This window comes from Pan troglodytes, chromosome 4 (genome assembly GCF_028858775.2).
Source record: "Pan troglodytes isolate AG18354 chromosome 4, NHGRI_mPanTro3-v2.0_pri, whole genome shotgun sequence".
In the NCBI taxonomy this organism is placed as follows: domain Eukaryota; kingdom Metazoa; phylum Chordata; class Mammalia; order Primates; family Hominidae; genus Pan; species Pan troglodytes.
The window spans coordinates 74,939,086-75,011,174 of NC_072402.2; the positions used below are offsets into that span (position 1 = coordinate 74,939,086).

The window sequence follows — 72,089 nt, forward strand, 5'->3', positions numbered from 1 at the left end:
CAATTAAATGTTTGATCTAATGGTGACACACAGCATCTCCACTCATATCTTATTGCCCAGAACTGGTCACATGGCCCAGCCACCAGTCACCCAATGACAAGGGGGCCAGGAAGTGAAATCCTACTCTGTGCCTGAAAGTCAAAGATCCAGAAAGATTTGAAGAACAGCGCTAATGACCACCAAGAAGGGAGGACGGGAGAAGACCTACCAATTGACTGCTGCTGAAAAAGACACACTGAAAAATCCTACTACTGTCACTGACTGTCCTCAGATCCTGACTCAACAGCATCTACCACTGCCTGTAAAACCTGCAAAGTAGAGGGCAAGTCCCAAAACATAATCCAGCTTTCATCCCAACATCTAAAGAAATAATCATGCATTTCTATTAAGATTGAATTTTGACAGCAGAGAGGTGATAGGTGTTGCTTTGTAATTTTAAAAAATAAAGATTTTGTTAATTATACAATATTTTCAAAATGTTTTCATTTCCCATGAAGTAGGCATTCTCGTATATTAATTTTAAGAACAAAGTTCATTGGGCTTTCCTGAAATATTATTGGCTAGGTGGCAAAGAACATTTAAAAGGTTTATCACACTTTGACTCAGAAATTCTACATCTAGAAATCAATCCTAAGAAAATAAGCAGAAATGCAAATAAAGGTTTATGTAAAAGCATATTGTCTTCCTCTTTTTTTTTAAGACAGCGTCTCGCTCTGTAGGCCAAGCTGGAGTGCCATTGCCTGATCACATCTCGACAGCCTCAACCTCCTAGGGTCAAACATAGCCCACTTCAGCCTCTCAAGTAGCTGGGGCTATGGGTGCCCACCACCACACCTGGCTAATTTTTGTATTTTTTTTGTAGAGATGGGGTTTTGCCATGTTGACTCAGGATAGTCCCAAACTCCTGGGCTCCAATAATCCTCCTGCCTCAGCCTCCCAAAGTACAGGGATTACAGGTGTGAGCCACCATCTCCAGTCTAAAGTGTTTTTATGTTTTATAGATGTTTTCTGTAGCATTAGTATTAATACTACAAACTGAAAGTAACATAAATGTCTAATAAAAGGGAATGGGTCAAATAAATATGGCTACATTCATACAACAGAATATTGCATATTGGTTTGGTGAAATGGCTCAGCAGGCTGGTGTGATAATGCAATGAACTACTCTATTGCCATTAAGAATCACAATTATTAGGGTTATCTAGAAATGTGGAAAGAACTACAGGAAGTAATAATAACAAGACAAAGTAGAAATCAGTAATATACATATTAAAATTCTATATGATATAAATCAGTTCTACATTAAATTCAGAAAAGATTAGGGCATATATCGATGTTCCAGAAACTTGCGTTTTTCTGATGATTTTGTATGTGTTCAGATGTTTGTTAAACTCTTGTTCAGCTGATGAAAGAAGAACAGGGAAGAAGAAATAAAAAGGGAGGGGAGGAGAAAAAGAAGAGAGAAAACAGGAAGAAGGGGAAAGTAGAAATAGAAAGTAGAAAGGGGACCAGAAAGACAAAAGATTTAGAAAGTTTATTGTAGCAACTACCATAACATCTCCACGCTGTCCATCCCAGGCAAAGTCCTGAGTAGGCTTTTCCTCTGTGAGCTACAAAAGAACAATGTGATTTTAGTCTACCAAAATGTAAGAATTTTTGCTGTTCATTAAATACATGGAAAGTACAGGAAAGATCTTCAATACTTCTACATCACATTAACAGATACATTTGCCACTTAGGAGAACTGAGCTTTGGCCTCTAAGCAGTGGCCTCTAAGCCACCTGGCAGGTTCAATAAATACCCAGTGAACTGGCTGGGTGTTTCTGGGCTATGTGCTACTTGGCCTGGCTAATTTCAATTGGTAGCATAGACCAGGAAGGCTGAGTGACAAGACTGGGTCTGGGCTTAGTCAGACTTCATGCAGCCCTCCTTGAGGGTGAAACGGAGGACCTAGAAGCTAGTATTAGAAATCTTCAAATAAACAAGAAACTTTTTTCAACTCAGTAGGCTACCAACAATGAGATACAATCAAACACCCACCACAGTGGATAAAATTAAAAAGACCGACAATATTAAGCACTGGTGAGGATGTAGAGCAACTGGGCCCCTCATACATTGCTGGTGAGAGTACAGAATGGTACAACCACTTTGGAAAACTGTTTGGCCCCTTTTAATGTAATTCCACTCCTAGGTTAATACTTGAAGAAAATGAATGTATATGTCCATAAAAAAAAGACTTGTTCAAGAATGTTCATGGTGACATCAGTCATAATAGTTCAGATTTGCTTCATGTCTCTTTTCTCTAAGATGAGTGACTTCCCAGGACATGGTTGAGTCCAGGAGCACAAAAGGGCAGAAGAAACTTGCCATGCCTATTGAAGTCTCACTCAAAACTGACACACAGTCACTTCCGTCCTTCCTATTGACCAAAGCAAGACACATGGCAAAGCACTTACTGAGCATTTACTGCAAGCGTGGCTCTTCTCATGCATTTTAGTCTTCACAACAATACAGTGACAGGGGTACAATTATTATCCTCTTTTATAGATGATAAGACTGTAAATAATTTTTCCAAAGTCACAAGACTAGTAAATGGCAGGGATTTGAGTGCAGAGAATTACACTCCAAAGCCCCTTATACTGAACCTAGAGTTAGAAGATCCTAGATCCAGTGTTTACTTATACAGCCATCACAAAAGTCTATGGAGTGAATTGGGACATAAATTTTTAAGTGGCTTGAACAAGTCACTTAACCTATTTGGCTTTCAATTTCTTCTTGTGTAAAATGAGAGTTATACTAGATTGATTGACCTCTAAGCTCAATTCCACTTATAAATTTAATGCCAAGATTCTGTGAACTCAGTGGAACATTTACCATTAACCTGATAACAAATGCAAATGGATAATTTGCTAATCACTACAAGTGAGCCCCAAACTACCCCGATTTCGATATAAGCAACCATATTCAGGGAAGTCACAATGAGATGATTAAGTCTATGTAGAATAGATACTAATTTAAATCCCATTTTTTAAAAAAAAGAATTTTGCTTTTTGGTTAATCCTAAAAGCACTAGAAAAAAAGTAATTCATTGTCAAATTAAACAAATTCCTTTGTTAATGCAAGATTTTTCTTCATTTTTTTAATGGCAAATTGCAGTTCCCATGGAAGCATGGTTATGCTGCTAGCACCTGAGTCTTATCCTCTACACTCTGCACCCTTCTCATGGGGAAAAAGTAGAGTGAGGTCGATACCCAGGAGAGTTGCAAATCCCATTCCCATAAGAATGAGAGCAACTGCTGAAATTGCCTCACATCTACTGTTACTTAAAATAGCCTCTGAACATTTTCTAAGAATTTTTTTTTTTTTACCAGTGTACTTCTCTAGTCTTTCCAAATGGACTTACAGACTTAGAAAACACAGATGATTTCTACTTGTTTGCATCTCTGTGATCACTTGGTACTGTACTGTTTTGTAAAACTAGATGGATGGATGGATGGATGGATGGATGCACAGATGCTTGGATGCATGGATGGACAGACGGACAGAGGAGTAGGCTAACACACGCACTGTACCTCTCTTAGGAATGCTCTTTCCAATTCACTTATACTCTTTCATCTAATTAACTCCTATTCACATGTTGGTTCTCGGCTCAAGCATTGCTTCCTCAGAGAAGCTTTCTCTGATCCTCAGTCAAGATCAGGTTCCTTCATTATGTCCTTACATAGTGTAGTGTTCCTTTCTTCAGATCACTAAGCTACATGGGGTTATGTATTCATCAGTATGATTACACACATGTTTAATGTTCATCTCTTCTAGGCCATAAATTCCATGAGAGTGGGACCACATATGAGCTTAAAAAATGAATGAACAAATAAATGAATAGGTGAATGAATGAACTGTGAGCTATGAGCTTGGAACTTGGATATAAAGACAATTCTACCATAATCATAAAGTTGCAGTATTTAAGGAAAACAGAAAACTTCAAGGTCAAATGGCACTTATATAATAAAAGAATCTTAGAGTTTTGAGGGACCTTTGGTTCAATATCCTACACAATGTGGGAATATGTGCATTGAATATTTGACCTGTATGAACAGAGTGTATAATTTGTATATAACTTGATTTTTGGAATAGGTATTTAATTATTTGGGAAATGTCATTTGCTATGGTACCCTAAAACTCTGAGATGTTTAATTAAGTTCATATTGGTGCACATTTTATTCTAAAGGATGATTTTATTCATGATTTTTCAATTAATCAATTTATAGGTCTACCTAACTCAATACAATGCAACAGGTGTGTGCATGTGTGTGTATACACACACTATATAAACTATGTGGAAATCATATATTCATCAACAAAATCATTTAAAGTGCACCAATCATGTCACTAAACAAATGTTAAGATAAATTATTCCATAAAATGAAGAATAGTTTAAACTTCAGACTATTTGACCTCTAATCTGTGTTTTGCAGGTCTAGATTTTTAATCCGACCTTTCTGAAAATGAGACCCACCTATATAGGCACCTACAGTTCTGGATTTTACAATGACGAGATTCCCCAGAAAAATGACTGTGGAGCATGTTATTATCATGTGGAATATTTGAGGATTAAACTGGTTCTCTCTAGTATGTTCCAGAAGCCACATGCAGATGACCTTCAGATTCCTCCCTTCTTCTGCTTCCTTCTGAGATGGGTACTGGTTGATTGTCGATTCCATCCTGATGCAGCCTCAACTCGCAGCCTGACCCTGCCAGCCGACTACCATGGTCTTTGCCTGTTATGTGCCCATGTGGACAGCTTGTATGGCACCTAGAGTATTCACAGGAAATTAGCTCATCAACTCTTCACCCAACCTGATGCCAGACACACAACTTGTAATAGGTGGAAAAAATAATAATGTGATGACATCATTAGTTTCTCCTCCCTCTTCCTCACTAGCAGAACCCCGACTGTCCAGGCAGCATTGTGCCCAGTCCCAGAAGCTGATTCATGGTTAGTCTACAAGCCAGGCACATCAATCCTCCTTCCTTTCACCAGTGATTGGTCTAGGACAGGCACGTGAACCAGTTTTGACCAATGGTATGTGAAGGGAAGCCTACTAGGGGGATGCTAGGAAGGATTTTCCTCTCTTAATCGGAGAGGACTAGGCTGGGCGCGGTGGCTCACGCCTGTAATCCCAGCACTTTGAGAGGCCGAGGTGGGCGGATCACGAGGTCAGGAGACCGAGACCATCCTGGCTAACACGGTGAAACCCTGTCTCTACTAAAAATACAAAAAAATTAGCCGGGCGTGGCGGCCGGTGCCTATAGTCCCAGCTACTCGGGAGGCTGAGGCAGGAGAATGGGGTAAACCCGAGAGGCGGAGCTTGCAGTGAGCCGAGATCGCACCACCGCACTCCAGCCTGGGCGACAGAGCAAGACACCGTCTCAAAAAAAAAAAAAAAAAGAGAAGCCTGGAAGGAGATTTCTTTTCACTCCATTCCGCGCTTCCTTCTTGTTTGGGACATTGTCCTGTAAGCACATGACTCTTGAGAGTTATGACATCCATCTTGCACCATGAAAAGAGGCATCACCAACACAGGGACATCAGCAGCATCAGGTCTTTAATGACATCATCAAGCCACTACACCAACCCTGGGAACTGGTACATCCAGGTAAGTGAACTACAAATGTCTTTATAGCTTAAGCAGTTGTTAATCGAGCTCTGGGCTACTTATACCAAACACATTCCTGACACAAATAATAATATAATCAATATCTTATGTCAGCATGGCACTTCACATTCTTCAAAATACTTTTAAAGCCATTATTTTATTTAATCCTGCCAACAATCCTGGGAAGAGATAAGTGCAACTATTATTATCCATCATTTTTACAAATACAGAAACAGATTTAGAAAGAATGAATCTCATGTAAAAAAAAATCAAAAGAACCAGACCTAGCACTGATTCAAGACTCTTTCCTTTAGTCCAGGAGTTGGCAAACTATGGTCCAAATGTGCAACTGGTGAACTAAGAACATTTTTTGCATTTTTTAAATAGCTAAAAAAATTAAAAGAGCACTATTTCATGACACATAAAAATGTGCAATTCAAATTTTAGTGTCCATAAGTAAAGATGCATTGGAATACAGCTATGCTCATTTGTTAACATATTGTCTATGACTGCTTTAGTGCTGCAATTACAGCACTATTTGACCTCTAATCTGTGTTTTGCAAGTCTAGATTTTTAATCCGACCTTTCTGAAAATGAGACCCACCTACATAGGTGCTGCAATTACAGCACTAAAGCAGTCAGTAGTTGTAAACTACTGTATGGCCCACAAAGCCTAAAATATCTACTATTAGGCCCTTGGCAGAAAAAGTTTGCCAACCTCTGCCTTAGTCCTATTACACCCACTCGTAAAAACTTATGCTCCAATAAAAAACAATGCAGAGTGGTTAGAACACCGTATTTTACACCCTAGCATGGTGATCTGAGGTTTAGTTGCTGTTTGTCATTTTTTTCCATTGTCTGACTATAACCTACTGACAGCTTCATAATCCCTAGACTACCCAGATAGGAGCAGGGAAATGGCTTGACTAACTGCTAATTAATCAGTCTGGCTTGAATTTTCCCTTCAGTAAACACTAGAACACATCTGTTTGAAACAATGTTTTGATGAAACAGTCCCTCAATCAAAAAGAAAAAAACTCACATCCCATGTATGCTCTGCTGCAGTTTTTCTTCTCTGAGATTTGCCATCATCTGAATGTAAATGAATCATGCTAAATCTGGTATCAAACCCACAAAAGACACTCTAAGGAGATTATGAGCAACCATGTTACACAAACTAAGATTATGCAAACCATGTAGCAGATATAAAACAAGTCATTTTATTTCTTAATCATTTTCTTGCTTTGATCTTTGTTAACATAATATTGAATGAACACTACATTTCACTAGATAAGAAAATATATATGTGAATATTTAATAGAGTACCTAGTACATATTTTGTGCTTGTTAAAAATTAGTTGAACCTGAAATTCAGTGAACCATGAGGAAGAATATTTTTAAACCACTTAATTGTAGAAAAGAATAAAGTATGCATCTTTAGCACATAAATTCTAGGAGTCGGCAGTCTACGAAGATTTATCTCAAAATAAATTTTTTCTTGTTCTTGTGGCTTTGGTTTAAACCACTTCATAGAACCCCCAAAACATGCCTTAAAAGATACAATGCCAGCTTTATTCCAGAGCAGGCCAACATGGTTTCACCAGTTTATAAATCTTTGCATTGTTGTAAAACAGAAACAACATGCCAGTCTGCAAAGATGCTTTCACGAGTCTTAAATTCAAGTTATACTCACCCCACTATAGTCATCGAATAGAGAGCCTGGGTTCTCCATGATAGAGGTTCTTTCTATGGGTTCAGAACTCCTGATCCTTGTCACCTGGAGAGCCCAATGTTTCAAGTTTATCTGCTCCCTCTGCCGCCTCGCTCTGTGGTAATTACCAGGCTCCCAGGGCTGGCCTAACAGCTCATGTGATAGAAGTACACAGGCAAAGAAACAAACAGCTGCATGAATTCCAGCGGCATTTAAACCTTAAACAACCTGAGGAAAGTTGCTGAATCAAAAATGGAATCTAAAAAAGTCAAACTCATAGAAGTTGAATTTCTAGAATGGTGGTTACCAGAGGCCAGGGTAGGAGGAGTGGCGGCAGGAGGGAGGAAAAAGGAGGGAAAGGGGAGACGTTGGTCAAAGCATTCAAAGTTTTGGCTGGAGCTAAGGAGTAGGTTCTGGTGATCTATTACACAGCATGGTGACTACCATTAATAATAATGATGTATTGTAGATTTCAAAATAGCTAAAAGAACTATTTTAAATGCTGTCATCACAAAGAAATGTTAAGTATCTGAGGTGATGGGCGTGTTATTTAGCCTAATTTGATCATTCTACAATGTATACATGTATCAAAACATCACGTTATACCCCACAGATACATACAATTATCATTTGTCAATTAAAAGTTAAAAAAAATGTTAAAGGAACAAACTTGGGGAAACAGCTTTCAAAACATTCTAGCAAAGAACATAAGGGCTACATTCAATTGGTCCAGCCTCCAAAAGAAAACGAATAGTAAAATGTGCAAACTTATAAAAAAGTAATGGCTGAAAATGTTATTTCTTTCCTAGACAATAGCTTTATTTTAATGATTACACATTCTCTGGGAGAATTGATAAGAAACTGGTAATTATGTTACCAGAGAAGTGGATGGCTTGAAGATGGCATGAGAGAAACAATCACTTATCACTGAAAATACCTTTGCACATTTTGAAAGGTGTAATGTGCATATATAATCTTGTCAAGTAATTGCATTAATTAAGTTTTTAAGATTACATATTACACACCCAACGCATATCATGAGTAGACCAAAGTTACTAAAAGCACACAATGCAAGGTGTGACTTCTAATAAGAGTCTTCATTTTTTCATTCATTTAACAAGTAGTTATATGCCAGATACTAAGGAGGTGAACATTTAAAATGTTGTTCCTTCCCTTACAGAACATTTGGTCTAATGTAGCCATGGCTATGCATACAAGCAATTTCATACAATAAGTATGAAGTGCAGTAGAACAGAGAAAGGATGCCCAATAAACATTGGGACATTTATTCTCCAAACATATGTTACAGCCTCCTGGTAGTCACCTGGAGACACCAGTCACTTAGTCCAGAAATGTTGTGATTGTTTAGCATTGAGAGTTCCTCTTTTGGAATCAGTTTACAAGCTGTGTGAGTGATCTACTGCCATAATGTTGCTGCATAACAACCACAAAATCCCACGGGTATACAATAAGCCTTCCTTGCTTATTCCAGACTGGTTGAAGAGGCAGCGCTGTTGATCTTTACAGGCTCATTTACATGTCTGGGGATGAAGAGTGGAGGGGAAATCAGTTGGCTCTCAGCTCATCTAAACTGACCTTGCCTGTGACAAATGGAGCAATACTGCTCTGTTCCACACGCCTCTCATCCTCCAGCAGGCTAGCCCAGGCATGTTCTCCTGGCAATGGCATAGCTTTGAAAGAGGAAGCAGAAACATGTTTACCTTGTGAGTCTTGGCTCAAAACTGGCACTCTCTCACTACCATTGCATTCTACTGCCCAAGACAAGTCACATTGCCCCTTCAGATTCAGAGGATGGGGAAACAGACACCATCACTTTAGCAAGAGGAACTGCAGAATCACATAGCAAAGAGCATAGATACAGAGAAGGGTGAAGAACTGAGGCCATCGTTGCAATTTACCACTGAGCCATGAGCAGTCTCTAAATTATCTTCTCTTGGTTTTAACCCTCCTCTTTCACTAGAATTGATTTCAGACGGTTTGATCTTTGCTCAAAATTCAACCCACCCTCAAAACCCAGAGAACTGCCATCCCTGAATACAGAGATGCTGTCTCATGACTTTTTCTTTGTCCCTCAGCAACTGCCAACACAGGGCCTTATGAAGGGAGATGGCTAAATGATATTTGTTGGATGGATGACAATTGTGCTTGCAGGTTATAAAAGTGTTTCAAGTGACAGGTGCATATTAGGATATATAGATAGTCTTCTCAGATGACCACTTTGAAACAGATGCCACATTCTAATATGTTGGTGTCCCTGAGTTTGTATAGAAAATTGACCCTTTATATTTAGGTCACATTCCTACTACTCAAGATTGTAAAGTAGATACTTATTACAATTATCTTAACTTTAGCTTTTGTTTTTTACTCAGATTTCTAAAATGTACCTCCCAATCTTTCACCCATTATTTTTCAAAGAGTGAAGTCATTCTACAAATAGGTATTGCCTAACCTCATGCTGGGTATATTATCTGCTGACTTACCATTGGCTAGAGAATGCCTCTGGAAAGGATAACAATGACCTACCTTACAGGACTTTTCTGGGAAGTTACATGATAGACTGCTCGAAGAAAGGTCTGCAAATTCACCTGGTGTAATATTAATTCTTTACATTTCTAGAGCTGCCTTTCTCTCAAAGAATTCCAAGCGCTTCACATATGGTCCGCCAGATCCTCTTAGAGTGTAAATTATGCCCCAGGAGTAAGTTAATTGCTTGCAGGGAGGCATTAACTCTTTCAGGTCACTAGGGTTCCACTTACAGCATTGCAGGAGGGCAGTAATTTACCAAATAATACACCAGTGACCGGAAAGTATTTGTGCAATATAAATTATTCCCAGGGAGTAATTTATGAACTCAGAAAATCTGGTTTATTATCTCATCTATTCACACAGATTCCCAGGGAGGGAGAGAAGGAGCAAGAAGAGAAAAATAGGTAGAAAAATAGGTGAGGCTACAAGTTTCCCAAGCTCCCACAGCTTGTCAGGGGCAGAGCTCCAACTTGAGTTGCCTGATCACCGGCATGCCTTCCTCTCAACTTGAGGCTGTGGGACTTGGGGCTGTCAACCTGAAGTTTCTGCTAATCAGGGCCAGGACTAGGATGAGGTGAGAGAGGTGACTCAGTGTCTTCACCTGAGTCCTGGCCCTGCTGCTACATCAGTGAGATATGTATTAGCTTGAAACACTCAAGGGACCATAAAATCCACACTCGCATTCACCGCTTGCTTCTATTAAACCCATAAATAATTGTTGAGGATTCATGAATTGATCGATTAGTGTTCCCATATGGAGGAAAAATGGAGAAGGCAATGGAGGAGGTGGTGTAAGAGTAAAGAGGAGTGGATGTCATGTTGCTCTGTTGCCATTCTTGGAAACAGTCAAACAATTCATGTATTTTAGGTAAGAGCAGAAGAGACTAGATTGAAGTCCGTTTACTACGTAATTAATATATGGCATAGAGGTCTCTTGGAATATTTTGGCTTAAAGATCCAAATACTGGCCAGAGGCGGTGGCTCACATCTGTTATCCCAGCACTTTGGGAGGTGAGGTGGAAAGATAGCTTGAGCCCAGGAGTTCCAGACCAGCCTAGGCAATATAGGGAGATTCCATCTCTATTTTCTTTTTGCTCTTTTTTTTTTTTTTTTTTTTTGAGACGTAGTCTCACTCTGTTGCCCAGGCTGGAGTGCAGTGGCATGATCTCAGCTCACTGCAACCTCCACCTTCCTGGTTCAAGCGATTCCCCTGCCTCAGCCTCCTGAATAGCTGGGATTACAGCCGCACGCCATCACATGCAGCTAATTTTTTTGTATTTTTAGTAGAGATGGGGTTTCACCATGTTGGCCAGGCTGGTCTCAAACTCTTGACCTCAGGCAATCTGCCTGCCTCAGCCTCCCAAGGTGCTGGGATTACAGGCATGAGCCACCATGCCCAGCCTATTTTCTTTATAAAAATAAGTAAATAAATAAATAAATAAATAAAGGTCCAAATACTGAATCCTTGTCAGAGTCAACTGACCACTGTGAATTCCCATTCTTTAGGAAGGTTCCAAAAGTGTGCAACAGGAACTAGGTGGTCCACAAAAGAATTAGGATACTGGTATCTTGACTCCCCACTCAAATCTCTCTCTTCCCCCCAACCCCCACCTATCTCTGTGCCTTTGTGATGGCTGTCTAAAAGCCAATTACAGAAGCATCATGGCCTTTTAAGGGGAAAAAATGTATTTAGTGCTCTGCTCTCTGCCTGGGAGTTTTGCTGTTCCAAAAGGCAGCAATCAACTTCTGTTCAAAGTTCTGCTCCCCATTTAGCCTGACATTAACCTCTGCCCCCAATAGAGATCCCAGTTGATTTATCTGAATTTTGACTCATTTCTTGCCTCAATAAAATATACTAAATCACAATTTGAAAGGTGACAGAACACTCCCCGTGTGCCCCCTTCCATACACACACACACATATAAAACCAGTGAAATAATTGTATAGCACACTTACTTGGATGGTAAGACTGTCAGAGTGGCCTTGGGTAAGTCACTTAACCACTCTCTGCCTCCATTTTCTCCCCTTGTAAGATGAGGAGCTTGGACTAGAAGTCTCAGGTCCCTTCCAATTCTGGAACTGATAAGTCTCATCAAAGTGATAACTTTAACCTATACTGGAGTCGGCAAATCATAGCCCTTGGGTCAAATCTTGTCCACTGCCTGCTTTTGTATGGTCCATGAGCTAAGAATGGTTTTTACATTTAAAAATCAAAAAAGTATTTCATAACATGGAAAAAATTATATTATCATTTACATATCATCTATGGGTGCTCTTGCAACACAAGGCTAGAGTTGAGAAGTTGCAACAGAGACAGTATGCCTGCAAAGCCTAAAATATTTACTATCTTTACAGAAAATGTTTGCTAACCCCAGACCTAAGCCATCAGACCATTTGCATAGTAAGAAAGTCTGCCGCAACACTCTCACCTGATTGAAGTTTTATCTCTGGAAAAGAGAAATTTCACAAAGTAATTTCAAGAGCCAAAAACAAAATTAGTGGACAATGAGACAATTTGATCCTAATGAAAGAAACTGCTGGAAATCACTGATAAATCTCCCTTGCCAATGTCAGGATTGATTTCTTATGAGAAACGATTTACTCCAAAGAATTTGTCACTTCCCACTACTTGCAAAAAGGCCATTACAGTGAATTTTTCCCCTTTCTTTTTTTCTTTTCACTTTTTTTTAAGTGGTCTGAAGGCAAATCTATCTTTCCTTCATGAGTAATAGGATCATTCGTGAAAATGGCTGTTAAAAAGCAAGCAAGCATGGAACAAATCGCGGTCCAATAAAGCTGTGACTTTGAAAAGGAAATTGCCCTGCTTAAGTGATGGATTCTGTTTCAGCCCTCACGACCCAAGTTATGAGGCAGTCCAGGGACCGGGGTCCTGGCCCTCATAGTCAAAGCAGCTGCAAAGCCCCACTGGGAGCTCGCCAAGGACTCTGTGAATGGCCAAAAGCTGACCCACCCACCCCATCATGTCTACAGGCTGCAGCCCTACAGGGCCACAGAGGCTGAGCAAGAATGTGGCAGTACCTAGCATCCAGTCTCCTCCAGCGACCCTTTCAGCCAGCCTGGAATGTCCCCTCACCCCCACCTCCTCTCTGCTTACTTACTCCAATCAAGGGCTAGTTTGAGTTCCATAACCTTATAATACCCTGTATTATTTTTCATCATTTTATGGTTGTGTTTTCTCTTCCCAAGGACTGTAAGATCCTTGGGCACAAATTGCACCGATCATTTAGACAACTTTCAGTTAGAGACTCACAAGAAATCCCAGTGAAGAGGACGATAGCGATGAAATAGGAAATTAGCAGGGCTTCGAACCTTTTTTCTCAAAGAGGAGATGGGAGGCTTGAACAATGTTTGTTCTCTCTGATTCTCAGGCAGGGCTTCCTAGATAAAAAGCTGAGATCTGGGGACAATGTGAGAATCCTTAGCAGTACGTTGCTGTTGTTGCTTTATCAGAGGATGTTCTGCCTATTGAGAGCAGAGTCGGTGCTGCAAATTCTTCCCTTCTGGACTTCGCTGAGGAACAGCTTCAAATCAAACTGTTCCGTTTCCTTGAGAACAGAGAAGCTGGAGCCTCGGAGCTGTGGGGCTCCCTACTTTCAGCTTATGGGGGCATGAGACTGTGACATCAGGCCATCCCCTTGTTCCCAAGACACCAAATGTTTGCTTCCCATCTTAACTCTATTCAAGGCAGTCACTTCAGAAGGAACTTTTGCTGAATTCATCTGTATGCTGTAGCCATGTAAATAAATGTTCTTTCAAAATTAGAAATATTTGCTTTAATTCTAAATTAAATTTAACATTTTCCTTTATATTACTGTTTTAAGATACTTTGTATTTTGAAAGGAATTTAATGTTTTGGAAGAGTCTTAGTCTTAGAACCTATCAAAATAGGGCTTCTTCATTTTGCTTTCAAAAAGAATCATAAGATGATTGCAACCACTGGGAAAAGATAAAGCCAATTCATTAACCTGGGAGCATCTGAAAAATCAACTCCTGAGCTCCACCCTTCAAGAGATTCTGATTTAATTGCCCTGAACAAGGCCTAGGTCTGGGACTTTTTTTTTTTTTTTTTTTTTTTTTGAGACAGAGTCCCACTGTGTCACCCAGGCTGGAGTACAGTGGTGCAATCACTACTCACTGTAATCTCCACCTCTCAAGTTCAAGCAATTCTCATGCCTCAACCTCCCAAGTAGCTGGGATTACAGGTGCCCACCAACACAACCAGCTAATTTTTCTATTTTTAGTAGAGACTGGGTTTCGCCATGTTGGCCAGGCTGATCTCAAACTCCTGACCCCAAGTGATCCACCCACCTCAGCCTCCCAAAGTGCTGGGATTACAGGTGTGAGCCACCACCACTTCCAGCCTACAGGTCTGGGTATTTTTTGAAATCTCCCCAGTGTTTCACTGGCCATGTGAAAATCAGACTCCAGGACATGAGTCTCATATATACTTCTGTTGGAGTATTTATCACTTTATACCATCAATACTCATGGGCATATCTCCCTCTCTGTAGTGGTAGTTTCTGAAGGGCTGGGAGAGGACTGTCAAAACCCAAAGTGCCTACCATTAACCCACCTCCTTCTGAGGGACCATCCGCTGTGGAGGGAATGTGGGGAGGAACTCTAGGAAGTATCTCAAGCAAAGGTGGCCAGGCTGTGTACTCTGTGATGCCAACAACCTGGACGTGAATGATTGGCCCAGAATAGGCACCTGCCCCCAGGTCTGCGGATATACAGGGTGTTTTGCAACCTGTAAGGAGACTGATACAAAGGCTCAGTCCAACTCTCACCCCTGGTGAATCCCTAGCAGGACAAACTAGATCCTTTCACTAAAGGAGTTTAAATGTGAGATCAACTGAGAGCTGAGCAGTTGGTAGCAGGAGCAGAAGCCAAAGGACACCCAGGGGAAAACAGCGAGAGAGGAGCTGAATCACCTTGGCGGCTAAGCCGTTAGTGGGGATCGGCAGATGCCTGCTGCTGAGGGGGCAGCGAGATAACCCAGTCACAGAGCTGTATCCTGAATGACCTTCCAGTTCCTGAACTTCAATCCAGTTTTCGTGAGGCCTGGCTGGGTGGCCTTTCCGGAAGGCTTTTCGGAGACATGTGGCGGAATGGTGGAGATTCCGGTCAGCCTTCCTTCCACAGTAAATTCCCATTACTGAGGGTAAACCTCAGTGGTATCTGTTCCTTGCAACCCCTGCCCCCCGCCCAAAAAAAAAAAGCCCAATCAGCACAATGCCCAGGGCCTAGCACTTTGCCTGGCACACAGCAAGTGCTAGATATTTGCAGGTGCTTGGACGGGCTGATCATCCCCAGCAAAAAGCCCTCTAAAAATAAAGAAATCATTCAGACTAAGAACATTGATGAGGGTCGTCTTCAAATTCCAAAAACAATGCTAAACGGCAATAAATATATTAAGCTTATTCTGCCCTCTAATTTCTGAATCTAACTACATTTCTACCATAAATCTATCAAAGAGGGAAATGTCATTTTCTGCAGAACTGCAGAGAGCATCCTAATTTCAGCTAAGGTATGTTTGGATGACTCGATTTTCACTTCGCTTAATCTTAAATCACAGCAACGTTAGTAAGAACAATTTTCCTCCCACACTCGCTTCACTGACAAACCTGCAAAGTAGCTGATCTTTGACTTTTAAGAAGTTTAATAATACATGATCTTCCCCCCACACTGCCACACGCATTTCCCCTGCCTATTGTCTGTATCAGCTACTTGAAGAACACATACTCCCCAACAACCGGATGAGTCATAAAATAAGAGGTACATGGACGTAAACTGAGCCTGTTTACACTTTCCCTGGCCCCAGCTAATAAAATAAAAGAGGTCCCACTGAATTCAGGTCCAATGGCTTCCAGAAAACAGGTTTCTGCTTAGCAAAGACATGCCCTATTTAGTACATTATTTTAGAGGTACAGCCAATTCCATGCCCCATGTGAATGAAATGTATTTATGGTTATAGCCATGCACAGGGTGTGTAAGGACTTGCCCTCCTCCTGTCCTCTACAAAAGAAGGCTCAGGCAGCTTCTGGTGGTGAACTAACCAACAAAAGGAATGCCCAGAAGGTCTCACCTCTCCCATCCACAGAGCTCTGGAATGGGGGCCGGGCCCCTGATCGCTGGAAACTCAGCACCCAAGTGGGCGCTTGCTGAAGTTTCCCATCTGCATTTTCGAAAATCTGGATAAAAGCAGGTTTAACTCAACCTCCCCTAACCCGTTCCTGATAAAGTGATCTTACGCCTCTGGAATTGGGATTTTGAATGTATGTGCCTACCCCATGTCTGGTATTAGATTACAACAGCATGAAAATGGAGCCTAGGACTGAGGAGCCGGCCAGCCTCAGAAGCCTTCTTCATTGCCTGCCATGTAATACATGATATGCAAAGCCTCTGACTTCAGCCAGCAGATATTTGGAGACCGTGTTGGCCTTAGCATGGGGACTAAACTAATGTGTGTTTAGGTCAGAAAGCGAATCAGAAAAGCCACTGGAGGGCACGTCACGGAGTGAGAGCCCTATAAATTCATCCCCACTCGCAGCGTCCCCTGGCAAATACTCGGCTTCCCTCACCCGGCCGCTCCGCACCTCTCCTTCTCGGTGCTAGAACTCCGGCCGGCAGCTCCTTTTCTCGCCACTGCCTCCTGCCCTGCGGAGAAGCGAGAGGGCGAGACACCCGAGCGGGAAGGCCGGCCTTCGACAGGCGCGAGGAAAGCCCAGAGCTGCCCTGCACCGGCAGAGCGCCACCCTCCCAGTGCGGCGCGCGGGGGCAAAGCCCGGCGCGGGCGCCGCGGTCAAGTTCGGATTGCCCCTTTCGGCTGGCCCGCGCAGAGCGCCGCACATTCCTCTCGATTTCTGATCCACCCGGAGAGGAGAAGGCGCTAGCCCCGCGGCGTCTCCACGCTCTCAGCGCTCTCCCTGCAGCCCAGGGAGGGGCGCCTCGCGTCGCCCACTCGCACCCCGGCCCCCCGCCTCGGGAACTCCAGGGCCTCCTCGCTGCTCCCCTCTCCTCCCCCACCGCCAGGCCCAGCCGACGCCTCCCGACCCCTCCCTCCCGGGGCCCCGCGCCTCCCCTCCCCCACCCCGGACCCCGGCCCCCCAGCCCGGGCTCTAGAAGACCAGCCTGCGCTCCTGGCGCCCTCATGTCTTCACGGGACTCCCCGCGCCGGTTGACGTGGTGTCTCGTTCGGATCTCCAGGCAAGACCTCAGCTCCGGCAGCAGCATCAGACAAGCCAGTCTCGTGCTCCCAGGCAGTGCGCCCAGAGGAGGCGCAGAGCGCGGCAGCTGCCGCTGAGCCGCCCGCAGCGCCCCGGGCCCGCGCAGCTCCAGCCAAGAGCGCGGCGCGCGCAGCCCTGTCAGCCCCCCACCCAAAGCAGCGGCGGCTGCTCGGACCTCGGCTTCTGGGGGTGCGGGGGCCCGGCGGGAGAGTTGCCGGCAGCCCTCGCCCTGTTGGCGGCGGCGGCGGCGGGAGTCTTGGCCGCCGCCTCCAGCGCGCCCTTTCTGCCCCGCGCGACCCCAGGATTGCGAACTCTTGCCCCTGACCTGTTGGGCGGGGCTCCGCGCTCCAGCCATCAGCCCGGATGGGTCTCCTGGCTGGGACTTGGGGCACCTGGAGTTAATGTCCAACCTGGGGTCTGCGGAGACCCGATCCGAGGTAAGTGAGGGAGCGGGCCGGGGAGCAGGGAGCGGGTGGTGCCTGCGTCGCGGGTGGGTGCGGCTGGCTGAAGGGCGCCCTAGTCAGAGGGGTGCGTCTGGACCCCAGAGCAAACGGTGAGAGTAGAAAGTGGAAAGACTAGAGGGAGTTCCCTAAGCTATGCGAGGAGAGAGAAAAGTAGAACCGGAGGGAGGCCGGCCTTTCGGAGGGGCATGTTGCCTTTTCCACGTGGGCAAAGATCTGTGGAGCCCCAGATGCGCCTGGACCCGGAATGCCCAAGAGGGGCAGTTTCCTTCCCCGACTCGGCCAGGCGCTCTTCCGTCAAGTCACAGAACGATTCAGGGCTTGGGTCATCTTCGAACCCACCGCCGTCGAAATGTGTCCTCTCTGGACGTGCAGAGATACTATCATTGCCAAGAGTGCAACTTACTATTGAGCTTGTTTTGATCTGTGCCAAGGAAAAGCGCAGGCCGGGGGAGGGGCTGCTGCAAAGGTGCTGAGAACCTAAAAATGGAGGGCTCACCTCCTCCGGGCGAGGTGGGGCAAAGCTACATTCCTCACCCGGCTGCCTGCACGTTCCTAACGCCCTCCACCCCAACTAACCATCCCCGTCGAGGTTAGGAGAGGGGCTTTCTTGCCAGTCCTGGATTCAAATCTCTGTCTCGAACGTATTCTTGAGACTCCACTAGGCCATTGAGGTTATTATTTTAATGACCCCTTTTTCTCCTGTACTCTGTGCCGCCTTCCAAAAACACCCCACCACCACTGCCACTACTTTACACCACCTCGAGGCTAATTCCGCGCTGGTGGTTTGTTTCCTGCCCCAACGAAGAAAAACGAACCCTCTTCGGGCTGGAAACGGACTTTCGCGGGTTCCCGCCAGCTTCCTGGGGCCCAGCTAGTTTCGGCTTTGGTAGAATCCGCCGCCAGGACCCTTGTGCGCGCCCCCGGGGGGCTTACCCATCCCAGAGCTCGCGACCCTTCTGCTCATAGGCGGGGACAAAGGCAACTCTTCCGGCCCCTGCTGCGGAGATGTTAGAACGCGCTCGACTCTTGCTCAGTATTTGGAATATATGCTTAGGTATTTCAAGGAAGAGATGTTTCTTCCAACCTCATTCACGCACCCAGTCCCGCAAAGCCGTCAAAGCCGGCCTCGACCAAACTCGTACTGTTTCGCTGCGCCTTCGCTTTGTCAGGGAAGGTGGCGCCTTTTCAACAAGTAACAAGTGTCCGATCTCTGGGAAGTCCGCCGTGTCCCTAGCCCTTTCCCGCTAGCAATTCGGGTGCTCTCGGGCCTGAAACCCGGCCCTTTAAACAGTCAGACCGCTTTCCCAGTTTGCCTGCGAGAAGTGTCCCAAATTCTTTTTCCTTCCCTCATCTTGGGCCCCGCAGTTATGGGGGGTTGAGGGGAGAATAAGTCCTCTGTCAGTCAAGGACACGAAGCATAGTTAAGAAAAGCAATAGATCTTCCAGCAATTTCTGTCTCTACCTCCCCCCGCCAAAAAAAAACAAAAAAAAACGAGTTTATAGCAAACCCGTCTCCCCGCCCCACCGCCTCCTTTTTCTCTCTCTGAGACCTGGATCTTGAAGGCAAAGCCCAAACAAACCTCCCAGCCTGCCAGGCACAAGAAGGTGCGGGGGCACTGACGGCGGGAGCGCTGCCTCCTGCGAAGCTGTCACGGTGACGCGTGGAAGGGGTGGGGGATGGTCTGAAAGCAGGTTGCCAAGAAACCCGCTCAGGTGAAGTGGGGAGAGGAAAACCAGCGAGAATGGAAGGGTGGGAGCCTGAAAAGCAGAGATGCCGGTAAGGACCGCCACAGGTTCCCGGGCTAATGGGATTTCGGGAGGCTCGTAGAGGCAGTGGTGGTTCTCCGGTTTTATAACCAAAATGATAACACAGCCTCCGGGCCGCGTGGGCGCGACACGGCTCAGACGGTTTCTGGTGCCCCCTGCTGCCGGGAACTCAGAAGTGCCTCGCGGCGAGCGGCTGCTTCTGCGAGCACTTCTGTGGCTTTCCTGGGCGTCCTTGCCTCCCCAGGCCTGGGGACCCACCAGGTGCCGGCGCCCACGGCCTGCTGCTTTTGCCCTGCCGGGGCGTGGTGGTCCCGGACCCAGAAGGGGACCAGCTTGCCAGGCACGAGAAATGGTGCGCGGTCACCTGGCAGAGCAGAGCCCCCGTCACTTGAGGAGCAGAGCTTGGTTCTCGCACGTGGCGGCGCGTGAAGCAGTTTGCACCGCGGGCAAAGGCCCATGGTTGAGGAGAAACGCGTCGGGCAGATGTAGATGTGTTTTGGGAAAGCGATAGAGAGACAAACTGAGAAGCCGAGGGGTGGAGCCCACACGGACTCTAAGAAAAACGTCCTAGTAGACGCTGTGTGTGCCGAGTCCCCCAACCTCCCCCCTTTTCCCCCGCCCAGCAAATACCGAGAACGAAAGAGCCCCTCGGACTGGAGCCGGTCCCGGCGGCGCTCAGAGGGAAGAATGCGCCCTCCCTGTCCCGGGGGAAGAGGGGAGCTCGATCCGGGCGCTGGCGGCGCTCGGCCGAGGGCGGGAACCGCAGCCGGGAGCCTCCTCTGGCGAGGCGGGGAGTTTTCCACTGTGTAGTCTTTTGCCAGCTTCGCCACACTTCTAATTGAGGATCTCCACGTCCAATTTAAAAAGCCCTCCGTCGGCCAAGCAGGAAAAAAGGGAAAACCCTCTTAAGACGGAAGGGAAATCTAGTGCCTCTGTGGCTTCCTGCTGGCGGGCACCGCGATTTGGAATGGCGCGTTAACCCCGCGCCTCCATGCTCCTCCGGTCGGACCGCCAGCCATTTCGCACGCACCCGGGAGCTGGCACCGGCGGGGGGCTTGAGGGGGGAAGCTCGCGTTCCCCAGGTCCTAGCTGCCAAAGTACCTTTCTGGGCTCATTTTGCATGGCCTGGTGCAGTTTTCCTGTGTCTGCACATCGCGACCCAGAACCTAGCTTTTTCCCGAGTTTGCAAACCAGCCCGCGAGGCAAGAGGCGCTCGGTGCTGCAGGTCACTAGGAGTTTCTAGTCCCTACACCCTCTCGAGCCCAACAGCTGCATAGCGAACAAACAGACGCTCAGGAGATGTAAAATGCATTAGTCTCTGCAGAGGTGGGAGGTGGCGGCCGAATTAAAGGCTTCCCCGGGTTGCCTGCACCGGGACAGGGAGTGGGGTTCCGGGTAGAGATGAGGACTGGAACCCTGGAATGGAGGCGGGGGTGCCTGTGAACTAATGGCTAGGAAAGGCACTGAGGTTTTTGCATTAACCTGGGTTTTGCATTTCCCTCCCGCATGGGAAAAAAAAAAATCGAGTTTTTCCTAAGAATCCGTTTTATGGAGCAGGGGATAGGATAATCGACTGCATGAATCTCGCAGATTTCGCTTGAGGAGATTCTCTCTAGGTCACTAGTGCTCTGGAGACGAACCCTGGGATTAGGAAGGCACTGGATAACACTGCACCCCAAGATGCCTCGGTTCTTCCCCGTCTCCTCATTGGTTGGAACTCGCCCCCAAATTTACAGCCCCTTTTTCTAATCCACCCCCAGCTGCGTGGCCCTCCTTTGTAGGGGTGTGAGGATTGAGAAGCCAAACAGAGCCCATCTCGGGCTGAAAAGAGCTGAACCCCCTACTCTGCGCCGTACCACAGTCTAGGCCTTCCAGTGCCAGAGCACCTCCAAAGCGTCCGAGACTGGGTACAGTCGTCCAGGCGTGACGGGGGCGCGGGGAGCCAGTGACTCCTCTGGGAGGGGAAGGAATTAGGGCCAGAATCTCTCAAAGGTGCAAAAATCCAGTCAAGAGAGGGTTTTCGGGTATACCACGGAGGATTAAAACTTTCAAGACAAATGCAGTCTTTGCCTAACAGCAATGGTAAAGCATTTACTGAGCTCTTACTACATGTTCCGCTAGAGCTTGTCATGCGTGATTTAATGTTCATAACTTTAAGAGGTGGGACGAGTATTTTAAATCGAATCAGTGCTTTGGGAAGTTAAGTAACTTAAACCAGATATCCCATACAGGCCAAAAGTCTCCAAGTCCCTGCTAACTTCTTGCTCTGGCAACAGAATACCTATTTAGGTGGGAAGAATGAGGTGTGGGCGGCAGGGGGGGTGAGTGGTGCCCCCGAGCCTGCCCTCGACTAGCCAGAAGCCCGGTTGGGACCCGAGGCAGGGGAATGCGCTTGATTTTATTCCCAAAGAGAAACACCGGTCCTTGCTTGGGCCGACGGCTCGTTCAGGGCCCTATAGGAGCTACCGGGACAAGAAGGGGAGGTCTCTGGTTGGGGTGGAGGACGAAGGGTGGGAACTACCCGATTGCCCCCCAGGAATGGGGGATGTTGCGCACCAGTAGAGGGGACTGGACAGGAATCGTGGTGGTGGGGGTGGGGGGTTAACTGGAGGGGACAGCAGCCCTGCTTGAAACTCTGACCCCTAAGACCGTGTGGTGGAGAAGGGCAGCTGCAACCTGAACCAGGAGTGCGAGCTGCTCCTGGGGCGCACTGAGGAGGGAGAAGCGAACTGGGGACTTGCAAGGAGGGCAGGAGTGCCCGAGGAGCCGCTGGCCTGCAGCGGTGCCGGAGGAGGGCGGTGACGAGGTTGGAGAGGGGCGCAGGGACCCGCGGGGAGCCCAGGCTTAACGTGCATTCTGCGGTTCTCTCCCCCACCTCCCGCCTGCCCGCGCAGGTGCCGCCGCCGGACGGGACTTTAAGATGAAGTTATGGGATGTCGTGGCTGTCTGCCTGGTGCTGCTCCACACCGCGTCCGCCTTCCCGCTGCCCGCCGGTAAGAGGCCTCCCGAGGCGCCCGCCGAAGACCGCTCCCTCGGCCGCCGCCGCGCGCCCTTCGCGCTGAGCAGTGACTGTAAGAACCGTTCCCTCCCCGCGGGGGGGCCGCCGGCGGACCCCCTCGCACCCCCACCCGCAGCCAGCCCCGCACGTACCCCAAGCCAGCCTGATGGCTGTGTGGCCTACCGACCCGTGGGCAAGGGGTGCGGGTGCTGAAGCCCCCAGGGGTGCCTGGCTGCCCACTGCTGCCCGCACGCCTGGCCTGAAAGTGACACGCGCTGGTTTGCCCAGCACAGAGGGGATGGAATTTTTATGCTGCTCCTTTAGCATTCTGATGAACAAATATCCTCCCCACCAGCACCACCACCTCAGAAACACACACACAGCTGTCCCCTTTTCTGTTTCCTCACCTATACACACTCCCAGTTTTTCTTTGCTTCCAAAGCCCTTTATCTGTGTGTCTGTGCCTGGCTGTGCTTAATTCTGAGAACTATTGCACTTTCATCCTAAACTGCGCCTGCAAGGCGAGAGGCCGGCTTTTCACAAAAGCAAGCCAGAGGCAGAGAAAACACAGAAGGGCCTCCATTTCCAGAACAAGCGTCTGGGTAATGTCAAATCTGTTCAGAAAAGTTCCTCTGTTCAGAAAAGTTCCGGTTCTAGAAAGACTTAACCATAAATAGTGCTGGCTGGGACTAGGGACAAAGACTGTAGCTCACTCCACGTGAGACAATGCTAACTCTTGAGAAAAAAAACCCAGGTTATTCTTATTAGAAAATAAGTCTGTGATTTACCTCTCAAAAATTAACATGTTTTAGAAGCAAGTCAATTAGGGCATATCAGCTGTGATGTGATCTCGTTTTCCCTCCACTCCTCAGAAGCTTGTTGCATGAAGTGAGAGAGGCTACATTACATGTGATAGAGGCTGTTGCAGAGGCATAATGTCAACAAAGATAGCAATAGAAAATTTCACACAACCCCAAAATAAAGCAGGAATGAGCTGTGTGTAACTAGGATACCACCCTGGCTACTCTTCCCTCCCTAACCCCACCCCCAGAATTATCCCTCTAGTAACTTTGCGCTTGAAACTTACTATGGTCATAACCACAGTAGTAGTCCTGCAGTAGTCAGCTGTGCGCTGAGTCCCCCAAACCCAATGGCCTTGGCTAGGAAACAACCCAGTAAATGCAATATGCTTATTTTATGCTTAATTATAGCAACAAAAGCACCTTTTTCCACAAGTCCCAAGAAAGATAGAAAGTGGATTTTTTTATAAGGCAAATTAAGACTTCAAAAGGAAGTTAGGGAACATGGTTAATCCTTTGAAACTAAAGTACCTGTTCCAAGAGTGTCTGTCAATTAACTGTATAAACCTACTTTAAAGGCTTTTATTTCCATCACAAATTTAGTGTATATAAACGTTTCTCCAACAGAAACTTTAAAATGCCCCTTAGTGCCGGATCTTCCAAAACTGGCTATTCATTCACTCAAACGGTCTAGACAAGAGGGACAGGAACACAGTGGCAGATAATAGTTCTCTAACCCAGACGTTGCCAAGAGAAAAATGACTGTGCCTGATTACAAAGCTGATTAATTCATGGAGGTTTAATTGCCGTATTAGTGCCCTGTTCAACTAGATTCATTTAATTCTGGCTCAGGCTCCTGGCTCTGCTTTCAACTAACTCTGTGACTTTCAGGCAAGTTACTTTAGAGCTCAATGAATAGTCTGTAACTGTACCATAAAGAGAGGCCTTTCTACTCTACAATCCCAGTGGCTATGAGATTTGCCCCTTGGCCTTTATGTTTGTCCTAAAGTCCTTTGGGAAGAATCTCCTAAGAAGAGATTGGAGTCACCTGGGGAACTTTAAAGACTACTGATGCTAGGTCTCACCCCAGGAGATTCTGATTTAATTGGTTTGGGGTGTGGCCCAGGCATCTGAGTTTTTAGGTGTTCCCCAGATGAGTCTAATGTGCAACCAGACTTGAACCACCATGGCTTGATAATACCCAAGAAAATCTTTGGCTCATATAAGGTACAAATAGTCACAAAGCAAGCGAGTTAACACAGATTGCAGGGACAAGGGCATGTTGTAGGGAAGAGGGATTGCTTCCCTTTTCCAAAATTGATGCTGTGTCATCAGTGAACAAGATTCTCACTACTCTATTTACATTTGAAAAGCAAAACACACCCCATTGTGTTTTGTCTGTGGGAAGACCCAATAGATCCCAGAGGAAACCTGAAAAAGAAACGTTCCCAAAGAGAAACTGAGCTGCATTCTAAGCCAAATTGACTTCTTTCCAGATATGTTTGATTCGGTAGCAAGCTGTCAAGTGCAGGGAAGGCAAAATAATGACAGTATGCAGACTTTGAACACTCAACCAGTGTCAACACGCCTCTGTCACAGCGCTGACATTTATATCCTGCACTGTACATGGTGCAACTGGTTAAGGCTTATGTAGAAAAACATTAAGTCACCACATTTCATTTAAAAATAGAAAGTATCATAAATTCTGATTCCTCTAGTTCCATCCAAATACTTGTAACTTAATGATTGAGCAAAAGAGCTTTCATGCCACATTAACGTCATTCTGCGCTTTTCACAGGCGGACCAGAATATACACAGCTTGCACACTCACCTTTAAGATTGCATGTGTTCCGCTGGCTCCAATGTAAATAAAACATCCAGAATTCTATTACTAGTATGCCCTCAGTGTGAGATAACCAAATGGAATTCATAATTGGCCAACGGGCTTGCCTAGAGGCTGGCTGTAAAGTAAATGGCTCAGGGCTGCCTCCTGTAGCAACTTCTAGCCTGTCTAAACTCAAGGACTTGTGATTTGACTTTTGGGGTACCCAAGACTTTTCTCTTTGGCTATCTTTGTTTGTTTATTTTGCTTTTTTGCCAGTATTTTGCCAGTATTTTGCTTTTTGCCAGTTTCCAAAGGGCAATTAGAGCAGGCATGAGGAATCTGCAAGTTGAAACTTGCAAATGTCATAGCATTTTCGAGCTGAAAGGAAACCCCTCTAGTCCTGAAACCTAAAGAGGCAAAGCAACTTGTCTATAATGCACCACAGTTCCATGATCACAGGAGGCAGGTCTGAAGCTGGGACCAGACTTTCCCCCGAACTACTGAAATGTACTTTATATGGGAAGGGGAGGATACTTTATATGGGAGGAAGGTCTTGAACTAATGATTTAGACCATGGTGCACAAGGTTGTCTGAATTTATTGAAGGTTAGTTCATCATAGTCATATTCCTTATCTCAACTCTAAATGTATTTAATAAGTAAAAGCATAAAATCCATGTGGTTTTAAAAATTTGCATCTAAATGCACATATACATTCACCAAATAGTTACATGTATGCCTGTCTGTGCCAGGCACTGTCCTAAGTGCTAGGGATACCTTGATACACCTAATAAACAAAAGTCGCTGCCCTCATGGAACATAGCTTCTAGTAAATGCACATGTGTGGTGGTATGAAAAAATCAACGTGAAAGAACCTCAGTCCAGTAAGGTGGGCTGAATTTTTTGTGCAACTGGAAACCAACTAAAATGACATTGAGCATCGTTAAGTTGTAATTACAAGTAATTCCTAATTTAGTATAATATAATGGGATTATATTCTACCAGTTTGGTAGCAGTTCACAAAATTTCCTATGGAAACAATTTTTTAAATTAAGCTATCAAGTTTTCAGGCTAGCCCACAAAAACCTATGTAAACCACGATATAACTGAACTGTCATTCACAATATTACTAAGTGAGAGTCTCTGCCCTGGGGGGCACATCCCATAATCTGCAAAAGGGAACAGAGAACAGATTTCTTGCACAGAACAAGAAATCAGGGAGGTTTCAGCAAGCAAGAGCTCAAGGTAACACATTCAGACCAGACTAGGATTTGGACCCCAGCCTTGCCACTTAACTGAGATGTTGAGCTGTTACTTAACATCCCTTAAGCTTTGTTTTTTCTTCCCTGTAAAATAGGCATAAGAGCAAATCTGTCTCATGGGTTGATGTGAGGGTTAACTTAGATATTGCTTTGTAAAGCCTCTGCTCCATAAATAGGGATCATAGTTGTCATTTGCCACCCTCCTGCTTGCAATGGCCCCTCCCTGGGCACCCAGTGAATTCACTTCTTCCGCTACGACATCTGCCAGGATGCTGCTCTAAATAGTGGGATTTCAGCAGCACAACAGAGTACAGCGAGTGAGAGAAATGCAGGCCTTGTGGGCAGGCTATTTTGGGCCCCACTGTTGGTTGGTCAGCACATAGGCAGGCCAGGCTTGCCTGGGATTCTGCCCCTGGGTCAGCTGCCCCTGGCTCTTCCCAGGTTTCACAGCTCCGTCCCTTCCCCAGTTTCCAAGCCCATATATTTCCAGTGGAATTTTTTCTCACCAAACTCCTATGGTTATGTTAGGGAGACCTCTTCCGTCATGGGAAGGAGGGAACCAAGGCAGGGTAGGATCTTTCTATGGAAGTGACAAGAGGGTTGTGAGTTGGAGGCTACCTGTAAGGAGATGGAGCATATCTTTGTAAATGATCCATCCCAGCTGGACATTTAATTTAAGAAGTTTCATAACCCTAGCAAAAAAACTTAGTAAACTGTGAGACCACCTCTATAGAGCTAAGGAAGCTTCTAGTGCAACAAGCTGGGTAAATGTTAAGCTTTCAAATCTAATGTTATGAAATACAGAATTTAGAATAAACAAACACCATCTATCTGTTGTGTCTTATCGCTTAGGGACTGTATGAATGAACAATACTTTAACAAAGTAACTACCTAAGCTGGAAAGGAGCTCTGCCACTTGGGATGGGTCTCTTGGAATCAAAAAACTGCACATCAGACTCTTGTAGGAGGCACTGATTCTTTACTTGAGATCTGAGACCAATATTCTCATTCTGGCCCCAGTCTGGAAAACCATTTCAAACTGTTACTGCTTAGAGAAATCTATTTAAGGCTTAAATTGATTTGGCCAGTCAGGACCTTAGGCTGACCCAGGGCGTGAGCAATGTACTCACCAGGTTCTTCTTCAACAGATATAAAAATTAAAGCTCCCTGATATTTTCCCCTCCTAATATCTCTTTGATCTTTGTTTATTTAACACTCATGGACCATAGCACCTTCATTTGATTAAAATACTTGTTTTTTAGTTAATTACTTGAGCTTAATCAGGAAACAAATATTAAATATCTTTCATGTACTGGGTGCCATGCGGCCTCAAAAAGGCTAAATTTGTAAATAAAGTTGCTTGTGATCTAGCTGTAAACTATTGCTAGGTGGATGGGCGGATGGCTGGATGGATGAATAGAATGTCAGTCAGATAGATATGTCTATTGTGTAGGGTTTAGGTGAGCTGTACGCATGTGTGGTAAAAATTCCTAGCAGTGAGCTCACTGGGATTTGGGTATCATAGCAGGGACGACTTCAGGGAAGAGGGAGGATTTGACCTGGTACTTGAAAGATGGATGTTTGGAAGGGAAGGGAAAAGGAAAGGGGGACATTCCATACTAGGGAGTAGCATGGGAAAATTTGTGACCATGATGTGGGGAAGGGACAGTGGAACAAAGAGGAGGACAGACCAGTCTCCAAGTTCTAGAAAGAGGTGCTAAGAAGTGGTGGGAAATTGAAGATGTCTTGACAGGTGATACCAGATTGTGTGATACTATAAAATTCAGGAAAGGTGTTTGCTCTGTTTTTGATAGCAGTGGGGCACTCATGGAGCAGGCAGGTGACTACAAGGCGGGATCTTGCTTCAAAGCTGTCTTGCAGGAGAAGTTACCTAAATACCCAGACTGCTTTTGAGTGGGGCCTATGCCGTAAGCATGTCTTTTATTTTGAGGTGTTGTGCTTTTACTTTTAAAAATCTTCTAGACATAGGCACAATTGAACCAAACTGTTAGCCCCAAGTAAGTGAATATCTGCAAATAAATACTTAATATTAAAGTTAATGACCTAGCACCTTTTAACTATCCACATGATGAACACAGTTCTTGCCCTGAAATCAAGTAAGTTTGAGCTCTACAATAGAAGAGGAGATATTATTATCCCCATTTTACAGGTGAAGAAAGGAGACCTAGAGAGTTGTTCCGGGTCACAAACCTAGTAAGTGGTGAAGCCAGAATTTAAACCTCAGCATGTTGGTCCGAAAGCCAATATTTCTTGACTTTACACACACTGTGTGTGCATATTAGTGGATTAAGAAAATATAGACTTTGGCTTGCTTAAAAATGCACTCACTAACCCTGAAACACAGATTTCCAGGAAAATTAAGCAAGCAAAGAGAAAAGAGAAGCAGAGACTATCAAATTTCCTTTTGGCCCTTTTAAAATCTCCATTTGGGCTGCGGTAGGCTTAAGCCAGTATTACTAATGACTACTTCAAAGTCCAGATCAGGATGTTTTTAAGAAGAGAAACATGAATTTCTCTAAGTATTCCTATAATATTGATGCTTTTTGCAATGAGAGAAGGCTCCCTAAATCTTTGCAACAAAGCAAGGTCTCCTCAAGTGCTTGGTAGGCAGACAGCATTCGGGAGGCCTTGTGGGAGACTCTAGTTCTCAGATCTCTCCCATTCTGCCCAGCGAGGGGATGGCATCCACATGGGAACCTAGCGTGACTGCACGAGTGCCAGAGCGATGGCCTCAGTGGGAATAGGAGTATGCGTAAGCAGACTTGGGTCACCACTGGGAAACAACTGGTTAGCTCAGTAGAGGCAAAACCCACTTTTGCATAACTTTAATAACAAAATTGAAGTAGAGAAGCATGGTTTTAAAACAATATGGCCTTCCAATTTTTTTGCCTGCAAACCTGGAAATAAGAATGTTGAAAAACGATTACCTACTTTGAAGCTTTCTAAAATTTTTCATCATAGGTTTAAATAGTTACACCAGATGTCATTTCTAGCCCTTTCAGGAACTGTATATATGCTTTAAATATTCTTTTGGCAAAACTTTGCACCTGCCTATGTAGTTTATTTAGTTCATGGAAAATGATCAAACTAATCAGCCCAAATCAATTGGCTTTTTGGTCAGAAAAGGTCTGACTTCATTTTCAATTCAAATGTACATGTTAATATACACCCCATGACAACTGTCACACTTCTGGATCCCAATTGTAAGGTAAAGAGATGGATAGGTGAACAGTCAGATAAGCAAAGAAAGCACTGAGGCTTCCCAAGGGGCCTGGCCAGGAGGAAATATGGAGCAACTTGCTTCAGGATTTCTTGGTTTATTCACAAAGTTATCTCCCTTTGTAAGTGTTTGTAGTACAGTGAACACCCATACATCCTTCACTAAGATTAACCTCTTTTTTAGCATTTTGCCTCGTTTTTTTCTGAACCATTTGAGAATTTGTTGCAAACATCAGAATATTAAATATTTCAGTATGTACCTTCTAAGAACAAGGACAATGTCTTATATAGCCACAATTCAGTTATCAGTCTCAGGAAATTTAACATGGATATAATACTGTTATCCAATAGATAGTCTGTGTTCATATGTCCCCAGTTGTAGCAATTATGTCCTTTATGTTTTGTTCTTTTTTTAAAACCCAGGACCATAAATTGCATTTGACTGTCTGGTATCTTTATACTTCCTTAATCTAAAATGATTCCCAAGTCTTTTTTTCCCCCATGACATTGACATTTGTGAAAACTCTGGGCTCTTTTGCTAGCTGTTTCCCAGACTACCCTTCAGTTTAGATCTGTCTGATTATTTCCACATGATTAGATGTAGGGAAACATCCTTGGAATATCATATTCATGGCACTGTGTCCTCACATCAGGAAGCGCCCAATATCAGTTTGTTCCAAGGAGCCATTCATGCATGAATGCCTCTGTATGGCACCTGAAGGTGTTTATCCCCGGGACAGGCCCCACAATAGAATGGCTAGATAGGTGAGAAGCACACCATCTCTCAGTAAGGACAAAGAGGGATTGGAAAGGGGACATGGGCAAGGAGAACCACAGCAGGAGCATCCGCAGGCAGACCAGACATTTTAGGACATGGCACATGTGGAAATTGAGGAAATGGACATGGATTCCCTTTCAACCACCCATAGGCACTGCAGAAAGTCTTCCTGTGCCACCAGAGGGCCAGATGCCTCAGTTTGAAGACACTGCTCTAAGCCATAGTGGACACAAAGATAACCCTCATGGGCTCTGGGGTCTGCTGACATTTGCATGTTTAGTTGTCAGGCATTTTGAGGAACACGGAAGAGCTCACACAGCCTCCCAAGACGGGCCTGTGGCTTCTGCCCACAACCCACCATGCCAGGGGCTCCAGGCCCTGCACAGAGGTCTCTCCTCTGTAGAACATGCTAGACTAAGTAGGGACCAGTGTCTGGATCCCCTTTTGGGCAATCTTGCTTTGTCTAGAGACTGTAGAGTTGGCTTTACACTGCTGCCTTCTGTGCAAATATTGCTGAAGGAGGATCCCAGATGTGATAACCATATTGGCCTACATTAGGCACCATTTGTGAAATACTTTCTGTGGACCAGGAACTGAGCTGAAATCTTCTCTTATGTTATCATATTAATTTTGACCTGAAGGTAAAGGTGTGACTAGCCCCATTTGAAAGATGGGGAAATTGAGGCTTACAGGGTTAGCAGCTTAGCCAGGGTCTGGACACAGGGCAGCCTGAGTCCAGCATTCACACTTGTCACTACTGCACAAGATCACTTCCTGCCAGCCCATGACACTCAGGTGTCACTCTTCTGACTGCATCAAAAAGTCATCAAGGAAAAAAAATCAGGGAATGGGTTTGGCAGGTAAAGTTGTTTTAGAATGATAACCGTATCTCATTACCTGAAGAGTCTTTGAGATTCCCGTAAATTCACTCACTGGGGGTAGAAATTCCCTCCTCATATCTGACCACAGGAATCTACCAAACAAATTCAAATGATAAAGAAGATTTCTTTCATCTTCTCTTAGTCCCTCCTTCTTGTTCAAATCACTGAGACCCTTACATGCCTTTTACCTACTGCTCAGTGGGTCCCCTGGGAAGAGCTGAGGGATGCTGAGTGCAGAATCCTGCAGGGTCCTGCAGCCTCTCAGGCTGGGGGCAGGGCTTCGCTGAAAGAAGAAAGGAGAGACTCCACCACCCCCACAACCACCTGCCTCTGATAACACCACAGGGATGATTTGCCCTAGTGGCTTTTTGTGCACTTAATTTTACTGGGTAACTTTCTCACCCTTCCCTGTTAAGTTTTTTATAAGGGCAGTAGCAGACCTCCTGGTGTGTGCTCGTTAGCTTGTGGTGTTTATTACCGACTCTGGAGTGCTTTTAGCTCACACCAGGTGTTCATAGATTAGCTAACAAATGAACACCCTGTTGGGTGTTTTCCTGACTTAAAAGCTGAAGAATGGACACTTTCCACCCAGGGGGACCGTGCTGTATTACTGTAAAATTATTAGCATAACTGTAATAAAAGCATGGACTACATACATAGAAATCAGAGCAAGGTGATCAGAACCTGAGTAACAAAGGAATTTACTGTCTGTCTCTCCCTGAGTGGGGTTTTCTGGCTGTTTGTATTGATGGAGTAATTTTCAGTCCATTTATTACAAATTTGCTTAGTTGAGTTGTAGGATAACAGTTTAGTATATAGTACAACTAGTATGTGCAATGTCATTCAGAGTGGGTGGAGATGGTAAATAAGATGGCATTTTGATGGGCAAAGTGGCTTTTCTAAGTACACCCATAGCTTCTTTTTCTATATTCTAAAGTGATTTGCATTCTGGTTGGTCTTTTTCTTCTGCCTTGAGAGAATCCAGAAATGCTTTTTTAAAACAACAAAACAGTGGTGTTTTTACAACGCAAATACTTTTCAAATAAATCGATGTCATGCCTTACTGTCAACAAACCACTGGTCCTGAAGAGAATGCACTGGTAGCTCTGGAAATGGTCAAATGACTTAGTAAATTGCCTCAGCTGGTAATTGTTTTTAGGAAAATAGATGCTGTGGACACTTCTGAAAGTTAACCCAACAGCAGCCTATGATCAGGACGGTCTACCAAACACTAGATGAATTCTGTGTCCAAAATAGGAAAGCACGGAAGGTCATTACATAATGTAAGATGCATCAGCATTCAGTGCTTACTGATCTATGGGCCTTTTTAAAAAAGTAGTTCAAATAAGTGTCAAAGTCATCACTTTGAAATAGGAGCAGATAACAAAACTTTACAGAAGTTTTTCAGAGAACTAGAACATTCTCATAAACTCACATTTAGAGTCCATTCTCATGGACTGCACATTTTAGAGGTTCCTGAAGGTCAAATAAGAACAAGAGTTGACAGCCCAGAGAGTGGCTTCAAGGACAAGCTGCTTGGCTCTCCTGATCCATTTTGTACCACTTGCAGTGGGCAATTCTAGCCTTGGAGTCATAAGCTGGGTATGACCTAAGCATACTTGAAGCAGCAAAAACAGAAATGAATAAAATTGAGATTCGAAGAAAATGGTAAATTGAGTGTTTGACTTTTGGGTGATGGAGACTGAAGGAATTGTAGCATGAGGCTGTAGTGTGTCCTCTCAGGGGTCATGGGGCCCATCTCTATTTTTACAGATGGAAACTGACGTTTAAGAATGCCTTACAGTAGAATCTGGATGCTTTCAGATGCAGATACAGGGCCCTTTCTACACATCTTTTACCTCTCTTAAATAGGGCACAGGAAGATGACTTGATGATTTAAGAGAAGATTGATGACGGTCATTTCAAATGTGGCCGAGACATTCAGCCAAGAGGTAAACTGAAGAGGTCAAGCACTGCAGAGATCTAAAATACCTCCTGTGGGGTTTTATGGGGCCCCTGATGGTACTGGCTGAGCTGAATGCTGCTGGGGCGTCAGCCAGAGGTGGTCTACTCCCTTGCAGAGGTGACTGAAAAACCCGTGTCTGGCCACACTTTCCAGCCAAGACTTAGACTCTCCACACTTTAGAATTTTGGAGCTGGAAAAGGCCCCAGAGAGCACTGAGTTGACCTCAGAAGGGTTAAGTGACTACTTCCAAGGTCACGCAGCTGATCAGGGACTGACCCAAGACTGGAATCCGGGCCTCTCTTGTCTCCAACTCTGCAGCAAGAGCCTGGTCATTTGGTGCCAGCATGAGTTGGAGGAGCTTCCGGAGATGGGGCCTCTCTGTCTGGATCTGCTGCTGTGCTGGCTGCGGCTTTTCCGGTTTTAACTGGGAAATCGCCAGAGCTGTCTTAGCATGATATGCAAGAACCAGGACACAGGAGAAATGCCCCTGAGTAGCATGGCTTTTCCTTTTTGGGAGACAATTTACTGTATTCTGTGGCCCATGGCAGCCTAACTTTAGGATCTACTTAGCGTACCTGAGTTCGTACTGAATTTTTCAACAGAAAGTATGTTTCTCACCTCCTGTGCTGACTTTGGTAAATGTGTACAGGTGAAACCAGCATGTCTTGCTCTTGTCTCAGAGTAAATTCCCATCTGCCGCAAGACTTGAAGCGCTCAGTGGTAGTAGAGTTTTTACTTCAAAACAAAAAGACAACAAGTTTGAGCTTTGAAACTGAACCACCAGGTCCACATTTATTAGTCCTATGGACTTCACTAAATATTTGTCTTCTCTGAGCCTCAGCTTCCTGAGCTGTAAAATGGAGATAGTATTCAATTTAGCCTTGAAGGGAGGTTGTCAGGTTTAAAGTTAATGTTGTGTGAAAGTAGGCAGTATTCCACCTTTATACTGGTAATGTTTTTTAAGTGCTTCAAGGAAGCTCTTATCTAAGTTATAGCCTGATGAAATTTTGTAATGCAAGAAGTTTTACAGGTTAAACTCAGCCATGTAGTTCTTGTAATGATATTCCAATATTAGTGAAAGAAAATCATGTTTGTATCATATAGAAAGATAAAAATAACTTATTCCAAAACAATGACATTCATTGGGACTCTTCTTGAGAAGTTGTATCAATTTTAAGTTGATCTTTTCTTTTCATATAAGTATGTATATGTGTGTCTCTGTGTGTAGACACATATGTATGCACGCATGTGTATGTGTATGTGTTTATAGATCGAGAGAGATCTCTATATTTTTCAGATACTTGGCCTGTAGAGCAATTTGCATTTTACCTGCAATATAGGTAGGCAAAGAATACCAGATTAAATGTCTCCCACCATTAGGGGGTTTTCCATTTTCCTCCTGTCTGAAGACAGCCTTTCATAGGAACCTCTACATGTCAGGATGGATGGCACTGCACCTCGGCAGCCGCAGGTGCAGCATCCTGTGGCCTCATCCTCAGCATCCTGCCCCATCCCAAAACTGAGCCCCACCATCTGGCCACTGGTTCCTGATGTATCTCTCACTTGTGTGGCCTTGGCTCAGGCAGCAGCTCACCCCTATGGGTCCCATTAGCCCTCACCCTTCCAGGCACAGAAGCTGGACACTATAGTGAAGTAGCAAGGCTGTTCTCCCCACAGCAAGAAACCCCTGAGCCTTCTCTCTGGGGCCCCTGCATCAGCCAAGCCCGGCTCATGCAGATCTCAAGCCTGGCCTGGAAGACATCTCCTGAACAGGACCACTGTGTGTACTGAGGTCAGGCCCCCTCTCTCCTGGGTCCCTGTGAGCCTCAAAGACCTTCCTTCCACCTTCTGGATAAGGAGTTGTGTCCTCACCACTTTGTCCCTCATAGACAATTTTGTGCCATCTCCCTCTCAGGCCCACAGGTTGGGGACTTAGGATGACTTAGAATGAAAGTCAGCTTAGACTCCCTGCCTGGCCAGGCTGAGGAGGGGACAACCAGCTACAAGTAGAAAAATGACCCTTTGATTAAAATATAGTTAACCTGTACTGTTTTTAGACAAATCTGGCATTTTACGAAAAGACTTTGTCCACTCTTGCCAGCTTAACCAATGTAATGTTTTGGATTATGTAATTTTGAGTTCAGCTATTACAGGGAGGACTTGGAGCCCTCACCATTGTTCCTATTAAAACTCAGTTGACTTTACAAAATAGTCACTATCTCAGTCCTTTGTTCCTGGGATGACATTACTATTTTTTTTCCCCATAATCGAGGGCAGCAAAGTCTTTGCGGTGAACTGTTTGTTCCCAGAGTTGTGCCCCGGTACAAGGTTTCATTTCTTTAAGTAACACTATTTATACAAAGAACACATCAAAGTTAAAATATTTTAAATAGAATAACACCAAAACATTTGGTTGCACTCTGAAAGATGTGCTTAAATGCTTAAATGCAAAATGCATTTAAGCATTTTGGATTTCCAAAAACTTTATCTTTTAGATGGACATGTTTTCCAAGATATATCCTCCAAGCAGGTCTGGGAAATGAGCAAAGATATGACCTATTTTTTTTTTTAATGATGCTCCTCTTTTGTGGTTTGCAAGTATTTCACTATTAAAGTTAATAAATGAGGGTCATTTGCATATCTGACATTCTGCCAAGCCTTTTAAAGAATGAAGACAGAGATGCGCCAGTAAGTCTTAATTTAGGGAACGAATCCAAACCCAGACCCCTCTTCTTTTCCCTCAGCTCAGTGAATTCCTGGAAAATGGAGGCAGCTGTGGGCATCTCAGCTCATCACCAGGAGTTTCTTGTCTGGGCTGGGTGAGAGGCCTCTGCAGAAGAATTAAGGACAGGCTCAGTGAGGCTGCCCAGCATCCTCTGCAGAGGAGTATGGCTCCTAATGCCCCCAAGTGCCTCGCATCGATAAATTGAGGCTGGCTCTAAGAATGAACTCATTTAGTCGGAACACGCAGGCCTATTTGCCCTGTGGTTTGAAAAATACAATGTTGCCCTTTCCTGGCTTCCAGAATTCATATCCATGTAAATTTTTCAGCAAAAATATTTGTTGTTTCTTCTATTTTTCATGAGTATGAAGGAAAAAAAAAACCTTCAGCTTAATAAGAGTTGCCTATGGCCTGAACTTGGGGTTTAAATAATATTTCCACATTAGCAACAAAATGTGAAGGAGATTTCTCATCAAAGGAAGGAATTTTCAAAAGCCACATGCCAGGAAGACTTTAAAAAATAATAATAATAATAGACTTTATTTTTTAGAGCAGTTTTAGGTTCACAGCAAAATTGAAAGGAAGGCAGAGAGTTCCCATATACTCCCTACCCCTACACATGCATAGCCTCCCCCATTGTCAACATCCCCCACCAGAATGCTACATTTATTATAGTTGATGAACCTACACTGACACATCATTATCACTCAAAGTCCATAGTTGACGTTGGGGTTCACTCTTGGTCTATACATGCCATGGGTTTGGACAAATTTGCTATGACGTGTATTCACTATTTACCTGAAATTCAAATACAACCAGGCTTTCTGTATTTTACCTGGCAAACAAAGCCTGTGATAAAGCCATGTGGTCAAAATGTCTTAAAAAGGGGAGAAAAATGTTTTTCAAGATCTTCCAAGTATCAAGGGCTAAAAAAGAACACTATAAGTGCTGATTCAAATCCTTATTGTAACTCTAGTAATAAAAAGTTATATATCATATAGATTAATGAGTCTCTAAACCAGCATAATTTAAACTTCTGTGACTCTAATGTTTTCCTATTAGCTTGTATTAAAATTTTAGTAATGTTTTACCCTCATTTCTGATTAATCTTCAGTTGATTGTTAATTGAACTTAACTTTCTATATGCCCGGGTTCCTAAATTAATGACCTATTTAGAATTCTTGAATAGAGCCTATGATGTGAGTCCTTTTGTAAAACAGAGTCTCTGTTTTTTAATTTGAAGACTCTTCTGTATTTTGATTAATCACTCCTAATAGATCTGTTTCATAAGTTCCGATTTATATACAAGCATGTTTTTTTTTGAAACTGGGCACATCTGTATTTATTTCCTCTTTAATAGCTTATTATTGAAAGAAATCACCAATAGCTAAAGCAGCTCATTTTTTTTAAGTCAATTGTTTCTGTCAATCAAAGTGATTTAAAGTTGTTGTTTTGTTTTGTTTTGAAAGAAAACTTCCTAAAGGAAGTTCAGTGAGAAAGCAGTACAAAGGAAAGAACAAATTAAGAGCACTCTTGGCCAGGCACAGTGGCTCACTCCTGTAATCCCAGCATTTTGGGAGGCTGAGGCAGACGAATCACCTGAGATCAGGAGTTCAAGACCAGCCTGGCCAACATGGTGAAATCCCATCTCTACTAAAAATACAAAAATTAGCCGGGCGTGATGGCGGGCACCTGTAATTGCAGCTACTTGGGAGGCTGAGGCAGGAGAATCACTTGAACCCGGGAATTGGAGGTTGCAGTGAGCCGAGACCATGCCATTACTCCAGCCTGGGCGACAAGAGTGAAACTCCGTCCCAAAAAAAAAATAAGAAAGAAAGAAAGAAGGAAAGAAGAAAGAAAGAAAGAAAGAAAGAAAGAAAGAAAGAAAGAAAGAAAGAAAGAAAGAAGAAAGAAAGAAAGAAAGAAAGAAAGAAAGAAAGAAAGAAAGAAAGAAAGAAAGAAAGAAAAGAGCACTTTCCTGGGCCCCCTTAAGAAAGCATTACTCAGGGAGCAGAGAGCTTTAGGAGACCCAGGGGAGGTGGGCACTGAGAGTTAATGCTGCTGCAAAGCTGCAGAAAGCTGAGGAGGAAAGGTGGTTTGGAGACAGTCCTTCAGCTCTCTGGTGGGCAATGACTGTGCCACTCAGGGGAGAGTGGCTTTTCTGAGTAATGTGGGCTGTTTACTTTGGAGCATTTCATTTCATAACGATGCAGTTTTCAGCTAAAGTCCCAGAGTCCCCTTGAAAAATTAAGAACTCTCTTTCCGCCTAGTAAAATGACCCGATTCATTCAGCCAGCAGTTACCGTAGGCCTCCACGGCCTACTCAAGCACTTGGAGATCCATCAGTGAACAAGCAGGACAGAGTTCCTGCCTCTTGGAGTTGACATTCTTTTAGAGAAGACAGACTATAAATAACAACCCTAAGAAATCAGTTAGATGGTGTGTTAGAATGTAGCAAGAATTATGGTGGAGGGGGAGGCACAGGGCAGGGGTATCTGGATTAGGGGCTGGGGAGGAATCTTGTTTTAAATAGGGAGGTCAGGTGGGACTTGTGGATAGTGACATTTGAGCAAAGACTTGAAGGAGATGTGGGAGTAGCCACAGGGTGAGAGACATTTAATCTGGTATTCTTTGCCTACCTATATTGCAGGTAAAATGCAAATTGCTCTATAGGCCAAGGGTCCAGGCAGAGAGGGGACAGCCAGCACAAAGGCCCTGAGTTCTTGACTGTTTAAGCTATAGTTCTCAAGGGATGGTGTTGCCCCTAGGGGAGATTTGCAATATCCAGAGATACCTTGATCTGTCATGACTAGGATGGGGGATGCTATGGGCCTTGTATTAGTCTATTTTCTTACTGCTATGAAGAAATACCTGAGACTGGGTAATTTATAAAGGAAAGAGGTTTCATGGACTCACAGTTCCACATGGCTGGAGAGGCCTCACAATCATGGCAGAAGGCAAAGGAGGAGCAAAGTCACATCTTACATGGCGGCAGGCAAGAGGGCATAGGCAGGCAGGGGAACTGCACTTTATAAAACAATCAGGTCTCATGAGACTTATTCATTATTACCAGAATAGCACAGGAAAAACCTGCCCCTGCGATTCAATTACCTCTCACTGGGCCCCCTCCCACAACATGTGGGGATTATGGCAGCTAAAATTCAAGATGATATTTGGGTGGGGACACAGCCATACCATATCAGGCCTCTCCTGGATGGAAGCCAGGGATGCTGCCAAACATCCTACAGTACACAGGACAGCCTCCCACAATGAAGAATGACCCAGCCGAAAAGGTCAGTGGTGCTGACACTGAGCCCCGTGTTTGAGGAATGGTAAGGAAGCCAGGGTAGCTAGACGGGAGGGAACAAGAGGAGAAACAAGAGAGGAGGTCAGAGGTAATAAAGGCTGGAGGAGAGGGGCAGTCAGGTCAGGTAGGGCCTTTAGGGCCAGTGTGGATTTGGGCTTTTTCTCTAAGAGTAACAGAGAGTCATTGGAAGGTTTTGAGCAGAGGAGGTTATGTTCTGCGTTTAAAGTATCCCTCTGGGTGCTGGGTAGAAAATAGATCGAAGGTGGGTAAGGGTAGAATGAGGAAGCCCAGTTCAGGGGCCACTGTGGTTATCCAGGCAAGAGGTGACAGGGCTTCAGCCAGTGTGGAAACAGCTTTGTGACTTCCGTGCAGCTGATCCTGCCAATGCTAAATTTCAGATAGCAGCTAGGCATTCTACGGATTCCAATCACCAGTCTTTTCATTATTATATATCATATGTTTTATATATTACACACACACACACACACACACACTCTACATACACGTGGTTAAGTTGCTTTTGCTAGATTTTGTTCTATAGGAGGGATACCTGATATATTTTAACAATTAAATAGGTTAGGTTTATGACAAAACAATTTGACATGGGTTAGACATAATGTAATCTTTCTATGCTTTAATACAATCTTGGCAAAAAACATTTACTCTTGCTGACAACTCTTCTGTGGTTTATTTCTCTAAGCCACTTAGAATCCTAAACATACTAAATGACCTGAAAAATGAGGTGAGGGGGGCATAAGAGGCCTAATACCCAAGAAACAGGTGTTTGAATTGTTTTTCCCCCCCGTTTAGAAATTTATTACATTGTTCCATTAGTTACTTTTCTCTGCTGACTTGATCGGCCAAAGCAAACACTGAAATCCAGCAGAAAGCACTAAGAGACTGCTGATTTATACTTTCACCAAAGGTCTCAGACATCTTAGTGTCCCTGCATCCTTCCTCCATGTGATCTCCCTAATGAGCCTCTTGTCCTGCTTGCAGCCAGACAGTGGGAGCCATGTGACAGCTTGCAGCTGAGGCTGGACCTCACCCTTGGGGGCAGGGCTGCTTCTATGCACGAACAGCATCTCATTTCATTTATTGCTGTGATACATAAATGCCATTTTACTCTATCACTGGACTTTTTTGTTAAAGTCATGCTGTTCAAAGGAAGCGGTAAATTAGTCTTTTTGTTAGTAAAATATAAACTGTTTTCCTGTTCCTTTATGATTTTTAAGGAAATTTTAAACTATAGTTGCATTCCTGAGCTCTTCATTTGTTCTGTCAGAATGGTTCTTGTCCCACTCAGCCACACAGAATCAAAGCAAGTTTCAGGGAAGAGCACTCAGTATTCCAGATAAAGGTAGCCATAGTGGAAGGCCTCAGTTTTTTCACCCTCTAAGACGGTGTCTCTCAAAGTTTAGTGCGTGGATCTTTGGTGTGTGGATCTTTTACATTAGAATTCCTTGAGGCTTGTTAGAAATGCAGATTCCTTGGTCCCTCCCCAGACCAAATGACTCATTGTCTCCAAGGGTAGGGCCAAGAATCTCCATGGTAGTCAATATCCAGGGTATTTTCCTGCATATTCACATTTGAGAACCACTACTCTAGGTTGTGTGACTAGGCAAGAAAAATGCCCCTAGAAGATTGGCCAGCTCACAGCAAGCTCTGCATGGACTTGTTAAAAATGGTGAATGTTATTCAAATGAAAACTACGCTTCTAAGGATTTGTTTTCTTCGAGAAAGTATGTCACCACCACATTAGTCTCCTCTTCCAACTAAATCATCTTTCTTCTGTGCATTTTTGCCTCTGTTTTTGGGGATTACAGTGGTCCTATAGCTTAATCGGCTGATAGTTTTGCTGTGGGTCCAATTTTTGCTGACTTTAGGGGGGCACTTTGATCTTGAAGACGGCTTGAAATGATCATTTTGTCTCATGTGCCATTTTCTCTTTTCTTTTTGAACAGCAAATATGCCAGAGGATTATCCTGATCAGTTCGATGATGTCATGGATTTTATTCAAGCCACCATTAAAAGACTGAAAAGGTCACCAGATAAACAAATGGCAGTGCTTCCTAGAAGAGAGCGGAATCGGCAGGCTGCAGCTGCCAACCCAGAGAATTCCAGAGGAAAAGGTCGGAGAGGCCAGAGGGGCAAAAACCGGGGTTGTGTCTTAACTGCAATACATTTAAATGTCACTGACTTGGGTCTGGGCTATGAAACCAAGGAGGAACTGATTTTTAGGTACTGCAGCGGCTCTTGCGATGCAGCTGAGACAACGTACGACAAAATATTGAAAAACTTATCCAGAAATAGAAGGCTGGTGAGTGACAAAGTAGGGCAGGCATGTTGCAGACCCATCGCCTTTGATGATGACCTGTCGTTTTTAGATGATAACCTGGTTTACCATATTCTAAGAAAGCATTCCGCTAAAAGGTGTGGATGTATCTGACTCCGGCTCCAGAGACTGCTGTGTATTGCATTCCTGCTACAGTGCAAAGAAAGGGACCAAGGTTCCCAGGAAATGTTTGCCCAGAATGGAAGATGAGGACCAAGGAGGCGGAGGAGGAGGAAGAAGAAGAGGAGGAGGAGGAGGAGGAAGGCAGCCATCATGGGAGCCTGGTAGAGGGAGATCCAGCTACAGACAACTGGACAGGAGAGAGAGAAAACAGCCCTCTGGATTCTCCAGGATGGCAGCCGATGTCACTAGAAGCTCAGGGCTGATGTTCCTGGTTGGCTATTGCCACCATTTCAGCTGATACAGTCCACCATCACTGATTACCGGCGCGGTTGCGGTGGATGCACTTGAACCAAACCAGTGTATCTCCTGTGATTTGTTTTCATGTGTCCGAAGACACCAGGGAAACAGAGATCCTGGTGGTGTTCCTTGTTATTACGTTTTACTGCTGAAAGTAAGAGGTTTATTTTTCTGTCACTCAGTGGAGACATACCCTGGAAAGGAGAGGGAAAAAAAAAAGCAAAGATACAAGAGATAATCACCTTTGCATTTGAAAGTTGAGGCCCGAGGTTTACTACAACCAGCATTTTTGCCAACGGTTGGTGATTGATTTCCATCACGGTGTGTGGGGTGGGAAGAAGTTGGCTAGGAACCAAAAAGGCTGTGCTCATGATTAAACACAAACCTGAAGGTATTTCCTTTATGTCCTTGGAAACAGGAAACGAGTTGTGGTTTTCGCCAGCATTCTTGTAGGAGAGAATCGGGGAAGGCCCCGAACTGCCCCCGGGCAGGGAGAGCCCCTCAGGCCTGTTGGTTTACAGAGAGACAGATGTTACATACCCAGCTCCGTTGATGCGTGGTCACCAGTGACCAGAGAAGCTACTCGATGCAATGCATCTGTTTCAGATACAGAAATATAGAGAAGATATTTATTGAAATTTAAGTTATTGCTATTTATTACCGTTCACTAATGAATTTCTCTTTTTTCCCTTATTTATTAAAGTTTCTTTTCAAAGGTGCCAAAGTATATGTGCTCGCAAAATGCAAAGAAAGGTGACAAAAGGAAATTTGAATTGGGAACAAGGGTCCATGCTTTTCAAAGTATTAAAAAGTTTTTTGCTAGGCAAAAATCACTTACTTTACCTTTTTAAGAAAATTTGTCATTAATTTTCCCCAGATTTCAGCATTTTTCCCAATTTTTATTTGTGGAGCATCTCAGGCAAGCCCCCTTTCCTGGAGCAGCGTGCAGAGACCACTGGCACTTGACTGTATTTCTTCCTTGCTCCATTGCTGAACAGAAATGTCGTGGGCTCCACTTCCTGTTGTATTTAAGCTCTTAGTCCCCTCCACGTATACCTATCTGTACTATGCATAACCATATGTAGAAAAGGTTCAGTTCCTTTTAGTAGGTAGTCCTGGATTTAATGCTGACCTAAAAGTAATGTCAACAATGCTGTCAGGTAGCTACCGTTTTACCGACTCCCTCCATCCCTGCCCACCCACTGCCCTCCCGAGAATATGCTGGCTGCCCAGTGCAGCCCGGGAGACACAGGGGCCTTCTAGAGGTAGGGTCTACCAGGTCCTATACAACCCCTGGGCTGTCACCGGGGGTCAACAGCTGCTGCTCCTATATATCCAAACACCTGACAGCTCCCTGGGGAGCAGATGGCTGAGAAGGGTGCTGAGGAAGCCATATTTGGACCAGCCACAGCCGCACACATGGAGCCTCATACTTAGGAGCGTGCTGCCTTTAAATGAAGGTGGTCGGGGCCAGTGCAGCGGCTCACACCCATAATCCCAACACTTTGGAAAGCCAAGGTGGGAGGATCTCTTGAACCCAGGAGTTTGAGACCAGCTTGGGCAACATAGGGAGACCCTGTCTCTACAGAAACTTTAAAAATTAGGCAGGCATGATGGTGCACACCTGTGGTCCCAGCTACTCAAGAGGCTGAAGAAGGAGGATCACTTGAGTCCAGAAGGTCGAGGCTGCAGTGAGCTGTGATCATGCCACTGCACTCCAGCCTAAGTGACAGTGCGGTACCCTGTCTCAAAAAAAAAAAAAGAGGTTGGAGCAGGAGGAAGCATAGGGGCGGGAACAGCCACCTCCTCCATGCCCTAGATTGTGAATTTATCGGGCAGCCAACACATGTATGACACACTAGGCCCTGTATTACAGCTTGTTACACATTTCATAAAAGGGATTTTCATTAAGGAGATAATCTATTACTACCTACCTTAGTGGCTACTAGTATAAAACTATGACAGATTTAGCAATTAAATGAAATACTGGCCTCCATCAAATAATCATAGTAACAAGAAGCAGCAGTTACCAGACATCTGATCCCCTTCCCCCAAAATACCCAAATTCTTCATGGTTCTGCCCTTCTCTGTCCTTTCTGCTCCCCTTGCTCGCCTGGGAAATGGAGGAAAGGCCTTCCCTCTCACGCTGTCTTGGGATCTTGCTGAGAATTCAGACTGCTCGAAACAGTGACAAACCCCAGCCATCCAGTCATTCGTGGAGCACAATTTGGATGTGGCCCCAGGGGCATCTGTCCCATTCAGAGAACCTTGGCAGTGCGATGGCCACTGTTCCCAGGCTTCAACCTCAGTGACCCCCACCCAACAACTCCCCATGGAGAGTCCCTGCCCAAAAAAGCTGTAGGATCCAATGGGTGTCGATAGCTCATTCCCGGCATCACCTACACACCACAAGCAGGTTTTAATGGAAGCAAGTTGCTCCACCAAATCCACAAAAGGGTAAAGTTTGTGATTTTTCTTTATCATTGCGATCACCATCTGATACAGTAAGGAGTGCACTTGTTTGGAAGTTCTGACTTCTCTGATCTGTCTTGGTCGTTTGTGTTATACAACCAAAGTTCTCTACAGACTTTATTTTTGTACAATATCGTTTTGTAACTTTTTACAAATAAAAACTCATTTCTATTGCTCTCTGTACTTCTGTACTTCCTTGCATGCACTGGGCCAAGCAGCCATCCACAAGTATTTATTAGGAATCACCCCCTTCTTACCACACAGCCCACTGGATGGTCAGTGGCCTTGCCTATCAACTCCCAGCAACCAATCACCACTCAGGAGGGACAAAACTTGCAAAATTGTTCTTATTCATTCAACAAACTCTTATGGTGTGCCTACACTGTGCCAGGCACTCTTCCTGGCACCAGGGCTCTAATGGTGACCAAAGCAAAAACCGCTGTCCTCCTGGAGTTATTTTATTTGCGGGGAGACAGACAACATTCAAAAAAGTAAAATATGTAGTGATCCCTGTGTTGAGAAACGCTAAAAGAATACAAACAGGATCCTATAATATAGACACTAACAGGGGAGCTTGCTTTAATTAGAAATGACTTTAAGACCGAAGTTAAGAAACAGTGCCAACAGATCAGGAGCGTCCCAGGCAGAAGCAGCAGCTTGTATGAAACTGAGTCACATCACAGACTGCCTTGTGACTATCAAAAGGCGGCCTTGCATGGTGCTCTATGGCTCTTCTGCATGGCCCCAGCCTAGGCTGCCCCATGGATGGCATTTGTGCTGCACTAGCCTTTGCCTGAAATACCCCCTCTTCCCGATGCACGCCGTCCCTGCGTGGAGACTTGGTGGAGTCACGGGTACCAACTTGTGGATTCAGGCATTCAGAGTCCTTCTGCCAGGACTGGCTGGAAGAGGCTCCAGGGTGGTGCTGAGGCCAGCTGCGTTTTCTCCAAGCCAAAATTCCAGTCCAAAGTCAGTGACTTGGAGCGGGAACATAAGATGGTAAAACTCCTGCTTACCTCCTCTCCCTTTTTAGAGCTATTTTCCCAAAGTATGTCCAGGATTACTTACCCAGTGAGATGCTCCTCAAATTTAAAAAAAAAAAAAAAAAGGGAGGAGGACAGGATGGTTCTCTGATCAAATAACTTTGGAAAATACTGAGTTAAATAGCATCAACCCATGCTTTAAGGTTTAAAATATAACTGTAGAGCTTATCAGAGCCTTTATTGGGCCAATGATTGTTTCACAGTCCAGGGGAGGGTGTCGTGTGCAGAATTCCCCATGTAGACGTGACCATGGATCCATGGGTTCATTGTTTTGTCTTCTTTCTCATCACACCTGGTGACCACCCTGGAAACTATTTTGGGCCATCTTGCCTGTTCCTATGAGTTTCATGGTGAGTCACGAGCTGTACTAGAGATTAATAAGAGGCAGAAACTACTGGGCAGCTCCCTACTGGGAGGGCACCCCTCCCCAAACACACAACACACACACACACACAGACACGGTATTTGGACCCTGGTTTCTTGCACAGCATGAATAGCAAAACAATTAACCAGTGGTCAACTTTAGAAACTTCCCTCAACCAAGAAAAGTAGAATGTGCTGAGAGCTGGGAAGTCCCCAGCAGCCTGGGGGCGCCTGCACCGTGCTCCCCCGTCCTTGTTGGGCTGGAGCTTTGCTGGTCTGCAGCCCTGAGTGCGCGCCACCCCTCACTGCGATCCCCAGAGGGAAGGCCATGCTGTTGGCCTCCAGCTCTGAAATCCGCGCTGCAGAGAAGGGTGGAAGAGCACTGGGTGAGGAGCTTGGATACTGGTCCCGACCGCCTTATGTGGCTTGTGCCCATGAGATCATCTCAGGCCAACTTTCTGCTGTGTTAAGGAGGCACTCTGGGGGACCGTGAGTGTGGAGTGAAGTAGGTTAAAGTGAACTTTTAAAAGAATCAATCCATTCCCGAGATAGAGGTGGAAAATCAGAATTTCCTGAACCTACGTCTGAAAAACAAAGCCCTTCCCTTCGAACACAAGATCCTCCGTTGGCCACGGCCGATGTACTAGCTGACACCAGAATCCCTTGGGAGGGGGAATCCTGTTGCCTCCACTCATAGTCCACCCAAGGAGGGGGCGTGGGTTTTAGCCGAGGGTCTCTGGCTTTTTTCCATCAGGTAATGAAAAAGCCCCAAGGGTCTTCTTGGGACACACGTTTGTTAACAGAAGCGCTGCTGGAATCCCAGGCAATAGTTAACTCATCTTTAGTCTCAGCCTCACAACATCCTGAATGAAATGAAAACCAAATGCTGCCAAGTCATCCCTGAAAACAGACAGTTGGGGAAACGAAGGGCAAGCACACATTTACTCATATTTACTCATCTAAGACAAGGAATACACTGTCACGTCCCTGGCCACGGCAGCTGAGTGGGATGAAGATGGGACTGCAGCTGCAGGGAGGAGTCCGTGATACCCCGAAAGCGAGACGTGCAGGGAGAGGTGTGGCGAGAGCGCTAGAATGCCTCAGAGAGAGCCGCAGGTGGGATAAAGAGCCGGAAGGAAAATGAATCAGAAACAGCTACAGATTAGTGTTGCCAGAGAAAATACAGGACACCTAGTTAAATCTGAATTTCAGATAAGCACGCACAATTTCTTAGTACAAGCATGTCTCATGCAACATGTGGGACATGAGACATGTGGAACATACTCATGCTTGTTATAACAAATAATATATATTTGTAATTTGTCTGAAGTTCAAATCCAAGTGGGCATGCTGTATTTTAATTTGCTAAATTTGGCGAAAGTTACATTGGAGCTGGACCTTGCATGTGAGTAGGAATCTGTCACGTGGGCCAGGTCAACACAGGCTGGGATGGACGACAGACACTCCAAGCAGGAGGAACAGTGCGACCCAAAGTGTCAAAAGGGCAGGGTGGTGGGCTCAGAGTGGGCTAAGCTATTAGACACAGCAAACACAGTGCCTAGGGGCCCAAAAACTTTTTAAACATTTTTCAAATCAAAAGAAAAATAAATATAACAATAATGCATATATAATAATTAACCCAGCTTAGATTGTACTTGTCTATAGCAATGCAGTTATATATTTTAATGCAGAAGGGGCCCACAGAGGCAAAAAAGCCCAGAGCCCATGAAGAGTCATCATGCAGCCCTGGGTGCGCTGCTAACAGCAAATTTTCTGTGTCCTCTGCTTCCAGTTTCCTTCTAGTTTTCTCTTTTTCATGAATTATTAAAGCCAACTTTGTCCTTAAAAAAAAAAAATCCCAGCACTTTGGGAGACCGAGGCAGATAGATCACCTGAGGTCAGGAGTTTAAGACCAGCCTGGCCCACATGGTGAAACCTCATCTCTACTAAAAATACAAAAATTAGCCAGGCATAGTGGCGCACATCTGTAGTCCCAGCCACTCAGGAGGCTGAGGCACAAGAATCGCTTGAACCCAGGAGGCGGAGGTTGCAGTGAGCCGAGATAGTGCTACCGCACTCCAGCCTGGGTGACAGAGTGAGATGGAAAAACAACCCTTCTTTCCATTCTTCAAGTTAGATTGTTTTCTCAAGATATTTGCATTTACTTTCTACTTAGGGAAGCATAAACTTAAGGCCATGCCATTGATATTCCAATGCTCATTCATGATTTCTGAGAAGCGACAATATGAATCAGTGGCCCAAGGGCATGGCAACAGAGGGAAGAGCACGTCAGATGGAAAGTGGACGGGGTGGGCAGACCGTGAGAGAGATGGAGAGAAGACTTCAGCCTCCAGGAAACCAGAGAACCATAGAGCCGAGCAATGGTGAAGAAGCATGAGGTTTCAGAACATGTGGAATCGATTGTTTTAACTTGGGAAACTCTTTAAAGTGGTACATGTAGGGGATTTTAACCCACTCCCTGCTCACCTGCTCCGGGTCTGGGTCTCATTCATTCAATTAATTTCTGAGAAGCTATCTCCTGCCAGGGGAGAATGTAAAGATACAGAGACAATGCTGCAAGGGGCTCCCAGATTAGAGGGACAGAAATGGAGCATAAGAACGTGGGGAGGGGCAGCGATGAAGACGTGCAGTGAAGGGTGTCATGGAACTCCCGGGAGGGACAAGGAATCCTGCTGACCCTGGGGAGCAGGGGAGGCGGGTGGGGAGGTCGGGGCGGGGTGATGCTATCAGGGACCACCTCCTGGAAGTGGCTGCCTAAACTATTAAAGGATGAGTAGGAATTTCCCAGAGAGGGCTTGAGGGAGGGGAAGGCATTCCAGGCTGAAGGGACACTGAGAGCTCAGCCGTGACACCCAGACACAGCCTGGGGTGCTGTTGGCTTGGGAAGGTGGAGATGGGGAGAGGACAGAGCTCTGGATGGCAGGGCGGCTAAGCTTCACTGGGAGGAATGAGAGGGGAGAGAGGCCTCTCGTGGAGAAAGGCAGCCATGAGGTGGGGGACCAGGGAGCTCTGCTCTGCCAGGCTCCAAGCTCCTTGGGAAAAGGATCACTTTGGATCTTCACATCCACCCCCCCCTTTCAGACCCACCACCTCTGCAGCCCCTCTCGAGCCCATGCTTTCAAGGCCTTGTCTGCACTGATCTCATTCTCCTACAGACTGGCCTACCAGGAACATTTGCTTCCCACAGGAGACTCAGTAGGACTGCAAGGCTGTTTCCCAAGCTGCAAGCGTTTCCCAAGCTGCCCGGTGGAACCCTAGGAAGCATCCGTGTAGGCTGGAATTCCTTGATCTTAAACATGGGAGAAATGTCACATACTTCAGTCCCCTCTCACGGAGCAGCAACGACATCACACATTCCATATGAAGCAAGGATCTGAGAAGGCCTGTGGAGGGAAGCCCTGTTTAATCTTGTCTAACCCAGCATCTCCCAATCTTATTTGACCAAGGAGCACCTGTTGGCATCTAACAGAAGTGTTCTGCTGGACAAAATGTGGAAAATGCTATTCTAGAGCCAAAGGAATGAATCTGTAACGGAAGAATTACACACATCATAATTCTTTCTGGCCAGGGGGATCTTCCCAACCCACCATTTGTGGAAAGGCACACTTGGCCAGAAGGACTCGACAAACGGCCAAGTTCTCTTTCACACATCATTTCTTTCACACATGGCACATCAGACTGGGCCAGTGAGCGTTAAACACAGGCATGTTCACATTTCTTTTTTTTAAACATTTTTTAATTCTTAATTTTTGTGGGTATATAGTAAGTGTATATATTTATAAGGTAGAGATTCTTTGATACAGGCACACAATGTGTAATAATCACATCATAGGGTATCCATCCCCTCAAGCATTTATCCTTTGTGTTACAAACATTCTAATTATACTCTTTCAGTTATTTTTAAATGTACAATTAAATTATTATTGACTATAATCACCCTATTGTGCTATCAAATACTAGGTCTTATTCATTCTTTCTAACTACTTTTCATACCCATTAACCATCTCCACATCTCTCCCACCATGTTCTCATTTCCCCCTGAGCTTGAGCTGAGATGACCAACCCTCCTCCCTCAGACTCACTCTCCACCATCCTCTACCCTCACTCCACCCGGCTGACCCTGCCATGGCACAGTTGTGGTCATCATTAGTGCAGTTCACTTCACAATTACAGATCCTGTCCATTTCTCGGCACATAGTAAGATTGTATGTTTCAGTTCCCTTGTGGTTGACTGAGGCCAATGATTGGCCAAAGAGCATGAGCAGAAGTGACCAGTGAAATGTGACATTCTGAGCCTTGTGTTTAGTGGACATTATGAGATCCTCCAAAGCCTCTTTCTTTTCCTCTGAGACAGCAGCTGGCAATATTCAAGATGGCGGCAGTTTTGTCTACTTCAAGTGCTGATGGTAAACAGAGCCCCTCTGCCAACCCACAACAGGCACAGCACAACGTGGTAATTGAGGAATAAACCTTTGTTATTTTGAGCCACTTAGATTTGGAGGTTGTTTGTTACTGCAGCCTATATTAGCCTATTCTGACAGGCACAAGCTTCTATTGTGAAGAGGTGCATTATGGGCCATGAAGAGAGCAGTCCCGTAGAGATGGGGAAAAAAGCAAGCAGAGAGGCCCAAAATGATGGGGGAGCGGGAAGAAATAAAGCTGAAAAGGCAGCCAAGATCACGTAGAGTCTTTCCGGCCGTGGTAGCAATTTAGGATTTCATTCTGAATCAGACAGGAAGCCATCAGAAGGTTTTAAGACAAAGGGAGACAGGATCTGGGTGTGTTTTTAAAGGATTATTCTAGCTGCTTTGTTGAGGACAGACTGTACAGGGGCAAAAGCAGAAGCATGGAGACTAGCTAGGAGGCCCAAGTGAGAATCCACGTGGGTGATAACGGTGACTTGGACTGGGGTGTAGCGATAGCAGTGCTGACACAGTGTGCCCAAAGATCAGGCATAAGGAGGACAGGAGAGAAGAAGAGAAAATGCATCATCAGAACAGCACCGAGGCTGACGCCAGTGCAGTGATATCTCTACGAGGTGAAATAGGGAGGGTTGGTGTCTCATTCTGGATGTTTTCTGATGGGAAGGTAAGAAAACAGACCCTCTCTCCTGACATCCTAACTCAGGGTAAGGCAGGAACCAGTGCAGGGCGAGGATCTGAGGGAGCCTGCCAGCCCGAGGTCTGGAATGCCATTTAAAGTGCATGCCCGGTGCGTTGGCTCACATTCCGGGATGAATCTGCCACCGCTCCCTCTGACAATGTTTAGCATGAAATAAAAAGTATGGCTTTCAAATGATACCACGAGGAAGATTCTTGAGCAAATATGGCCAAAGTTTCTCTGCAGAATGTTCTCGGAGGCTGGGATTCCAACCACCTCCAGCCTTCTTTTTCCACCCAGTCCTTCCCAGTCCTGCAGTAAGGTTTGACCAGACCACGGCATTGGCCTCCTCACAGGGTTACCTGATCTTGCTGCCAATCAAATCACTCAGACTGCCAATCAGAACCTCCACAATCTGCTCCAAACAAAACTTTTCTCTAGTTCTTGTTTGGTTTTTGTCCCCGAAATCTTCCTTTTACACCAAAACTCAACCCTTCAGTCACTGTGAATGTCCTACAGAACTTCAAAATACATGTTGAGCTTGTGGCAGTTTCTCAGTGTTGTACCCTTGACCCAGCCATTTTCTCTGCTGGAAATACTGTCCCTCACATCTTCAATGCTCCAAATACTCCCGTGGCGGTATTTATCACTCACTTAACTGTGATTCTATAGCCAAAGTGCTTTATGTGTGGGTCAGGCTGATGACATGAGAACTTTTTCTTTTAGATTTTTTTTGTAGATATGTAAATAAGTTATGCACCGATCTTATGATCTCTGCTAAGTTGAGGGGCTCCTTGAGTGCAGGAGCAGGAGCCATGTCTGGCTCACCTTTAAATCCTGAAGAGCCCTGAGCACCTGCCTCCTCATTTGACCAAAGAGCACCTGTTGGCATCTAACGGAAGTGTTCTGCTGGACAAAATGTGGAAAATGCTATTCTAGAGCCAAAGGAATGAATCTCTAATGGAAGAATTAGGTATCAGATGCCCAGAAAGCATCTGTATTTGTCAGGACTTTGGCTTACAGCAGCAGTCTCCAAACTTTTTAGCACCAGGGACTGGTTCCATGGAAGACAATTTTTCCATGGACCAGTACTGGTCTGCGGCCTGACCACTGGGAATCCCTGGCTTACAGGTAACAGAAACTCAACTCAAAGTGCCTGAGACAATGAAAGGAAATTGATTGGTTTGTGTAATGGAAAAGTCCTGGGGTGGATCTGGCTTCAGAAAAAGCTAGATGCCAATTACCAGTTGATGTTATGAAGAACAGCCACCTCTTCCTCGCTCCCACTTTCCTGTTTGCCTCTGTTGTTGGCTTCATTCTCAGACTGTCTTTCCCCACATGGTAGCAAAGATGTGCAGTGGAAGCTACAGGCTTAGAACCCACTCTCAAGAAGAACTGTGTTCCTTACTTGACAATTCCAGCAAAAATCTTTTGGGAACTCTGATTGGTCAACTAAAGCCAAATGCCAATTTCTTGACCAATCACTATGGTGTAGGGGATGGATAATTCTGTCCTAGGCACATGCCCACCTCTGGTGCCAGCAGGTGGAATGACCTCATCCAAACTGCATGGACTAAGAACATGAAAGGTGAGATACTGAAATGGAAATTTAGGTGCCGTGACCTAAAGAAGGGATGAGGGATGCCAGGCAAGCAAGAACAACAGATGTCCCTAACAGAGTCCTTTTTTTGTGACAGCACACTACAGCAAAACAAATTGGCACCTCTTTTTACAGGTCAACCTTTACAACCATCTGCTCAAAGAAATTAATGTTCCCATCTTGGCTGACTTATTTGGCCATAACAGCAAGTTCACATAACAATTCAAACAGAGCAGTAGGGAGTAGGTAGCATGGTTAGGCATAATTGGGAGAAATATGAATATTGGCACTTCAGTTTCATTTTACAAAGAAAAGAAGCATTGGATGAATGGGTGGATGGATGTCTGGATGGATGATTGGAGAGATGGATGAATGAAGCAGTGTTCTATTTATTTAATTTTGCCATTATATTTAGATTAAAATCCTGTTACAATGGACTGCATTATAAAGACAGTTCAAAGAAGGCTCAATTAATAGGAAATCCTACTGCAGTGGCTTAATGAGGGTTTACTTTTTTCACATAAATAAACATTTACTAACATACACCTGTTATATGTCACAGAAATAATTTTTGCAGGTAGACCTACCACTGGGTGTTAAAATTAGTGGGCAAATATTTAAGGAGAAGAGGATATTTGCATAATCTCAAAATAACTCCCCTAAGATACTTATTAATCACAAAGGGAAAAATAATAACTTTATTGTGGAGAAACCCAACAGGCACCACCTTAACCAAGTGATCATTGCTAAGATCACCAGTAATAAGATATGTTGATATCATGTTCCCTGATATAATAATGCACTGAGAAGGGCATAACATCACTCCTGTGTTATGTTTACCCAAAATGCAAAACCTCAAACTAGTCTTGAGAAAACATCAGACAAACTCAAATTGAGAGACATTCTGCAAAATAACTGACCAGCACTGAAGTATATGAGAGACAAGACAAGACAAAAGAAATGTTCCTAGATTGGGGGAAACTACAGAAACACGACAATTAAATCAATGTGGGATCTTGGATTGGATCCCAGAGGAGGAAAATAACATGCATTAATCCTTGGGCTACTCTAGCAAAATACACTAGGTGGCTTATAAACAACAAAAATGTATTTCTCACAGTTCTGGAGGCTGGGAAGTCTAAGATCATGGCACCGGAAGATTCAGTGTCCAGTGAGGACTCACTTTTTGGTTCACAGAATAGAATGGTGCCTTTTCATTATGTCCTCACTTGATGGAAGGGGCAAGGCAGCTCCCTGGAGTCTCTTTTATAAGGGCACTAATCCCATTCATGAGGACTCTACCCTCATGATCTAACCACCTCCCAAAAGGGCTCCCTCCTAATACCATCAATTTGGGGGATGGGATTTTAACATATGAATTTGGGAGGACACAAACATTCAGACCATAGCAAATATTAGTGGAAAAATGGTGAAATCTCTCTCTCTCTTTTTTTTAATTTGAGATAGAGTCTTGCTCTGCAGCCCAGGCTGGAGTGCAGTGGCGCAATCTCTGCTCACTGCAACCTCCGCCTCCCAGATTCAAGTGATTCTCCTGCCTCAGCCTCTTGAGTAGCTGGGATTACCACCACCCTGCCTGGCTAATTTTTTGTATTTTTACTAGAGACAGGGTTTCACCATTTTGGCCAGGCTGGTCTCAAACTCCTGTCCTCAAGTGATCCACCTACCTCGGCTCCCAAAGTGCTAGGATTACAGGCGTGAGTCACCGTTCCTGGCCAAAAAATGGTAAAATTGTAATTAAGTCTGTAGTTTAGTTAATAGCATTGATCCAAAGTTAATTTCCTGGTTGTATTCATTGTACCATCATTATGAAAGATGTTAACAGAGGAAGCTGCGTGAAAGGTGTATGGAAACTCTTCTCATTAATTTTACAACTTTTCTGTCAGTCTAAAATTATTTCAAAATTAAAACTTAAAACATAAAACCATTATGTAGGTCCTTAGTTAGTTATGAACCATTGTATTGCCACCACAAATCAAAGGTTCCTAGGATTTAGTGCCTGGATCATAGGTGCAGACAAATGTTTTTGGAATTTAGAGGAAGAAGGGAGTAGTGTGGCCTTGGTACCTTTGATGTCTCTGGGAAGAAGTTCAGGCCAAGTGATGTGGCTACAGCTAGAACTTCAGCTAGTTCCCTACTCCATAGGGGACCCCAACTGAGCAAAGATACAGAAATGTGAATGACTGATCATGGCATGTTCTGAAAGTTGTCCAAACTTCTTTCCCAGTCAGTAAGAAGGACTCTGGGCTCTGAGCTGGTCTAGAATTCTGGAATTTCAGACTTGGTGTGGAAGTAGAAAAGGCAAGGGATTGGCTGTGGGACATGAAATATGGGGAAATAAAGGCAGCATCTCGGAAGAAATAGGTTATGGAAGAATAAGTACTAGATAAATATTTGTGTTCAGAAAGACACAAAAATATGAATGAAGTCTGAAACTAAAAGCCAGAGCACACACATTAGGAGACAGCTTTTAAGGGCACCAAGCTTATGTAGACCATAATACCCTGGAGTGAATATTAATTTGGAGGTGTAATGAGTCATATAGGGTCAGCTAAGAAGTTGTGCTTTTCTCAGTTGATAATGCCAAGCAGACCTCCTTCAACTTCAATGTGCATACAAAGCACCCAGGGAACTTGTTAAAATGCAGATTCTGTTTCAGCAAGTCTGAGATGGAGCCTCAGATTCTGCATTTCTAACAAGTTCCCAGATGATGCTTGTGCTGCTGGTCCTTAAACCATGATTTGGATAGTAAGGAGGCAGTCCATTGGAGATGTTTGAACAGAGGGAAGACAGTGAAAGCAATAGAAGAACCGTCATCCAGATACATGTTTAATAAGGTGGCACTGGTTCCAAATACCTTCCTGGCCTGAGCATGAGGCTAAATAGTCAAGCACAGAGTCAACACTGAAGGCTAAATACTTTGTATGCAAAGCCCTATTGGGCAAGTAAAACTGGTTAGAAGAGCAGACAATAGCTGCCCTCTGGGAATAGATAATCCAGAGGTGACACTGCCTTGTGTCTGTAACACTAAGTAAAGGTTCCCTGATCACAATCTCACCGCCAAAACTGCCTTTGGCCTGGCCCATTTACACTGCAAGTTCATGCAAGCTGAGCTCTTCCCAGTTCTTTTCACCTGTTATCACATAGCAGGTCTCCTTTATTTCTAACTCAAACATACCTGTTATTCAAGAAAAGATCTTCCAAGCTTCACACCAAGATACATCAAAATGCCAAAAAAATACTCACATCAAAATGTGTGCAAAATGCAGGAGCTAAAGGGAAAGAAAAAATGAGAAGACCCTTTGACCTCTCTTAGTGACTAAGTCCCTCCTCCTCTAGAAGACGGATGTTAGTTCTTCTTTCTTTCTCCACTAGAAAAGTCAGGAATGCCATTTCTAGAAATCCACCAGGAAGATATTCTCATTTTCTGTTGTATCTGGAAGGCAGGCCTTTTCCCTACATGATCAGATTTTATTCTCCCAAATGAGCAGAGTGGATTCTTCCTGCCTGTACCATGTGATGACCAAGACACAGCCTTTGCCCTCAAGATGCGAAGAATGCATGGCTGATTATTCAAATACAAGGTAAGACTGAAGCAGATACCAAAGACTGAAGGAACCCCAAGGAGATAATGTCCTGCGGACTCCATCAACATTTCCAGTTAGAATCCTTTGGGAGTTGGAGTTGGAGTAGAAGTTGGAGAGATTCACCCTGAATAAGGGAGTCTGGCAGCCCCCTCCTCAGCCCAGCATCTGGTATAACACACCCTTAGCATCTGCCATCTCCCTATGGGCTGGCAACACCATGGCTGGTGGAGCTCCCCCACTTTTAGGTGGAAACTCTATACTGGATCCTACAGACCAATTCATTTCGGTGTCATAGGGCACACTGTCTTGTGGTTCCCCATGGTGGTGCCTTTTTCTTACAACTGACTATTTCTAAATCACGGCTGTAAAATCCTCCAAACCCATGTTTTTTCTCCTGAGGCCCTTTGCTCTGAGTCTTACTGTTCACTCCCTACCCTGGCTTCAGGGCCATCCCTTGATCATGGGTCACACACCCTGGCAGCCACAGAACCTTGTCCACTCCTCCTCCTTCCTCTCCACTCTACCCCTTTCTGAGCAAGGAAGACAAGAATCCCCCAATTTCCACCCCACCTGCCATCTCCATCTTCCTGGTATTTGCTTCACCTGCTCATACTGAGTATTGCTTGGGAACACTTTTCCCCTTTCCTATCCAAATCCTAGTATTTCAGGCCTGTGTTCACTGACATAGCTTTGGAGATAAACTGTTAGAAGATTGTTTTCTACAAGCCCAAACTCATCCCTAGGTTTCTGATAGAGGTGCCAGCATCAAGACATAGACAAAATCCTAAGGTGACAAATGCAAATCAGCTATCAGGGTTGTGTTCAGGGCTGTTAGAAAATTTTTCAACATACTAAATTTAGCAGAGTTTATTTGAGCAAAGAAAGATTCATGAATTGGGCAACACTCAGAACCAGGAGAGGTTTAGACAGCTCTGCTCTGCAAAGTGGGCAGTGAGTATTTATAGACAGAAACTGGAAGTAAAGTACAAAAACAGCTTTATTGGTTACAGGACTGCAATTGCTTTATGTGGACATGGTCTGATCAGTTGGCTGGCTGTGATTGGCTGAGACTCCACTGTTTGTTATACTCCCAAACTAGGTTTTCAGTTTGTTTACATACTAAGTTATGTTGCAGTTCCTTACACAGGAACTCAAAGTATAGAGACAACCTCAAGCCAGTGCCCTCCTGCTGTATTAATTTAACAGGGGCTTCCTCTGCCTCCCTCCCCTATCACTATGACCAGCTACATAATTTGCAGAGCCCAGTGCAAAATGAAAATGCAGGACCCCTTGTTCAAAAACACATTCAGGATTTCTGTAGCAGCAGAATATTAAATCAAGTATGGGATGCTGTGAGTGTAGAAGCCCAGGGCCCACTGTCTCTTCCTTGACTGAGCTGAGTGTGCTCCTGCCTCAGGACCTGGGCATTCACCACGAACTCCACCTGGAATTCTGTCCCTTGAGTTCTACATGGCTCTCTCCCTCACTTCCTTCTTTCTCTGCCCAAATGTCACCTCATTAAAGGGGCTTCCTTTGACCCCGCTAACTAAAACCCCCCCTTAGCCCATCACTCCCTACCCTGTTACCCTGCTTTATTTTTCTTTCCTAATCTGAGCAATCTGAGCACTAGCTAAAATAATGTATACATTTCTTTTTTGCTCTTTTCTCACCTCAATATAAACTCCCTGAGAACAGAAACTTTGATTCTGCAGTGCCCATAATAATCACTGCATACATATATACAGGGTAAGTCAATAAATCATTAGACTTTTTATTCAATTCAATAACTTACTTTTGGGAAAATGTAATAATGAAGAAATTCAAACAAATTCTAAAGAGACAAAATTTGAGCTTTGTTACATTCTCTCAAATTCTCATCTCCTTTTATTGTTTTTTTTTAATTGTGGTGAAATTCACATAACATACAATTAGCCATTTTAAAGTGTGAGATTTAACAGCATCTAGCGCAATCACAATGTTGTGCAACCACCACTTCTCTCTAGTTTTAAAACTCTTTCATCGTTGCAGAAAAATACCCCTAATCCAGTAAGTAATTATTCCCTCTAGCCCCTCTGCCCTCCATCTTCTGTTAAAAACAAATCTGCAGCTGGGCACAGTGGCTCAAGCCTGTAATCCCAACACTTTGGGAGGTTGAGGTGGGTGGATCATGAGGTCAGGATTTTGAGACCAGCCTGACCAACATGGTGAAACCCCATCTCTACTGAAAATTTAAAAATTAGCTGGGCATGGTGGTGCACGCCTGTAATCCCAGCTACTTGGGAGGCTGAGGCAGGAGAATCACTTGAACCCAGGAGGCGTAGGTTGCAGTGAGCCGAGATGGCGCCACTGCACTCCAGCCTGGGCAACAGAGTGAGACTCTGTCTCAAAAAAAAAAAAAAAATCTGCCTTCTGTCTCTACAGATTTGCCTATTCTGATGTTTCATATAAAAAGAATCATACATGTGACTTTTTGTGTCTGGCTTCTTTCACTTAATATAATGTTTTTGAGGTTCATCCATATTGTAGCATGTATCAAGACTTTGTTTCTTTTTATGGCCAAGTAACATTCCTTTATATAGATATACCACAATTTGTTTATTCATTCATCTATTGATGGACATGTTGCTTGTTTCCATTTTTTGGCTATTACAAATAATACTACTGCAAACAATTGTGTACAAGTTTCTGTGTGGACATACGTTTTCATTTCTCCTGGTAAATATCTTGGAGTAGAATTCCTGAGTCATGTGGTAATTTTAACTTTTTGAGGAACTACCAAGCTGTTTTCCCCAACAGCTGCACCATTTTACTCTTTCTTATTACCATCACCATTACCATTATTACAACAGCTCATATTAACTGGGCCAGGCACAGTGTTTGAAAGCAACCATTTTGCTGAGCCCATGCATAACCTCCATCCCTGCCACTATGGCCATTTTGTTCATGGGCCCACTGGGCAATGACAGGGGTGGCTAGGGAAAGAGGCTGAGTAGTTTCCACAGAATGGGTCACCCTAGCCACTTGATTATTAAAATCCCCGCCTGCTGAGACCACCCGTTGGTGAGCACCCACATGGGATACAAATATCTTCACAGTTTTTGACCACTCAGAGAGGTTCATCCACATACCTCTTCCCCAAATTTCTTTGTCACCAATTTTCCAATCATGCTTCTTCCAAGTCCCTGACCATCCAGCCAAACCATTGGCTACAGCCCCTGAATCAGTATATAATCGCACATCTGGTCATTTCTCTTTCCATGCGAAGTGCACAACCAGGTGCACTGCTTGAAGTTCTGCCCACTGGAAAGATTTCTCTTTCCCTTCACCACTATCCTTCAGGGATATCCTAGAAAGGGGCTGTAGTGCTGCAGCTGTCCACTTTCAGGTGGTGCCTGCATATCATGCAGACCATCTGTGAACCAGACCCTAGTCTCCTCTTCCCCTGTCAACTGATCATAGGCAACTCCCCATGAGGCCCTTGGTGCAGGCTGGGGGCGAGAAGGCAGGGTGGCGGGAGTGGAGACCATGGGCATTTGGGCCATTTCCTCATGTAACTTACTTGTGCCTTCAAGACCTGCTCGAGGCCGGGCGCGGTGGCTCACGCCTGTAATCCCAGCACTTTGGGAGGCCGAGGCGGGCGGATCACGAGGTCAGGAGATCGAGACCATCCTGGCTAACACGGTGAAACCCCGTCTCTACTAAAAATACAAAAAATTAGCCGGGCGTGGTAGCGGGCGCCTGTAGTCCCAGCTACTCGGAAGGCTGAGGCAGGAGAATGGCGTGAACCCGGGAGGCGGAGCTTGCAGTGAGCCGAGATCGCGCCACTGCACTCCAGCCTGGGTGACAGAGCAAGACTCCGTCTCAAAAAAAAAAAAAAAAAAAAAGACCTGCTCGAGCCTTATCATGTATATACCTCTTCCGTTTGATGATGGAATGCTGCTGTGCATGACCAACTTTATGGCTAGATAGCTCAGAAAGCACCCAGTTCATGATAAGCAGTTCAGGTTGCATGGTGACTTGATGACCCATAGTCAAACGTTCAGTTTCCACCAAACCTAGTAACATTCCAAAAGCTGTCTCTCAAAAGGTGAGTAGTTATCTGCAGAAGATGGGCAGGGCCTTGCTCCAAAATCCAAGGTCTCCACTGTGATTCACTTATGGGGGCCTGCCAAAGGCTCCAAACAGCATCCCTATCTGCCACTGACACCTAAAGCACTATTGGATCTGCTGGGTCATATGGCCCAAGTGGCAGAGTAGCTTGCACAGCAATCTGGACCTGTTGCAGAGCCTTTTCCTGTTCTGGTCCCCATTCAAAACTGGCAGCCTTTTGGGGAACTTAGTAAATGGGCCAGAGTGACACACCCAGATGAGGAGTGTGTTGCCTCCAAAATCCAAATAGGCCCACTAGGCATTGTGCCTCTTTCTTGGTTGTAGATGGGGCCAAATGCAGCAATTTATCCTTCACCTTAGAAGGAATATCTCAACAGGCCCCACACTACTGGACCCCTAGAAATTTTACTGAGGTAGAAGGTCCCTGAATTTTAGTCAGATTTATTTCCCATCCTCTAGCACACAAGTGTCTCACCAGTAAGTCCAGTGTGTTTGCTACTTCTTCCTCACTGGATCCAATCAGCATAACATCATCAATGTAATGGACCAGTGTGATATCTTACCAAAGCAAATGGCTACCAAAATCTCTTCAAATAAGATTATCACACAAAGCTGGAGAGCTAATATACCCCTGAGGTAGGACAGTGAAGGTATATTGCTGGCCTTGCCAGCTGAAGGCAAATTGCTCCTAGAGAAAAAGGCATCTGCCAAGTCAATGGCTGCATACCAGGTACCAGGAGACATGTTAATTTGCTCAAGCAATGAAACCACATCTGTTTCAGCAGTTGCAATTGGAGTCACCACTTGATTAAGCTTATGATAATCCACTGTCATTCTCCAAGATCTATCTGTCTTCTGCACAGGCCAAATAGGAGAGTTGAATGGGGATGTGACAGGAATCTCCACCCTTGGGTCTTTCAAGTCCTTGATGTTAGCACTAATCTCTGCAATCCTTCCAGGAATGTGATATTGTTTTTTATTTACTATTTTTCTAGGTAAAGGCAGCTCTGATGGCTTCCATTTGGCCTTTCTCATCATAGTAGCCTTCACCCTACCAGTCAGGGAGCCAGCCAATGTGAGGGTTCTGCCAGCGGCTAAGTACATCTATGCCAATTATGCATTCTGGCACTGGGGAAATGACCATGAGATGAGTCCAGGGACCCACTGGACCCACTGTAAGTTGAACCTGAGCTAAAACTCCATTAATTATCTGACCTCTATGACCCCCTACTTTAACTAGAGGACCACAATGATGTTTTGGGTCCCCTGGAATCAATGTCAGCTCAGAGCCAGTATCCAGTATTCCCCCGAATGTCTGATCATTTTCCTTTCCCCAGTGCACAGTTACCCTGATAAAAGGCCAGAAGTCTCCTTGGGGAAGGATGGGAGAAAGATTCACTGCATAAATTTTCAGTAGTGTAATGGGATCCTTCCTCAAGGGGACCTGGTGTCCCCTTCATTCATTTCTGGGTCTGTAAACTGGCTCAAGTCTGGAATTTGATTGAGGGGCCATAATTCTCTGCTTTTATAATTCAAATTAGTCTTTTGCCCATTCGACCTAGAAGTTATCTGCTTATATAAATTAACAAAAAAATTCAGTAGGCTTCCTGTCAATTTCATTCAAAGAACACTGTGATTAATTAGCCAATGCCACAGCTCTACACGAGTCAGACTATTCTCATTGCTGTTTTGTCTCTGCTGTCCATTATGGTAGCTATGCCCACCTTGCCTTTGATGGTTGAGTGCCACCACTTGGCCCGTGCCACCACTTGGACCCTGCCACCTTGGGATTCAATTATTCCCATTGTATTTAAATTTTGTAGTTGAGTGACTGTGGTTCCCACTGTTAGATCTGACATACAGAGAAGAACAATTACAGGGCCTTTTTTTTTTTTTTTTTTTGAGATGGAGTTGCTCTGTCACCCAGGCTGGAGTGCAGTGGTGCAATCTCTGCTCACTGCAACCTCCACCTCCTGGATTCAAGTGATTCTCCTGCCTCAGCCTCCCAAGTAGCTGGGATTACAGTTGTGTGCCACCATGCCTGGCTAATTTTTTGTATTTTTAGTAGAGACAGGGTTTCACTGTGTTAGCCAGGATGGTCTCGATCTCCTGACCTTGTGATCTGCCTGCCTCGGCCTCCCAAAGTGCTGGGATTATAGGTGTGAGCCACTGCCTCTGGCCTACAGGGCCCTTCAAAGATGCAGGTGCTACCCTCACAGACCTATTTCATGAGGCATTGGTCAAGGGTATATCTTCTGGACCCTCCCAGCTGGGATGAGTAGGTCTAAAGTCACTAATCCACTCCACCATCACAATCTCCCTAAGCCTTTGGATCCTTCCCTCTATGTTAAACCAAGGGAGATCAGGCATTTCAGCTCACCCACAGTGGGCAATCTTTCAATCCATATTTCAGCTAACCAAGCAAATAAACCATTAGAACCTTTTTCAACTCTCCAAGCTGCAACATTAAATGCAGAGTCCCTATTTAGTGGGCTCAAATCAGTAAGTTCAGCCTGATTCAACTCTATGTTCCTTCCACCATTATCCCACAACCTTAATATCGATTCCCATGCCTGCTCTCTAGATTTCTGCTTATATAAATTAGAAAACTCAAGCAGTTCTTTTCGAGTGTAGCACACCTTCTTGTGGGTCCCACTCTCAACTTCACCTCCAGGGGCCCACCAGGACTTCAGTCTAGTTATAGGTCTAGAAGCAAACAGGGGTGTTGGGGGTATCTCCTGAGGAGAATCAACGTTATCTTGCCTGGTAACTGCCTCAGGGCAGGCCATCACTTTTGCCTCAGGTAGTGCAGGGTTTATCTCCGCAGACAAAGGTGGAAAGGCTGATGGCAGCAAGGGTCGGGGAGTGGTGGTTGCCACTACTGGGGATGGGGAAGCTGTTTCTTCTGGCAAAAAAGTTTCATCAGAGTTTACAAACTCAGTGTTCCCAGCTTTGTCAGGGTCCTCCCACACATCCCCATTCCAAGTCACAGTGTCCCATTCTTTTCCAATGAATGCCCTCACTTTACCAGTAGACACCTGGTGAGGCTGTGCAGGCACGTTTCATTGCAGGTCAGCCACTCACATGATCAGAGCTTGTCTCTATTTTTCCACAATTTCTGCTCTCTCTCTACAGGAGATAAGACTCTCACTCAGGACAATCTTAGTAGATTTGAGGCTCAGTATCTGCTTCTGAAGTCAGGAGTTAGAATCCCTGAATTCATCATTTTCTTTCATCACTTTGTCCATTGAACTTAGGAGCAACCAACCAGCTTCATTATGTTCCTTGGTTCTCCACATATGGTCAAAGGTGTTATGTATAGAGTCACTAAACTCCTTGCCTCTCAGGAGTGGTGAATCAGGAGTGTCAAATGCATTTATTTTGCATAACTCTAAACAATTCATGCCAAGGACTATCAAGTGTTCTCCACACTATTAGAAGTAGAGTCCTTAGCATTTTGGGGTCTAATCATATTAAGCAGCCAACTCCAGAAATCCAAAATCCAACAAAAGAACTCTATCCATAATATTCTGTTCCTCTAGAACCACTCCTGGTACCAAAATCTGTATTAGGGTTCTCTAGAACTAATAGAATATATATAGGGAAGTTTATTAACTATTAACTCACATGATTACAAGGTCCCACAATAGGCTGTCTGCAAGCTGAGGAGCAAGAAGAGCCAGTCCGAGTCCCAAAACTTAAGAACTTGGAGTCTGATGTTCAAGGGCAGGAAGCATCCAGCATGGGAGAAAGATGTAGGCTGGGAGGCTAGGCCAGTCTAGCCTTTTCAGGCTTTTCTGCATGCTTTATATTCTAGCTGCACTGGCAGCTGATTAGATGGTGCCTGCTTAGATTGAGGGTGAGTCTGCCTTTCCCAGCCCAGTGACTCAAATGTTAACCTCTTTTGGCAACACCCTCACAGACAGGATCAATATGTTGCATCCTTCAATCCAATCAAGTTGATACTCAGTATTAACCATCACAAGATCTGAACCAAGGCAAAAATAGTTGGGGTGGGAAGCAGAGGAGAAGACCAGTACAACAAATGTACAGAAGTAATCCACCAAATTAGGCAATAGGTTAGACTTGAGGGCAGAAGGAGAAGGGGGAGTTGTGACTCATCCCCAGATTTATGCATGGATGATAGCATCAATGGAGTGGCCAGCCACTCATGGGCCCAGCAGGTGCTGCTGCTCACTGACGCATTCTTCATGGTGAATGTGGCTCATTCAAGCTGCCCCAGGGACATGAAGGTGAAAATGGACAGCAGACAGTCCAGTCCCAAGTCCAGGAGAGAAGGGAGGGTGACAGAGAATTCAGGGTCACCAGCACCCAAGTGATCACAGACATAAGAGTGAATGAGATTCCAGAGATGTCAGGAGAAGGAGAACAGGGGCCTGGAGACAGAGCCTGGGAAAGTGGAATCCTGACCGGCACTGTGCCTTTCACAATCCACTAAGACACTGCTTGGTTCCCTTTTCTCAACAACTGACCTCACCAAAGCTAGTCAGAATTTAATGTGCCAGGTCAGAGGCCATCTTCCTCCCTCTCCACCCCTACACATGGTAACATCATCATATGCTTTATTTTCCTTTACACACACAAGAAATTTTAAGGAATATGTAAATGCCTCCATTTCTTTGCCATCCTGAATATCTGGTTTATTACCTTGAATTCATTATTTTCAATCTTTGGGGAATCTATGACCTCACAGAGAAAGCTTTGTCTTCTCCTTAGAAAGAAGGTTCCCCTCCAAATGGGGCTGGCTGGCAATGAGATGAGAGAGAGTTCTCACAGATGCAGGTCCGGACAGTGGCCTCCTGTATTAGTCTGTTCTCACACTGCTATAAAGACATACCTGGAAGGCCAAGGTAGGTGGATCACCTGAGGTCAGGAATTCGAGACCAGCCTGGCCAACATGGTGAAACCCCGTCTCTACTAAAAATACAAAAATTTGCCAGACATGGTGGCAAATGCCTGTAATCCCAGCTACCTCAGAGGCTGACGTGGGAGAATCTCTTGAACCCATGAGATGGAGGTTGCAGTGAACCAAGATCATGCCATTGAACTCCAGCCTGGGCAACAGAGTGAGACCCTGTCTCAAAAAAAAAAGAAAAAAAAAAGACATACTGAGACTGGATAATTTTTCTAGAGAGGCTTCAGGAAACTTACAGTCATGGCAGAAGGAAGAAAGGGAAGTAAGCACATCTTCACATGGCAGCAGGAGAGAGAGAGAGAGCAAAAGGGGAGATGCTACACACTTTCAAACAACCAGATCTCATGAGAACTCACTATCACAAGAACACCAAGTGGGAAATCCGCCACAATGATCCAATCACCTCCCACCAGGTCCCTCCCCCAACACTGGGGATTACAATTCAACATGAGATTTGGATGGGGACAGAGAGTCAAACCATATCACTTACCAAGGAACCAGAGCCTTGGCTTGGGGACTTCCTGCCTTTGGGCCCCAAGGGCATGGTCTACTCTGATGCTCTCCTCTAACCCTTCCCCCAACCCACCATTAGACATTGGAGATTCCTCTAAGATGGCTCAATGTACAGAGAAAAAAAGCTTGCTATGCTAATGTGAGATTCCAGGCCTTGCCATGGTGATTTTGATTTCTCACTGAAAATGAACTAATCTAACTCGTGCTTTCATCTCAGTCTTGGGAAGTTGAAGAGGATGGGTCTGCCCCTGGACCCGCGTTTGATCTGTAGGCAAAATGCAATGACAGAGCCTGCAGGCTGAGGCACAGCATGTGGACCTGGTAAATCCCCCAGGGCATGATTTCCATCTGCCTGAGAAGCTGGCAGGCTCTGGCTTTCTTTATATTCTTCAGGAATGACTTGGGCTCTTCTTTTTTTCAACTGGTTCGTTCTACTTTGATCACCTGCCACCTCTTTCTGCAACCCCTCCTCCTTTCTTCACAGTCTGCCATGAAATTGTAATTTAAATATCAGTAACAAAAAATCATTCTAAATTAATATTTTCTAGTTTAACATTTAGGGATGGTGTTTTCAGACTTTGACTTTTAGATTGTGGAAAGGGTTCTCATAAAATGATAGTATTCACAGCCCATTTGTGTGAGTTCCTTAAAGGACCCTTTCTGGGTAAATGTTGCAGAGTCACAGCTTAGAAAAACAAAAGCTTCCAAATGGCTTTGGGAATGAAACCATTTTCAGATTGGCAATAAAATTAATTTATAAACATTTTCTCACTTTTTTCACCTTTCCCATTCAAATACGGAACTGGGATATGTAATATGTGTAGAAATGTGCTGATGCTGCTGGGGGTTGGGGAGCTGTTGGGAGGTTGCCTGGCCCCTGCTCCCAGCCACTCCATGAGTAAGTGTGCACACATGCACAAGCACGTATACGCACGCAAACGAATGCACGTGCACCCGAATGAATGCAACGGGCAGAACAGATGGGGTCATAGATTTGAAATTAGGAGACAGCCAATAAGACCTGCAGCTAAAGGAAAATCCACATCAGTTGCAAGCCTGCTCCCCTTTAGGTGTACCCCTGGGGTTCACTTTGCCCTTCTGACAAATCCCTGTACTTTTTCTACCCAATGGATGGCCTTTCCTGACATCTTCCCAACTGGGTTGCTCCATGCTGCTGTTGTCAAGATAATGTTTATGGTGCCTTCTGTTTTCTCTGTGTCTCATAAGCACTACCCCCATTTAATCCTGAACAAACCTAGGGGAAGGCAATTAGTCCCCACATTTTACAAAGGGAAGCCCAAGGCTCAGCAAGGCAACAGAGAGAGACCCTGTCTCACTCTGGATAAATTATCCGGTCTCAGGTATGACTTTTTTTTCTTTTCTTTTCTTTTCTTTTCTTTTCTTTTTTGAGACAGGGCCTCACTCTGTCTCCCATTTCTATGACCTATCTGGGGTCACCCAGCTGTAAGTGGCACAGCCAGGATTTAAACTCCAGGAAGCCTGACTCCAAGGTGCCTATACTCTCTTCCCATCACATCCCTGTGACTCGAGGATGCTTCATTTAACGGATGGCAGGACAGGTTACAGAAGTCACAGCCATAAATAAGCAAAGAAGAGAATGAAGCAGAACATATTTTTGCTCACAGCTATGGCTCCCTGGCCAAGTATTTCTTACCGGAAGTGGAGTTGCCCAAGTATTTATTTGTAAGAGGTGCAGAGCAGTATTGTGGGGAAAACAGTCACCCAGCAACCAGAAATGCAGGGACTCAGGCTTTGGAACTTCTTAGATGAGTTGATTGCATTTGTTACCCATGTTCTCTGTTATTTCTCATCTATAAAATGAGGATAAACAATGCCTTTTTCTCAAGGCTGCTATGGAGGTCGATGAAGCAATAGAAATGAAAATTACAAAATTTGGCCAGGTGTGGTGGCTCATGCCTGTAATCCCAGCATTTTGGGAGGCCAAGGCAGTCAGATCGCTTGAGGTCAGGAATTCAAGACCAGCCTGGCCAACATGGTGAAACACCATCTCTACAAAAAATACAAAAATTAGCCAGGTGTGGTGCTGGGCACCTGTAATCCCAGTTACTCAGGAGGCTGAGGCAGGAGAATCACTTGAGCCAGGGAGGCGGAGGTTGCAGTGAGCTGAGATAGTGTCACTGCACTCCAGCCTGGGCAACAGAGTGAGACTTTGTCTCAGAAAAAGAAAATTACAAAATTGTCCAGAAATCATGTCATGTATAAATATATATTTTTTCTATGTATCCCTGCTAAAATAATATTTCATTCATTGAAGTTATTTCTTACTTCTGCTTTTTGACATAATGTTTGATTTCTCTTGGCCAAAGCTTCCCCATCTGTAAAATGTGGTCATAGGGCTCATGGACTCCTATGCTTCTTTCCAGCTCTGCCATTCAGTAGATCAATGACCCTTCCTGACTCCTACTGTGCTTTCCAGCCAGGCCTTGGTGGCTAAGAAAGCCCAGGGATGGAGTTCCCTCACACAGAGCCATGGCTCTTCTCAACCAAGAGGAAGTTGAAGATCAAAGAGCAAAGGTGTCCCTCAAGGATGTTCAAATGCAAAACATGACAGAATTAAGCTCACAGAGGAATAGTAACTTTATTCCTTCTACTATGTGTATTGACAAAGCCACATGATGTGCTGGGAATAAGACAAGATTCAAGAAACAGTTCAGAGGAGGAGACAGATTTTAAAGAAATCTTTATCCAGGTAATTATTTCACTGGAGTTGTGATATGTTCTATGAAAGAGTAAGACTGTTTACTGGGAGTTTATACAATGGCAGAGGGGTGGTCCTTATGAGAATTTCCCAAGGAAAGGACACTTCAAGCATGTTCTTGAAGGCTGATCTAGATTTGCAGGGCATGCAAGGGGGCTGAGGAGAGGATGAAGAAGGTTCTAGGTGGAAGGAACATCCAGTGCAAAAGTCTTTAAAAAGGAGAGTTTCTTTATGTATTTCAGTTGCTAAAAATAAGCTGCTTCACCTGGAATGCTGGTAGTGAGGGGAATAGTAGCAAGACATGAGTTTCTACATATAAATGGGGACAAATCATACAGGGGCATACAGGTCAAGATTAGGAATTTGACTCATAAGAGCACAGCATCAGGTAGCAGTACAGCTGAAAATTTCCAGAGATGCCACTGGAGGGGTTTAAGCTAGAGAACATGTCCCATGTGATCACCCAGAAAGACAATCATGGAAGCAGCCAGTCTGTTAGAGGCTGCAGGGACAGGTGCAGTGAGCCCTGCCTAAGGCTGGGAACAGAGAAGTGGCCATGCAGCCAGAGAAAAGTGGGGAGAGTTGAGAGATGCTTAAGATGGGGCATGCTCGGGATGCAGCATTGATTGGTTGTGGAGGGGAAATACAGGGAGGTAATTCACACATTATATATCATAACCACGGCATTGATTGGGTGTGGAGGGGAAGAAGAAGGAAGCAATTCACACTTTATACTTCATAACCATGGCATTGATTAGGTGTGGAGGGGAAGAAGAGGGAGGTAATTCACACATTATATATTATAACCACCAGGGTTGCTGGTGCCATGAACCCCAATTTCCAGATGAACAAGATCTCTGAAAGGCTGAGTGACTTGTCCAGGTTGAACAGCTGAAAAGAGGGATTCCCAGAACTCCTGACACTTAGGCCATAATTATTCCAGGTATGTCCCAAGTGATTCATCCTAAGTGCTACCATTACTTCACAGAAAACTCAATGAAGGTCTGATTTCACATGTATTGAATTCAACCACACCACATCCACAGCCATATGATGAGAGGGGACCAGAGTGAGTGAGCGACATCATGATCCAAACAGAGTCACTATTCAAACGTGCACTGTGGACTCCTTACACAATCACCTAACTATAGTTCCCGAGGAAGCGCCATACGATAATACGCTGTACAGAAGCCAATGAATAATTGTCAGTGGGCCAGACGGTCCTTTTAATTGGAGTTGATATTTGGAAAATAATGTGTAGCAAGCTCCATGAGGTTTTTGTGGTGGGGCTTTTGGCTGAACAGGTCATACGTTATTCATTTCCAGCTTATTCCTTGGACAGGCTCTTCCAAACTCCAGAACTAACACAATTAAAAGTACACTTTAGCACTTTCTCTCCCCAGGTCCTGAAGAAAGGGTACAAGGAGGTCACAAAGTTCACATAAATATGTGTGTATCTGATAGGAAACAAGACATTCATGCACCAGTGCTCCTCTGAATGCACTAAGCCAGCATGATTTGCCAAGATGAACATAGATTTCTTTCCAAATATTCTGGTTCCAATGACTTTAGTTGAGTAATTTCCCTAAAGTCCCATAATTACAAGAGTCAAAGTTTGGAAACTGAGTCTCCCCAAGCTCTGGGCCAGGCTCTTCCACAGTTCCATGCTGCCTGACAGCCAGTCTGAGCCTCAGGTTCCTCATCTGCACAATGAGAACAGCCTGCCTCACAGGGCTGCTCTGGTGGTCACTACAGTGTCTCAAGATGGTTCTCGCATGCAGTTTGGCTCACGGTGAGAGTTCAACATGTGGCCAATGCAATGGCGTTTGTGAAAACTTCCAACTTGAATTAAAATGAATATAAGATGTTATAAATAGTATATTCTGATTTATTCAGAATGACTGAGACATATTTGAGGGTCACACATACATTTGAACTATAATTTAACATAAAGCAATAGCCAATTTCCAAAGCTCTTAAACAATTCAATGACTGAAATTTTACTAGTCATACTTGCTTCACTCTGCTCTCCCTGTATGACTCATTCTTTGTTCATGATTTCCCCAAGTACTTGAAGATCTTGCTATGCTTTGGGTCCTTGAAAGCAGTGTCATTGTGGAAAATGCCAGCAATCATGCCAAGGCTGTATTGATGAAAAAAAGTCAAACTCTGTAAAATATTTTAAAAGTTTTATTCTGAGCCAAATATAAGTGGCCAATGGCTCATGGCATAGGCCCAGGAGATCCTGAGAATATGTGCCTGAGGTGGTTGGGCTATAGCTTGGTTTTATGGGTTTTAGGAAGACAGAAGACATCAATCAATACATATGAGGTATACATTGGTTTGGTAAGGAAAAGCAGGACAACTGGAAGAGGAAGCTTTGAGTTACCTGATTCGCAATTGGTTGAAAGAGTTAAGTTATTATCTAAAGACCTGGAATCAATAGAAAGAGTGTCTGGGTTAAGATAAGTGGTTGTGCAAACTAAGGCTGTTATTATGTAGATGAAGTCTCTTGGGTGGTCCCCCTGCAGAATATAGATGGCAAATGTTTCCTACTTAGACTTTAAAAGGTGCTAGATTCTCAGTTAATCTTTTCTGGATTCAGAGGGCCTGGAAAAGTAAGATCTAGTTATGTTAACAGAGATTCTTTACAGATGTAAATTTTCCCCACACAGTTTTCCTCCATAAAATTGCAGGGACATTTCAAAATATGGCAAAGAAACATATTTTGGGGTAAAATATTTTGATTTCCTTCTTTATCTGTCATGTGATATTATACTAGAGTCAGAGAATCAGGATGGAATTTGGTATCTTATTGCTAAAAAGACTGTCTCATCAGTCTTAAGATCCCTGTTTTAGTGTCATTGCTGGTTAGCTGTGCCTGAACTCCTTAAGAGAGAGGGTGTAAAGACACATGTCTGACCACTCCTTTCCTGTTATGACCTTAAGGGAGTAGACCACCCCTCATATTGTCTTATGCCCAATTTCTGCCTCCAAAGAAAGAGGTAAAAACTAAAAGGCAGAAATGAAATCCACAGGCAGACAGCCCGGCGCTGCACCCTGGGCCTGGTTAAAGATCGACCCCTGACCTAACCAGTTATGTTATCTATAGATTCCAGACATTGTACGGAAAAGCACTGTGAAAATCCCTGTCCTGTTCTGTTCCGTTCTGATTACCAGTGCATGCAGCACCCAGTCATGTATCCCCTGCTTGCTCAATCAATCACAACCCTCTCATATGGACACCCTTAGAGTTGTAAGCCCTTAAAAGAGACAGGAGTTGCTCACTCAGGGAGCTCGGTTGTTGGAGACGTGAGTCTCACCGAAGCTCCTGGCTGAATAAAGCCCCTCCTTCTTTAACTCAGTGTCTGAGGGGTTTTTTTGTGTGGCTTGTCCTGCTACATTTCTTGGTTGCCTGACTGGGAAGTGAGGTGATTAACGGATGGTCGAGGCAGCCCCTTAGGTGGCTTAGGCCTGCCCTGTGGCACATCCCTACGGGGGACTCTGGCCAGCTTGAGCAATGCAGATCCTGAGAGCGCTCTCAGGTAGGCAATTGCCCCAGTGGAATGCCTCACCAGAGCAGCATGTGGCAGGCCCCCGTGGAGGATCAACACAGTGGCTGAACACTGGGAAGGAACTGCCACTTGGAGTCTGGACATCT

General features: G+C 44.7%; 1 protein-coding gene across 2 annotated transcripts; it reads left to right on the top strand.

Moving 5' to 3' along the window:
• Positions 1-16,496: 16,496 nt before the first annotated feature.
• GDNF (glial cell derived neurotrophic factor) lies at positions 16,497-44,580 on the top strand. Of its 2 annotated transcripts, none has more exons than XM_526944.8 (3): positions 16,497-17,599; positions 22,288-22,464; positions 41,135-44,580. In XM_526944.8, the coding sequence occupies exons 2-3, from the start codon at positions 22,314-22,316 to the stop codon at positions 41,617-41,619; spliced, it is 636 nt and encodes a 211-aa protein (XP_526944.1). In that variant the 5' UTR covers positions 16,497-17,599; positions 22,288-22,313; the 3' UTR covers positions 41,620-44,580. The 2 variants fall into 2 exon arrangements, with proteins under 2 accessions (XP_526944.1, XP_009447528.1); XM_009449253.5 differs by having other exon boundaries at positions 16,643-17,599; positions 22,288-22,386.
• Positions 44,581-72,089: the final 27,509 nt, after the last annotated feature.

Excerpts from the sequence above, each read along its gene's own strand:
- GDNF (XM_526944.8), top strand. The coding sequence starts at position 22,314 with ATGAAGTTATGGGATGTCGTGGCTGTCTGCCTGGTGCTGCTCCACACC. Across the intron at positions 22,465-41,134 it reads CTTCGCGCTGAGCAGTGACT|CAAATATGCCAGAGGATTAT; the intron begins GTAAGAACCGTT and ends CTTTTTGAACAG.